Raw genomic sequence first — 72,089 nt, 5'->3', positions numbered from 1 at the left:
AGTGAAAGGGAAAAGAAGACAAGATGAGCAGCTACAGAAAAAGTTTTATTCAGAAGGGCAAATAAAAATAGCTGCTAAACAAATTGAGAAAGTAAACACTGAGAATAATAAAACAGTGTGGACATACACGAATCTAATTAGACTGACCTAGAGCTTGCTAAAGCACGTGACAAGTCACCCCGAAAAACAGGACACAAACCCGAGGTTGGTGAGATGAGGAAGTTAAGAGAGCCCTCGCGAAATGTCAGGAAGCCTCTAGGGAACACAGAAATGCTAAGCAGCGGGGTGAACCGACAGATGGTGTTGAAAGAAAATGGGAAACCTTTCTAAGCTGTAGAAGGGAAGCATCGCTTCTGATCAATGAAAAGATTAGAAGAAAGGGGGCTCAGTGACGGGAAGAAATGCATCAAAAAGATATAAAGGCAGCTGCGAAATTTCGCAATCATCTAAACTCCCTAAGAAATGAGACGAGCCTAGAGCAGAGGGTCATAACTACAGCACAAAGTGCCAGGCTAGCAGACGAAGCTATGAATTATATAAGAACGAGGGTGACAGAAAACTTTCAACAAAAAAGTGCCTTATGCACCACAATAAACAAAGATGAATCGAGTGGCGCAATGGCTCGATTTTCACAACGAGAGTGAGAAAGGGCTGACAAGAAGGTTCCTAGTAGTACATCAACAGGCCCAGATGGCATTCCATTTATGCTGATAAAGACATTCGGTCCGAAGTTTAAGCAGACTTTAGGAGAGGCAGTGAGCAAAATAATAATCGATGGTGAAGTCCCCGATGGATGGAAACTTAGCAGGGTAAGCATGATCTATAAAGCAAAAGGGGACAAAGCTGACATAAACAACTACCACCTTATAACAGTGACATCAGTTGTCTACAGGCTGGCGACGCAGGTTCTAAAGGGAAGACTGCAGACATGAATAGAGAATGAGGCGGTGCTGGGGTAACTACAGAATGGGTTTCGAAAACACAAGAGGTTGCAAGACAATCTGTTCTCAGTGACGCAATGAATCGAAATATCAGGAATGGAACGCAGGCCCCTGTGGCTAGCATTTTTGGATATCAAGGGAGCGGGCAATAGCATGGTTCAAGAGGACTTGTGGGGAATACTGGACACACTAGGTGTGGAAAATAGAGTCGCTCTTGTAAAGGATGCCTATAAAGGTAACCAGGTAGTTATAAAATGGTAAAAACAAGTATCAGAACCCGCAGAGTCACGTGAAACGGGGGCTTAGGCAGGTGTGTCCTCTGTCAGTCTTGTTATTCATGATGTACCTACAAGGATTAGAGGGCAAGTTAGAGGGAAGTGGACTTGGATTCAACCTCTCTTTCGTCAAACGAGGAAAACTGATCGAACAGGCACTACCAGCATTGATGTACGCAGATGATACAGTGATTATGGCCGACAACAAGGAAGTTTTGCAGAGATTGATGGACATCTGTCGTAATGAGGGAGATAGGTTAGATTTCAGATTCAGTAAGGAAAAGTCAGCAGTCACAATTTTCAACAATAATAAAGGTAGTGAGCTTAGAATACAGGAGGTCACGCTAGAGATAACTGATAAATACAAATATCTGGCCGTATGGATAAGCAGTGGGACCAAGTACCTAAGGAAACACGAAATATACGTGACGACTAAATGTAACAGAAATGCAGCGGTAATAGAAAACAGGGCACTGTGGAATTACTATAAGTATGATGTTGTGAGAGTAATATGGAAAGAGGCCATGGTTCCTGGTCTGACGTTCGGCAATGCGGTCTTCTGCATGAGATCTGTAGTTCAAGCAAGATGAGAATTTCAGCAATGTGTAATAGGTAGGCTTCCCTTTGGAGCTCACGGGAATACACCAAATCAGGCAGTACAGGGTGATATAGGATGGACATCATTTGAGGGCAGAGAATCTAGCAGCAAGATGAAATTTGAGAAACGATTGAGAGAAGTGGGGGAGGAGCGTTGGGCTATGAAGGTATTCAGCTACTTGTGCTTGAAAAATGTCGTTACGAAATGGAGGAAGCGAATCAGAAAATTGACTGGTAAATACTTGGAAAACAGCAGGGGGCCAAACAAAAAAAAATTATCGGTTAAGAAGAATGTGAAGGAAGCCTAAACCGCTATGTGAAGAATTGGCATGATTAAGAAGTCCGCTCTAGAGATCTATCAAACTTTTAAGCAGGAAATTGCCAAGGAAAGGATCTATGATAATACTCGCTGTAGTTCTCTACGGTTTGAGGCCAGGACAGGAGTATTTCAAACCGAGACATATGGGCCAAATACGAAGGGGTAGACACGGTATGCAGTGCGTGTGGAGAGGAAAAGGAAACTGCCGAACACTTGATAATGTTTTGTAAAGGGCTTTACCCTATAGTTCAGGATGATGGCGCAGAGCTTTTCAAAGCACTGGTGTTTAGGGACAGGGAGGGCAGAATAGATTTTAAGCGGGTAGAATTACCTAGAAGAAGGTGATTTGATTGGTGGCTAAAGTCAAGGCACGAGTAAAAATAAATCGTTCACTGCAAAGTACGAGTCCTCAACATCACTATATAAAGGAAAAAATAAATCTAGTTTTTAATTCACTAAGTGTCATGGCTTGGTGGCGTTAGCCACCGCCCGATCCAAAGGGTACAGCCTTATCAATCCATCCATCCATCCATATTCAGTTCCGTTCAGACTGGCACGGTGGAATGTCGTGTTTTTTTAGCGCTCCCGATTGACTGTGCAGATAAGTGGTCTTGCATGTTTTGAGCTTGCCTTTAAAATTGATAAGGCAGCAGTTAAAACCTTTGTAGCACTTATTACATTATACGGCTTTTTCGGAGGTGTCACCAGGTATTTACAGGTTTGTGTGTGTGTGTTTCTTTGTTTGTGTCTTTTTCCTCTTGCCACATTGTGAGGGAGGCGCACGTACATTGAACGCACAAATTTTTGTAGTAGAGCTTAGATTTTCTGTTTTTCGTAGTACAGGGTCCGTGTTTTGTAATTATCGAGTGAGACAATTTATAAGGACGATTGGCGTCAGAAAGACAGTGTTAAAAAGGCAAAATGTTCAGGATGCGGGGTGAGTTTGAAAATGAACCCCATTGCACAAGCGAATGGAGAGGAGGCTGACGCCAAGTGTAGGCAATGTGAGTTCTAGGAAAAAATGGAGAAAATGATGGTTGCCCAGAGCGAACTGCTGATGAGAATCACCGAGTTGGAGACTGCGTTGGCGACAGGACAAGAGAAAACGAGGGCTATGGGAAAAAGGCTGAAGTCCGCTGTGGAGGCACTAGCCAAGATGAACAAAGGAGCGGCCGACGGAGAGAGCAGTAGGGCAACGGTAACCAGAATGGCGGAGAAAAAAGAGCAAGCAAATTAGGAAAAAACAGGTTCAGCCGGTTCATTGGTCCTGAGACCCAGCTTCAGCGAAGTGGTCGTGGGGCTGGTAGGGGACAAAGCAGCCGGCGTCACAGGTGTAAGTAACCTTTAGGTGCAGGACGTTCCCTCTAAAAAGTCACAGCATGTGATAATCGCCGGGAACTCGAATTTAAATCAATGCGCCGAAGTAATCAAAGAGAGGGTAAAAAGTGACAAAAGGGTTGCAGTAGGGACGTTCCCAGGACGCAAGCTAAAAGCAGTCATGAGGCAAGCGAGCGCAAAACTCAAAGCTACAGCTCATGGACGAAACATCGTGATAATTTCAGGCTGTTTAAACAATGTCTGAAATGAAGATATGGCAGGACTAGCGACCACACTGGCGAAAGGGGTCGATGACCTGCGTGCCATTTCTCCTCAAGTACAGGTAATGATATGCACGATACCGGAGGTACCGGTTCGCGACGGCCACCTGCAAAGAGCGGTTGTCAACGCAAACCAAGAGATATGGCGGATGAGTCGAGAGAAAGACTTTGAGGTGGTGTAAATGGCCAGCGTGGATTGCCACAGTTCTCAATGAACATTCGGGACGTTACTATATACAATAGGCTGCCAAGTCCACGATGTCTTAGGTGTATTTGGGCTGACCGAAAAAGAAGCAAAACGTTATGATGTCGTGAAGCAAAACATCGACACTCATGTTGCAAAGAAAAGAAGCAATGTAGATGAAAGTGTCTGCTTTCACAGACGCTGTAGCAACGGCCAGACGAATCGGTAGATCAGTTCGAAAGAGCACTTTACGTGCTGAAAGACCACTGCAACTTTGGAGATATGAAGAAGAAACTTATCCAAGACCGGTTTGTCATCGGGCTTCGGAAAGCTCAACTATCCGTGGCTTTGCAGAAGGACCCATGGTTCACATTGGCTCACAAGACTCGCCTCAAGGAACCCGTGCCGCAGCTGGAGCAGAGCCTTTGTCTGGAAGGAGTTCACATCGTTAGCCTCCCAGAAATTGAGGACCAAAGCACCATAGTGAGCATTGTAGGCCACCAGAAACTTCCGCAGCACAACGGGTCGGGGACAGTGCCCCTATGAACCAGCGACGTGCACCCGAGGTCAACGTGCCCTGCCCGTGCTTCCAAGTGTCACTAATGTTGCAGCGAAGGAAATGTTTTGACAGACTTTGTCTAAAAAAGTTGATAAGCAGAAAGGAAGGTTCCCGACTTGGCTGTAGAACGCGATACCCGACAAACGTTTACTTGCATGATTGACGTGGTCGGGAAAGCGCGCGATGTGCATGTTTCGATGAACTTTGTGCCCATTCTTGCTAAAGTTGTTTCAAACGCAGAAGTACCGGTTCCACCTTCTATATTTCCAGGAATTACCACCACCTAAATAAAGCAAATGAGGGGCTACAGGTGGCTGGTGGCGACAAGCTCAATGTCCCAGGTAAGTTTGTCCTAGAGATTGCGTTGAAAAGGAGGTCCGTCAAACGAGCTATGTCGTTAGCCCTCTTCACGACGTAGGCTATAGGTGATGTTTAATTTGCCGAGGCGCTTAGTGCAAACACGCAATGGTATGAGGCCCTCTTTCCATGCATGGAGCGTAGGGAGTAATCGCAGATGAATATACAATCAGGCTACAACCGAGAGCCATTGTAAGGCGAGGGCCAATTTTTCTCATGGTAAATCTAAAGCGCGAAATCTAGAAACTCGTGCGCATGAAAATAATTAAAAAGTAGATGGCCCTACTAAATTGTGCGAAGGAATACTCCTGGTGATGAAATAGTCGGGGGAACTGATAATATGCGTCGACCTCACAAAGTTGATTGATATTGATTGATTGATATGTGGGGTTTAACGACCCAAAACCACCAGATGATCATGAGAGACTCCGTAGTGGAGGGCTCCGGAATTCTCGACCACCTGGGGTTCTTTAACGTGCACCCAAATCGGAGCACACGGGCCTACAACATTTCCACCTCTCCCGGAAATGCAGCCGCTGCAGGCAGGATTTGATCCCGTGACTTGCGGGTCAGCTGCCAAGTACCTTAGCCACTAGACCACCGCGGCGGGGCGACCTCACTAAGTTAAATAGGCGCTTCGTTCATGAGCGTTTCATGGCACCTGCTGTGCATCAAACATTAGGTTCTCTGGCTGGTGCGAAACAGTTTTTGAAGCTTGACGCCTACTCAGGATTACATCAAGTCCGACTGTGTAGCAACAGTGCTGAACAACCTACGCTCTTCACTTCATTCAGGAAGTACTGTTTTGCCAAACTTCTGTTTGGAAGTACGTCCACACCAGAATATTTCCAAAAAAAGAGATATCCGAAATCATATGTGGCCTGTCTGGTGTTGTCAATGCCATGGATAACATTTTAGTGTTTGGAGATATGAAACGCCAGCACCACGAACGTTTATCAGATGTCATGTAGCGCCTAGCTAGCGCACAAGTGACTTTGAACAAGAAAAAAGTGCCAGCTTGGCTTTAATAAAGCGAAATTGCTGGGAAAATTTGAATAAAGTTGAAATTGAGCCTGTTCGAGTGAACGTTGGCGCTATTAAGAGCCTAAAAGCCCCAAAAAATGTCACCCAACTGAGAAGCTTGCTCAGCATGGCCAATCACCTATGTCGCTGTTTGGCGCAACTGGTACATACTACTGCTGCGATGCGTGCTCTTTTGCACAAAGATAGTGAATGGATCTTGGGGTGTGACCAAGCAAAAGCACTCAACGAGCTGCAAGGGCTAAGTTGTTCTACGCAATGTATGGCCATGTCCGATGCAACACATCCTTCCATCCTTTGAGCGGACGCATCCTCTTATGCACTGGCAGCTGTCCTTTTGCAACCACAGAAAGACGGTGACCATAGAGACCAATACCTTTCGCGTCTTGCTCCCTCACGAACATAGACCGGCGATACTCCCCGATAGAAAAAGAATCGAAAAGCACTGATGGAGGAAGCTTACAAATTTGATGACATCTGTGGCCTAGAGGTTAGCTTCGAGGCGGGTCACAAACCCTTTGTGTCCTTACTAGGCCAGATGGCGTTGTGCCAGAGCTCCCCCTCCCTCCCTTAGGGTCTAACACCTGTAAACGGAAAATGGCCTGCCTGCCTGGTGGTGAGGATGTCACGCTCCTGCCACGCTCATGAGGATGCAACGCTCATGATGCGCTGGCCACCTTTTCGCTAGATTCGCATATACCAAATTTGGCGTTACGTGACGCAAATGGACGATATGTAAATGCCACGTCCAAACATGATAATAACGACAAAAGTGTCATGTAAAACACGATTATATGCCGTGCTCATAGTGCATTCGCGGTCGTTTCTCTAGCTTCGCACATAGCAAAGTTGATGTTACGTGACGCCAATGAATGAAGAAGGTATATGACTGATGCAAACATAATAACCATGACATGCGTGACGTGTAAGAACATGACAACATACCACCCTCATGATGCGCTCGCAGCCGTTTCACTAGCTTCACAGATACCAAATTTGGCATCACGTGAGTTGAATGGACGACGAAGGTAGATGACAAGTCGTAACATGATAATCATGACATGTTTGTCTTGTAAGTACAACACGACATGCTACGCTCATAGCATGCTCGCAAACGCTTCGGTAGCTCCACATAAACCAAATTTGTTATTTGATGTGATGTGAATAGACGACGAACGTAAATAACACGTCCAAACAAGATTATCATGACATGGAAGGCGTGTTGGGCATAATTTGCGTCCACCTCATAAATTTGTGCTCATTTTAATTGACATATCAACCTTTCTCCTTCGTGCTTTGCACTTGGTTGATGCTTACTGTACTTGGGATCTGCCAATTCTTTTTTTTACTATAGGCACAGAATGTTTGAGTGTTCGTTGACCGACAATGATGCTTAGCTCGTGACCACCCAATTTAAACAGTTCGCCATGTCTCTGTAAGTTCGAGGCAGCCGCCGGCCAATGGGAAAGTATAGCGAATAGTTCAGACGGTTAGCCACCTCCTTTTAAAGTCTGAAGGTTTTTACCTGGCATTGTTGGCTTACAAGGCGACGCCCGGCATTCGTGAAGACAGTCCTGTGGAAGCACTTATGACTACGAGTAGGTGACTGAGGACAGGAGTCCCAACGCTACTACTTTGATCAAATCCAGGAAACAGCAGCCCCAAAGAAGCAGCCTGAAAGTGTTCAGGCGATAGCAGTGCCGCGACTACGATTAACGCCTTCAAGGTAGACGGCTCTTCAAGCTAGAAGCAGAAGACCTTTTGTGGGTGACGGATATGCAAAGTAAGACCACAGTCCTCGCACCAGCACAAAAACTGTGGTCATATCAAGCCCACGGAGGCTTCTGCAGCACAATTTTGTATCACTATATGCTGCTCTTCCAAAAGGGAAATAAAATTTTAATTATACTATTGCTATATTATTGTTATTATAATAATATTATTATTATTATTAGGAGTATTAGTATAATATTATTATTAGTAGTAGTATATCTACTGCGAACTGACGATGGTGTGGTTCTGATCCGAAACATGAGAATGCTTAACCGTCTCCCAAAAGAAAGGGCGCACATGAAAACCTACGAATCTCCAAAAAACTCAGGGCAGCCAAGCGCTGCACAAGTGGTCTATATCTGAGATTGCTTCATAGCAGCCGATTTAGTGGTGCCTTTCACTCGTGTTTTGGCCAACAATGAACCCACTCCCAGTGTAACGCGGCATGGTAGTGTGGTCAAGAAACCCGTATAACTGGGCATTCATGAAAAGTGGTTTAGTGCTTTGTTTTTTTATACGCTATATTTTCTACCACGTACTGCGTGCAGGCGTTTCTGTGCTTGGAACAAGAAAAAGGTGTGGGTGGGGGTTGGATGTGCTTTAACCGCTTGCCCATGTTCAGTGTGATACGTCATAACAGATAGTTGGGCGAGCAATTCGTGCAGCAAGTTAGCTTGACCACGTGATCTCCCCCAAAGTGTATATTATCGACCAGCACAAAAGATGGGTGTGGTTTTTTTTTACTTTTCGTCACCTGGAGCACCGCTCGTCGACTGTTTATTGTGACACGCAGGCGCGTAGTTTTCGTATGCTATGTCACGACTCACGACAGAGCTTCGGAAAAAGAAACAACAAATGTCTGTTAATTCGAAGATCGCGGGATCAAATCCCCGCTACGACAACTGCATTTTTGATGCAGGCGATGAAAATGTTTGACGCCGGTGTACTCATATTGAGGTGCTCGTTTAAAAATCCCAGGTGGTCGAAATTTGCGGAGCCCTCCTCCATTACGGTGTCTCCCATAATCATATTGTGGTTGTGAAACGTTAAACCCCAGATATTGATATTGATCGGAAAAATTTTATGTGCTCTCAGAAGCTAGGGCTATCCCAGTTTTTGTCATAAGACCACTATAAAGTCATGTTTGAAGTGCCACTCATGTCACCTCATGACTCGTTTTCTTCCGTAATAGTTCGTCCAGTGTCGCTAAGTGGTGTGGGGGAGAAATGGAAAGATAAGTTCGAGACATTGACTGAGCGCTTGCAGTAACCTGCAATGTCGAGAGCGAAAAACGCACCTGTTCCTTTTAAGATAAGCTCAATACGAGTGAATGTCGACTACTCATTTTTATTGCCCTTACCAGCGTTTCAGCTGCTAATGCAGGTAATAGGCGCATTGAAGCGTTTCAGGTGAGAACGGGGTTTTCGTTCATTCGGCTTCGCGCAATCAGCGCCGAGCAATGAATTCACTGCCACCATTTTCATATGAACTAGGGGCATAACGAGAAGTGACCCGTACCAGTCCAGACCAAGTCCGCTTACGAAATTTGTTAGGCTTGTTTAGCTCCGTTGGAGGGGTCATTGGAATCAAATTTGTAGTTGTATGTCTTAACGCTGCTGTAACCACGGCTTCCTTTTCCTCCTCCTCCCAAGCCCAGAAATGGGGCTGCTTGCGCAAACGCAGGGTTTCCAGATCCCAGGAGAGACCCGTAGAAGTTTTCAAGACCAGCGCCGTGACCGAGCCCTCCCAAGCCACCTCCTCCGAGTGCGTGATTGAGACCAAGTGCTCCTCCTTGTGCGAGGCCGCCAGGATTGGTGTCGAAGCCGTTGAACTGGCTCAATCCGAAGCCTTTGGCGATATCCGCAACAAAATCAAAGCCGCTATCAGTGCCACTTGGCCTTTCGGTGCTCGTGGTTTCGGAGCCACTTTCAGCTTCGATTCCGGGCACAAAGCCAGAGTCAGGGGTCGCGGACGTAATTTCGGACCCAGCCTCTGGAATCGGAGGCTGGCTTTGGACAGTTTCAATGCTTGAAGCTGTGGCCACTGCCATGGCGGCAATGGTACTTAGCGTGAATAGAGCCACCTGCGAAGAGGTCAGACGTTTATAAGCACATAAAAATTCAGAATTGATAAGTGTAAAAATAAACATTTACAGAAGTTCTCACAGAACCTTTATTTAGGAATTAAAATAGTTCTATCCTGCTCGTGGTTCGTCCTCACGGTCATTTCACTAGAGCAAGACGGGTGCATATTGGCTCGGCGACACCCAAGCATAAAACACTGATGGCTGTGTAGATCGAGAAAAGCGTGCACAATTAAGGTAGAATCTCCTTCATAGACACCGCATAAAATCACAGAGGTCAGGAAGTGGTGAAGTGCACATCGTTCTCTGAAGGAACGCTGACACATAGCGCATATGAGGATATGATCATAGTAATACGGGCTTATGGTACCAAAGCAAAAATTATTTCTTTCAACTATTTAAAGCCAGTTCATCAGTTCATAAAATACGAGGACGAAGATATCTAAGAGTAAAATATACAATATACAAATGAAAAGCAACATATCATGAAGCCAAGGATGGCATAGGCGCAAAAGTTGTGCTATTTTCGATGTATTATAGTTTTTACAAAGTAAGCATGAAGAAAGTAAAGTGTACAAAAAGACAGCTTGCCACCAGCAAGGGCCGTAAAAAAATTTTCGAATAACACGTCCGATGCTCTACCAATCGAACTATGGTGGTGAACGTCCTGAAGTTCACTTTATTGCATATATCGGTGCACCTAAACCTGGAAGTGTTACGGCACTTGCAGGCTTGGCGGTGAGTGTGGAGCTCTTTTTTGTTGTCTGCTGAGATCAGGTGCTTGTGATACATTGCCGAGCAGGTGTTAGCGTGCCGCTAAATAAGGGTCCATAGCTATCATGTACGAGATCATTTAGAAGTGAATGATTTTGTGTCTTTGTGCAGGGTAGCAAACCGGATGTGCGTCTGGTTAACCTCCCTGCCTTTCCTTGTATCTTTATCTCTCTCTCTCTCTCTCTCTCTCTCTCTCTCTCTCTGTCTGTGTGCTGATTCAACCACTTCCTGCGGTCATAAACAGCATTTTGGGCAAGTGGCATATTCTGATGTACAATTCCAAACACTTATCGGTAAATATGTAATATTATAATTGTTTGAATTATTATAGTTAGGTTAAATATGTAAAATACGCTATAAAAACCTAAATATATCAAATTATATAATATGATGCATAGAAGAGGTACATCAATGTAGCCTATTGGAGATCATGTGTACAAAACGTGACTAGGTAAGGCAGCGTATGCATCATCAGTCATTAGGTAATATAGCAATATTGCGAATGTAGCTTCTGTGGATGCAGAGGCAGTGTGTATAGTGTCCGGGAATCCTCCTCTAGTCGTTCCATGCTATGAGAAGGGCGTTCCTTATTTTTGCACTCATATACTGGTAATCTCTGGTATTCTCTGTTGAATACGTGAAAATGATAGTAATAAATGATTTGGATGCTTTGTTTTTCAAATTATGTAATTTATCAGTGCTACATAATAAACAAAAACGGTTACTAATATATCACAGCTATATCGTAATATTTCCTTATTATTGTTGGATTTCATCCGCTCTTCAACTGAAAATTTCCTTTAGGGCGTGAAGACATTGTGTTTGAAATCAATTAGCGTAAAAGATTGTTGACATGCACCGTCTGCTGCAACAGATTGTTAGATTTCTTCTGCTCTTTACCTGAAAATTTATCATGAGGCGTCAAGACAATGTGTGTCAAGTGAATTAGCGTTAGCATGCATCATCCGCTGGAAAAGTGTGCCACTCGGCAGATTAGAAGCGCCCTCCTGAACAAAACGTGCGGCTGACATTGAACATCTAGCAAAATAGGAGAATTCACAGACTTTGTAAAACAAACATGCCGATATCGCCAAGCACCATAATGCGTTTTAGCAGTCACGGGAAGTGCCATCTCTGGACTTTTTCTGCAAGATAACTAGACCGAAGAGCAAAAAGAAAGAGTTGTCCACTGGCATATCACAAAAAAGTTGCAGAAAAAGTCACGAGGCATAGTGAATGGTGGATGTCACTTGGTATAAAGGCGCTCTATAGAGCAACTTTGTACCTTCGGAAACTGAAACGTGCTTTTAAGCATAAAATATCTGTACAGCAAAACCAGAAATAAGTATGAAATAACAGAAAGATGACAAACAGAAAGCAAGATAATTTTTCTGTAACGCGAAAATGACAATTGTTTGTGGCCATGTACAACGTTTTTGTAAAAATAAAGCAAAAATGAAGCTGTTCGATCACAGAAAACTCCAAAAGAAAAAAAACGCATTGCTAAAGATAACTTTTGTGGCGAGAAAAGCTGCCCAAAATGTCAGTATTTTTAGAAAATATTTTTTATGTACACTTCATCAATGACAATTAAAACAATAAAATTAAACTTTTTAAAGCCATCGGACAAGTACACATACCTTCATTGACGCTGCTTCAATGCTCTACGCTCGGTAGACAATAATAGGTATATAAATATTTCGATGAAAAGCACAGCTTCTTTAAGCCAAATACTGTTGTGAAAGTGACATCCCGAACGCGTTTTTATATACCCACATCGTAAACACCACAAAGCAAGCGGGGGAAGATCTGACTCTTCTCCTACGTCCCAAAAATTCTTAGAATCACCTAATACGCAAGTAGCTTCCGGTATTCGCATTTCCTGCAGCCTTCGCACTACTTCCTCTTGAAGTTTCTCACCAGTACAGCCAACAAAATATTTCCCGTGTCCTCTTTGAGCTGAGGTTTCCCATCCGGGTCCTAATGTTGAATCATGGTGGTGAAATATTCTCGTCAGAGGTTCTGCGGAAGGTTAGTTATGATTTTCGTAATAGAAATGATTTCATATTCTACTTAGATTTCATTCATTTGTACATGTGTCAGTGTGTGCGTGTGTGTTCACGCGCTCTTTAATGTCCTCGAGTAGGTAGGTTCTCTAATGTCCTCGAACACTTTTCAGGAGAAATTACACACGTGTGTATATAACCAGGCGCCACGCACTGGTCACATGCATTCATCCACCTATACTTCACGCTGCAAGTAGTGTGCCATTATTTTACAATATAAATATATTTCTCTTGGTTTTGTTTTGATATATTAAGGGCTCTGAGCTAGCCCGGTGTCCATGCATTCTGCATGGCTGTATACAACCTAGTTGTATACAACCCAGATTTTTATTACCTAATGCTTCCAGAATCAAATATTGCCTTGTGGCACCTGTTTTATGTTCTAACCAGCCTATTGTGGTGTTTGTTTTTGATACCTTGTTTTTCAAGTTTTTTTTCTCATCATTGCGTCAGTGTGAACGTAGCTTATGGTGCGAAAAAGACACGAGAGGAGGACAAGCGGTCAGTGGCTCAATTGGCTACTAAACAATAAAGGATTGAAAATGTTGGTCACTTTGTTTATTCGTGTGGCAAATAAAACGTTCGGGGATATAGAGGGGGATATGTTTCATCTCTACCACTTGCTTTTGGATGGGCGGTGGGGAGGGGATCAAACACTACATGATCACCAAGCGGTAGGCGAAGTGTACTTAACTTTGCTTCCATGTCTTTTTCAAACTGCTGCCTGTATAATTGGTGGAAACTCCAGAAAACAGTCTTGATTTTGTGTATATCTTATGATGAAGGGTGTGTTATCACGTCAACAATACTGGCCGATACATATTACTTGCACATGTGTACCTATACATGTGCCTGCTGGGAAAGCTGGATGATGAAATTTCCGAAGAAGCCACATTTAAGACTGTTAATTTCAGAAAGAAAACAATCCTCATTTTTGGTTGTCACTTTGTCTCCACTAAAAACGTGACTAATGATTTTGTCAAGCAATACTAAATTGTGTGGTCCGACGTGAAACACTAGTCCAACATTTTAAATACAGAAATCATCATCATATGTCTGATTACGCCTACTGCAGGACAATGGCCTCTGCCATGCTCCACCGTCAACTCAGCCCTGTGCTTTCTGCTGCCACTTTACACCCTCATACTTTCGAATCTCATCAGCCCACTTAACTCTCTGTCTCCCATTCACCCGCTTGTCTTCTCTTGGAATCCAGTCTTTTATTCTTATTGCAGAAATACCAATGCTGTAACAAACAAGCATGGAATACCATTACATAATTGTCACGTTCGTAACGTGAATCTGTTTCTGTTTGCTACTAAAACTGCAATTCGCAACGAGTATATGATATACAGGGTATTCTTGGAAACATTTCGGCGCGCACAAAGTGGACCGGAAAACGGAAGGCAAGAAGACAAACAGGCGCCTGTTTGTCTTCTTGGGTTCGAATTTCCCGCCCACTGTGTGCGCGCCGAAACATTTCCGAGAATTTCATCAAACCAACTCGCCCAACTTTTCATACTAATACGATATACATGGTGTTTTAAGAAATGTGTGCGCTATTATTGAAGAATTACAGGAAAGGGGCATCTGCGTACTACGTGTGGCGTCCCTTTACTGTGGCAGAAGACATCGTCAGATGCACGCACATGTTGAATACAGCAGTAATAATAAAAAAAGAACACAATGAACTTTTGAACCAGTACACATAAGCGGTGAAGTCAAAGGGGTAATTAAAGTTTTTATTACCATTAGTACACAGTCCCATTGAAATTTATGAAAAGCGGTCCGTGTTAATCACTACGAAGTGGTGAAATGTGGCCAATTTAGCTGGCGAGATTGAAACCGACGATTCAGAGAGCGTATCTGCCATTATGTTCAAAAACGTCCTCGCCCCGCCACAATGGTCTAGTGGCTAAAGTACTCGGCTGCTAACCAACAGATTGCGGGATCGAATCCCGGCTGCAGCGGCTACTTTTTCGATGGAGGCGAAAATGCCGTACATCCATGTGCTCAGGATTGCGTGCACGTTAAAAACCCCAGGTAGTATAAACTTCAGGGGCCTTCCACTGTGGCGTCTCTCATAATCATATAGTGGTTGTGAACCTTTGAACCCCACATATCAATCAATCAATTGAAAACATCCTCTAAGACGACGCTGTTCTCTCACACTGGGGGAGGAGGACAAGTGTGCGTTGATAAGTGACCATGTGGCTGGAAAGCGGTGTCAGGAAAATAAGTATTTTGATTGATGGTTGACAAGAGCGTGGGAAACACTGTCGTTATTGAGGGCGTTTTCGAAGTAGATGGGCGAATTGCACATGCGCTTTTGGTGCGCCAGTTACGAGTAAAACCTGTTCAGAGTAGAATATATATATATATATATATATATATATATATATATATATATATATATATATATATATATATATATATATATATATATATATGTGTGTGTGTGTGTGTGTGTGTGTGTGTGTGTGTGTGTGTGTTTTACTCTAACGAAGGCAGGCTCTTCTCCTGCCAAAATCTTCGTAAATGTTTCGTTTCGTACGCTTGTCCTCTTCTTTTTTCGACAGCCTTTCATACCGGAACTATTTTAATTATTTCTCACTTTTATTTACATATATCATATTGCAAATGGAACTTGTGCGTAAGGCGCTTCCTGCATTTATAGCTTGCTCATGTTTTCACGATATGTGCCTAAACGGTCATTCAGACAAATTCTGAGGTGCCTTCACTCGTACAGTGGGTGAATGCTAAAAAAACTAACAAGCGGTGTTTTTTTTTTCTTGAGGTCTCTACAGATTTTCTACGATAATGCAATTATAGTCCAGCCACTCTCGTCATCATACACGCACTCTACATTGAGGCAGAAATAATTCCACCTAAAGTCACATCGACAAGAACAATTAACAAGGACTCATTAGTAAATTTCATTATTATTTCCTCGAGATCAGTTGTTTGTATAGAAAAGTTGTAAAGCATGAGAATCTCTGACACGCACACTTTTTGTAAATGCTACAACACTCGTAATTCGGCATAATATTCATTGAAGTTTAAGTCCCCTATTAGAGTGATCACAAACTCAGCGCGACAGGCGAGAAGCAAAAGCCGTGTCTTTGTTGAAGTACATGGGAACTTCCTATAGGAAACATTTAAAAAAACAGAAACTGGTCAGTAAGTTCGGCAAGTTATCTCAAATGCAGAAGTAGAAGCTTATATTTTTCTTGCATTTGGTGGAAAGTGCTTGCCTATTTTTCCGAAACTTTAAATAGGGGTAAAGAACTATCTAGCTTATTTGCGAGGAGAAGCACCAATATAGCTGCCCTCAAAGTCTATGCTTTACAGTGAAAAAGAGTAAAAATTCAGTTTTCCTGGTTGCAGCACGGAGAGAATAAAATGAAGCGGAAGCAATACACGCAATTCACAAGTGATCCAGTCGTGTATTTCATACAATTTATCATTTACCTGACAAAATTGTTCTGCGAAGCGTGTTTCTCAATGTTTGTCAAGCGAAGGCCCACTCTGATGTGAGACAGTGGTTGCATTTCCTGCGCGCAAGGCGGGGTCAGATTGGACAGTGCCTTAATCGGGCTATGAGGGTGCATGGTTTAAAAAAAAGGAAAATTTACAACACCCGTTTCAAGCTGAAAGCCACAAGCAAATCGAGGAAAATGTAATAGATCTTGTCCCGTTCAAAGTGTTTCCGTGATTAAAGGTATAACATTTAAAAGTTTCGCATTTAAGATTGCACACTAAAACTGGTGTTGGCACCCTGTCTTACATTTTTCCGCCAAGCACATCGTCTCAATGCGTCAGGATAGAAAATTATTTATGAAACTAAGTCCAATTTCAAAGCAATGATGTCGACAAGTTTTTATTGCCAGGAAACGAACAACACAGAAAGAACAAAAATAAAACAAAAGAAAAAAAGGTGATCACAGCATTAATGCCCAAAGGAAGTGTGTCTCAGTCTTTGGGACAGCAGACTGGCGCATCAAATCAGCAGGGCCCGGTCATGGAATGAAACACCATCCGCTGACTTTCGCCAGGAACGGTGCCGTCTTACAGGTGCCCAGGGCCCGCGTGAACGAGTCGTCGTCCTGCTCAGTAGCGTCCGCCCCGACTACCACCTCGGCTACCTCCGCCAGAGCCACCGAGGCCACCTCGGCTACCTCCGCCAAGGTTGCCGAGGCCACCACGGCTGCCACTGCCGCCAAGGCTACTACCACTACCGTAACCATCGCGTCCAGCAAAGCTGCCATGGCTACTACCACCCAGGCCGCCGTGGCTGCCTCCATGGCTTCCTCCGTGGTGGCTTCCGCCGAGACCTCCTCCACGGCCACCCAGGCTCCCTCCGTGGTTACTACCGCCGCCAAAGCCGCTGCCACTGTGACGACCGCTGCCACCGCTGCCATAGTTGCTTCCGCCGCCGTAGCTACCACGCCCTCCTAGTCCACCACCCTGACGCTCTTCGACGCCTTCGAGCGCATAGCTCACGCAGATTAAGGTGGCCAGGAAAGCGGCCAAGACGATCACCTGTACAGCGTGAATAAAAAAGAACGTGGTAATATTAATACATTTCAAGTTGGTTATCAAAAGGCACATCGTTTCATGTGAACTACTAAATTCTAATCTCACACCAATATTTGTTTCTTCTGATAACCCCCAATACATTTGCTAAACTAGCAAGTTTTTTTTTGTTGGATAATAAGTGATGGTTACTGGGAATAGATGCCAGCAAAATTGAAACGTATTCAATGTAGTCTAAAAGTTTGTGCCTATGATTGGCAGGATGCTGCCGCAGCCATTACAGACAGACAGACAGACAGACAGACAGACAGACGGACAGACAGACAGACAGACAGACAGACAGACAGACAGACAGATTTTTAATAATATCCTGAGGAACAGTGATGAAAAAAAAATGACCTTCGTCTATTCTCTTTACGCTTTCAGAGGCCCAGTAACCCGCCGCTAATAAGCTGTGATCCACTTTTGTGCTACTACTCAAACGTAGTAAAGCGAGAACGACACTATTGGGCCTAAACAACCAATTTACAAGATTTATGTTATTACAGTGTAGTCGCCATTAAAATTAACATAGTGGTACAGCGCATACGCTGGTTTTACTAGTACTAATGTTATTCTGATTTTAAAAAATGGTCTGGTGCACTCGCTAGCTTTTTTGTACTGTGTGTCTTAGATAACATGATTGATTTAATTATTATGTGGGGTTTAACATCCCGAAATTACCATATGCTCACAAGAGACTCTGTAGTGGAGGACACCAGAAATTTTGACCACCTGGGGTTCTTTAACGTGCACCGATATCTGAGCACATAGACCTACAGCATGTTCACCTCCATCGAAAAAAATAAGAAAAAAAGGAAGCACAGAAAATATAGGGGGTAACCCGAATGAATATTGCACAGCTCTCTTTACACATTAATTTATGTAAGCATCAGAATGATAATGAAAGATGAAACGTTTATGATCAATCGTGAAACAAATACAAATACTTCTGTAAAAATGAAAAGATGATGTGAGAATTTATTAGAAAGCAGAGAGATCGGCCTGAACTTTTGTGCTCTAGCCTGCTACTCTACACAGGAAATACGGGAAAGGGGAAGGAAAGTGGGAATAAGGGTTATGATGATGGAAACAAAAGATTTAGCGCGTACTTAGAGTAGCCGCTTAGCATAGTATACCCTACAGCTTATACCTTAATCTATATTTCACACAAGTAACACAGCAAACAATGTGGTAAGGAACTATTCTGCGCTTTCTTAGTTTCTCCCATATACACGCTCCAAATAATGATTGTAGGCCTTTTGGAAGCCCATCTTGCGGCTTTGCTTTGAGCGGCGTGCCATTTTAAGAGACTAATGATCCGATTCTAAGAGATGAGCAGCTAGACATATTAGGGCAGATGAAGTCTTCGAGCCAACGTGATCGCAAGTCGTTTGATGATGCCTGTACATTGTTATTTTTTCTTCTCTATAGTATATCGGCGATTCGAGAAATTTCCATAGCGTCAAAAAGCTTTTACGAGAAGTGACTAACACGGGTGCTCATGTTCAGGCGTAGCCTTCATGAGTTATAAAGTAGTAACAATGGTATCTGTGCGTACACCACTATATAATCAGGACAGATGCCGCAGTGGAGGGCTCCGGAATTTTGACCATCTGATGTTCTTTACCGTGCTCTGACAAGGCACAGTCCGTGGGCCTCTTACCATTTTGCTTCCATATGACGTATACAATGTGACTTGTGTCACCTTTATTCAGTCAGCGCTGATTTTCTCTTTCAGGTTTTTTTTTCTTCGAGATTTCTCCTCTCCGTTAGTTGGTACGAACGAGTATTCAACTCTAAAGGGCAAAGGCCGCGAAATTGACAATGAACTCAGTTATGCTGACATTTGTGGGACTCGCGTGATAAAATGAAGCAGCGAGTACAAGTGTAAAATGTCACAAAAAGAAAACAATTGTATCTCTTGATAACTTCTGTAGCACTACATGCAACGGGTGATTGATTGATTGATTGATTGATTTGTGGTGTTTAACGTCCCAAAACCACCATATGATTATGAGAGACGCCGTAGTGGAGGGCTCCGGAAATTTTGACCACCCGGGGTTCTTTAACGTGCACCCAAATCTGAGCACACGGGCCTACAACATTTCCGCCTCCATCGGAAATGCAGCCACCGCAGCCGGGATTTGAACCCGCGACCTGCGGGTCAGCCGACATGCAACGGGTGGTTTACGATGTTTGACTATCGCATTATTAGCATGAGGATGCGCAGCCGTGTTTGAAAAACAGCGTTGCCCGGCAAATGCTGATTGATTGATATGTGGGGTTTAACGTCCCCAAACCACCCGGCAAATGCTGAACTACATATGTCTACAAAATGAACTTAGGCTGAATTTTCTCTATCATGATGTTCGTGATACTAACAGAAGAGCTGGTTAGCCAATGGCAGGGAGTATTAAGAGTAAAAAAAAATATCTGAATTTGCGCACTGGGGCAAAATCATAAAGCCTTTTGCAGAAGCTTTTCTTGCGGAAGGACTGCCACCTTTTTTAGAAGTCGGACAGACAATTCTACCATAAGATATTTCTTGTGAATCATGGTCGAGATTTACGGCAGAAGCACTCCGCTAGGATGGGATGAACAAGCCCGTTTTATTGGTGGTTGTTTTGTTTTAGTAAGGCAGTGATTAGGGATATTCGGTTCATGTCAAAGTTTTGATTATGCACTGCGTTTTCTTTGTCGGACCAATTTTTGAAACAGGACATGATCAAGACTTTGCTCTATTATAATTCACCTTTATGTTTTTACTTTCGCGTTAATCAACCCTATTTTCTATATCTGTTTATGCACATTAATATTAAAAACACACTCCACTTACAAACAATTTAATTCAAGCGTCCACGCATTTTACTCCAATGCGAGCAATACTTAGAGAGTCAACTTGGATAACATCAATACCATTCACCAGTCTAAGCTGAATTAGGGCTCGTCGTCACTCGCACCTATTAATTGCAGATTCTTAGGTCACCTATAAAGAGGACAATCAGTTTCAGAGTTCCGTTCCCGCCAATGAGTCCTCTAGAGTTAGCTCAATTTATCGAACAAAACATGAAGCGACCGCTGATCAGCTTTCGTTATGCGCTCCATTGAAGCTGACTCGCGAACACATCTTTTGCTGCCGCTTCAACTAACTGAGTGGGTTCCGCGACTCACCATTTTGTTGAAAGCCATGATACTGCTCGTCTCGTCCACCTGATGTGGCTGTTGTGCCTGACACTCTCCACGGATGGCTTATATACTAGCGCGAAAGTTTAACCAGCTGTACTCGATAGTCTTCAAGGTCTTGGGCACTCGCCACTGTTTACTCCGCCCTCCAATCGTCTGCGAACGCATGCACGCATTTTTGCGCGAGAGCCAAGACGTGAAAGTTGTCGTTCACCTCCCCCCCCCCCTCCTGGCTGCTTGGTGCCCTCGTGTCACGTATGCAGCCCTTCACGTCTTTTTTTCCTCCTTCTCTGCTTATTCATTATTATGCACGTGATGTAAACAGTTTGCAATATACCACTGCGCAATAACGCAGTGCCTTTCTTTATACATTTTTTTTTCACTCTAAGTACCCCACGCACTTAGTTTTAGTTTTCCCAGGCCCCTCCGACAACGCAGCTTGCGAGCGTACGCTGGAAGTGCCGCTATGTGTTTCCTTCTAAGATAAGTGAAATGCCTGCCTCATTCCTTATCTAGCTCCTGAGCTGCTTTCTTTTTTAGTTTATTTCCTCCATCTCTCGGCCTCTCCGTGGTGGTCTGGTGGCGAAGGTACTCCGCTGCTGACCCGCGGGTCGTGGAATTGAATACCGACTGCGGTGGCTGCATTTTCGATGGAGGCGAAAATGCTGCAGGCCCATGTGCTCATATTTGGCCGCACGTCGAAAAAATCCACGTGGTCGCAATTTAGTGAGCCCTCCACTATGGCATCTCTCATAATCATATGGTGGTTTTGGAACGTTAAACCCCACATATCAATCCTCCATCTGTCGGGCTTAGGTTTTATTATGATAGCAATTATATGGACACTCTCGGCTGGATTTTTTGTTTGTTAAAACTGATTTGGAAACTCTTAACTCAGTGCCGACTACGCTTCGTGAAACCATTCACAGCTGACTAACAAGAGCGAATTTGGTCATTATATATTAGGAAATCTTTGATAGCCTTATTGCAATTTTTTAAGTGCCGAATAAAGATTAACAAGCGAAGCTACTACACAATTACACGACGACGTACCTTTCCGAGGAACAGTCCTGAGGACTCAAGGTCAACACTGCATACGAAAGCATATAGTGTAAGAAGAAAATGAAGGACCTGCAATTACTTTCGCTAGAAAAAGAAATGCATCACAGATTGCACGGTATCTCAATTTTCTTGCCGAATCGTTCGACAATTTTGCAATGGCTTATGTAAACGTGAAAAGGAAGAGAGAGCTTGGCTACTATATAAAACCCTGTAGCTTCGCGGGCGCCTCGCACAGATTATGTGGCTGTGCCGTAGTTACCGAGCGTGCCCAAACGAACTTCCAACGGACTCTATGCACTGTCTTAATGAACAAAAGCGTACTTTGCACATGGAAAGCACAAAGCATGCAGAGATAGGTGCCACGTGTGCGAGCGTAACGTAACGGTACATTGTTGCCCCCACTATGTGGTATAACGATCATGAAGTATGCCGAGAGCACTGTGTTGACGAGGGCCACCTAAGCCAGCCTGTAACAAGGAGTAGGACGGTAGATCTAGAAGAATGCCTGGTGTTGGGACGCATACCTTTGCATTTCTATAATATCAGTGGCAACGACGGCAGACTTGCTATACCATTATTCGGTGAATAACCCGTGAAGTAAATGACAGGGTAAAAATACCGTATAGATTAAGCCAAGAATACGCTGCTAGTGCGAAATGCAATTTTACTGTGAAGTTAGATCGTATAAATAGTTTTAGAGCACGTGTGGCCCTATAAACTTGACTAATAGGCATAGGCCGTACTGCGCTACCTATGGGAGCGGCTATATGGGAGCGGCGATTGGACGGGTGCAATTTCGTGTCCTCTGGAGAAAGGGTTCCCCGTAGCAGGAGAAGGAGCAAAGATTCTGGTTTATCAGATCTCCGGCTTTATGGGAACGCACAGAGTGTTCGCGCATGCCTCTTTGCTTCCCACGACCGGAGACGTTGGCGCTATGGGGCAGTGCCTCTGCCTGTGGCTCTCTGATCGGTTGCACCGGAAGGCCAATCTATTTTCGCACTCCCTCCATCCGGTAGGCGCGCATTTTGTAATTTGCATTCCGTGGGCTTGGTTGAAGCTTGGGCGCGTTCAAAAAAGTTGTAGGGTGTGCCGACTTGCTATGAAATGATTGAAGGATCCCGGATATCCGCGAATCACTTATAAAAAAGTTCACCTCGTAAATGCAGTTACCCATTTCTGCAACTGCAGACAGCTTCATCGCTCTAGTCTATCAGTGATAGTTTTTATATCATTCATCGTACGTTTCCGAGAAGCCAAAGACGGGCTTTAATGCGAGCAAAAGCATTTCCTAAGCGAGGCCAAAGTTTCAGTGCTTTTCTTGATTTATTGCAAAATCTCAATAACTTTTATACGTCAAGCAACTGAAAAAGATTGCGCACACTTTTTCGTTTAGGCTCTTATTTTTACATGTGCCTCACCACGAACTGCCTGTGTTAGACTCTGATTTGGCTCAGCACGGCGGAACGGAGTCTGACAGACAATTTCATCTCTTCTAGGATTAACCTATGAATACCTCCACTTCGCCATATCAGGTATGATCTGATTGATCTACAGCACAAAAGAAAGAACATGAAGAAAGCTGGCACTACTGTGGATGATCGTTTTTCTTTTTTTTCCTGCGCTGCAGTAGAATATGTGTCCTTCAGTTATGAAAGGGCGCTCGTAAAATTCCATCATTACTGACAGTGTAATCAAGGCTCTGCATGCGCTTGTGTTGAAGCTAAGCAAAAGCATAGACATTTATCGCGGAAATACGGGTACCAGAGAAATAAAACAGGGAAGACTCTTTGTGGTCAGAAAGCCAGCAAAAGTCCAGTGACACTGAATCGGTTTGGAACGTTTCGCGATTACAGAAGAGCCTGCTCCGATCTTAAATAAGTTAAATGAAGCCGCTGGCGCGAGATTTCTGCTTTGCAGTTCCACGCTATGTAGAGAGAGCTTCAGTAGACAAAAACGAAATACTCGTTACGATAATGAAGGGGTAAAAAAGTCATGGGTCTCCATGGAGCCGAGAGCTGTGCATTAGCATTGCAGTATATATACCGTGATGTTACGTAATTTGTGAAGAGAAGTAATGGGCACAAGAAAAATACTTGCTGTAAAAAAAATATGCATGGGTAAAGGGAGGGGCGGAAAGGGAGGATATGAATTGGTATCTGTAAAAGTTGATGCTTTGCTGTGTTGTTGGACAGCGGCTATGCGATCATAAGAGCACTGAATAGCTTGAAGTGTGCTGTCGTAACACATGTCTGAATGCAATTAAATGGGAATAAATAATGTAATTCATTTAAATAAGTAGATGTTCATTGTTATTTTATGTGAGAAAAGTATGCACTTTGAGAAAATGTTGACAAAAATTGTATACGATTATTGAATATTTGTTTGTGGTGTTTATTGAGATGTTGGATAACTATAGGGTGGTGATTGTGAACTTTGGCGAGAAAAAAAGGCAACCATGGGAAATGCTTATCTTGAGAGGGGAGCCAATGAAGGCAGGTTAGGCATGAGGGCCGTATTGGCTTCCAATTTTAGGTTCTATGTTGTCGAACGGAATATAAAAAAATAAATGAAAATACTTTCAGTCAATCACGCAGTTGTTACGTTCTTACATATAGCACGTTTATACTATACCTAACGCTATATAAGCGCCTGCAAAGTTAATCTAATGTTTTATTGAAGTGCCTTAAAAATCTAAATTGATGTTCGCAATATACCGTGTTGATTTGGGCATATATGTCACACTTCACACCAATGTAGCCACATTGGTAACAAAGAACCATGACACCAAAGTAAAAATTCATTCGTAAGCAAGCTCTAAGCATAGTTTGATTGGCAGGCTTAAAACTTGCTTACACCCACCGAATATGAAGCACATGAAGGATTCAGAAAGCACTTTTGAAATCTGCTTTCGCTCCCAAGCTAAACACATTGATAATAAGTAAGGCGGGATTTTTCACGGTATCTCTTTAGGCTAAACATTCTACATTCTTGCATTTATAATTTGCCAAATGTCACAACGATTGCGTGAGTGGTATTGATAAACAGTCGCTGGCAAGAGTGAAAAATTGTTTCCGCGTTGAGCTTTGTGTATGGTGCATATGATTTTCCACTGCTTCTGGCGCCGTTTCGACGTTTACCGACGAAGCGGTGAACCGACGCATTCGTGGCCTCTTGCTGACTCGAAAAAGCTAAAGAAGACAAAACGATTACTGCAGCGACACTTACCGATGAAGCGATGAGCGCTTGACCACTTTGGGTTGCTACATCACCGGCGTGGTGGTTACCACAACTTTGTTCTCAAAACGCGCACAGTGAGCAATAAGCAGCGCAGCTCGTTACGTAATGGAGTCGGTGGTGTGCGCGCGCCTTATTTGCTTTCTGGGGCGGCGCAAAACCAGTTGGCTGCACCGGAGCTGGCAGCTTTGCTGGGCTCGTTGGCAGACACGACGAGGCGCGCTGATATTCACGGCACAGGCGACGTCCCAAGGCTCTCAACGAATGCGCAAAGACCACGTCTTTTACAAACGCTTCAAACCAGGGTACCTGCGCTAATCGGGCAAGCCGAGAAGGAACGAGCCACTATCTCACTGCGCTTCGGCCGAAAGCTCAGTTTTTGGAACCGACGGCGTTTTAAAGGAGACCGCAGTTTTCGCTGCTAGGCCGCCCCCAAAGCCGGAAATGTGTCCGCCCTAGAGACGTCGATGTGTCGCCGTGAATGACCCGGCTTGCGTTCGCTTTTACTTGGCCTCCTTCACCTCCCCGCTCGAATCACTTGTAATTCGTGTCGAAGCCAAGTAATCCGGCCGATCAGTATAAGCCCTGCTCTCTCTTTCACCACAAGGTCACTGTGCGTACCGCTTCACATGAAAGAGCACGCGAACGAGGTAGCCAGTCTTTGTGGAGCTATGGCGTCACACTTGCGTCACTGGGCGTCCGCTTGGCTTTGGCACGGTGTCTCGAAACTCACTTCCGGCCGTGGTAAAGTTGGGGTGTAAGGCCCTCGTGCTGCGGATCACGCAGTTTAGCATTGGAAGCGATCACGGCGCTTGGCAATGATCCGTCCGCGCTGCTTGCAATTGTATGCGTTTCACGGGGGCCGACTTGTGGGAAAGAACGCGTTGTACGTCCGTGCGGAATCGCCACCTCACAAGGAACCTGCCAGATGTGGGGGAGCTTGTACATGCCTCAAACGGAAAAGTACATCGTACTCAGCTTACACTGCACGTGCCAACAAGCTTGCGATCCTGGGCACAATTGTCTTGAAAAGTAAAAAGAGCACGTTTTAGTCACGTAGGGATTTTCCTTGAAGGCATCTAAGTGCATCGCCAATGAATTGACGTCGTTGCAGTCAAATTACAAGCGCGTAAAAACCCTGACTTTTTTCCACGCTGATACTTTACTGGCACCCGTTCTGAAATTCTCGATGAGACGCAGATCCATATTCATACTCACAGGTGTACAATTAATGCTCTAAAGTTTGCTAAAAGCAACTTTGGGCCAATCCTGATACTGAACCACTTCAACAAGACAACTAGTCAGGCGAGTGGATATTAGTAATAATAATATTAGTATTAATAATAAAACCATCTGGGTTTTGACGTGTAAAGACCATGCACCTCAAGTAAATTATGAGGCAGGCTGTAGTAGTGACCTCCGGATATTTCAACTGTGTTATGTACTTTGACATAGATTGACATCACACAGTTCATAGGCGTGTACACTTCGCATGAAGCGAATTGTGGCCGCCACGGCCAGAATCGAGCCAATGATCTTCAGGTCAGCAATAGAAGAAAAGAACTTCTTTGGCGCAGACAATACCAAAAAACGAAATAATAGGTGAGGAAAAAGGCAAAATGGCGCCAAACTAACTGCTTTATTATTTCCACAGTATCGCATATATATTCCAAAAACCACATACAATGCATGCGCACACGCAGCCTCGTATTTTATAAGCAATGACGTGTAATACACCGTGATGTGTTACACCACGACTCCTAACTGCTCACCCGTTGTGTCATATTGCAATCGTAAAGCATGATATTCTAACCAAGATTTGTACGTAAAAATTAATATTCAGTGGCATGCAAAGAAATACTCATATTGCTGATATGATGAGCTCCCCTTTTACTGATGTGATATGCTTCCAAGCAAGCCCCACATCTTCATTTTGGCTTCTGCCAAAAATCAGCGTATTATGAAACCATGGTGCACAATCAATGGAGGAGTTGAAATAGGCAATAACACGGGCCCCTTTCCCACTTTGTTAGTATTTTTCGTGTATGCCTTTTAGGTCGTTCGTTTATGCATCGTCCAGCTTCCCGACATAGGTATTTCCGTATACCAAAGGTATGGCATATACCACACAGATGTTGCAAGAGATATTGCAGACACTGAGTTTTATTCAGCACCCATGTTTGCTACTACAGCAAGTTCGGGAGCATAACTTGGAGAGCTTTTTTGCATGCGGAAAACGCCAAAGCGACACAATGCCTGTTAGCAACTTTATGAGTTGGTGTGTGACGTTACAAAAATAAGCCATTCCAACAGGGTTTAACGGTTCACGTTCACAGGTCGGCTTCTTACTAACTTTCCTTCTCTGAAGCAGAGCTTCGGCCACCGCTGTGAGGAGTGTCATAGGGTAACGTACAATAATCAGTGTATCTCATATTCAAATCTGTCCTGCATTTTGCGCGAACACGACTTTTGAGAGCTGATTCTATACAAGTTGGCCCTATTCCTCTAATAACATCTTTCGAGTGAGCCTACTTAAAAAGCATCAGCTCTTTTCGTGCGCGGGAATTGTAAATCCAACATAGTCCAACATAGGGCACCGTGACACTATCGACATATCGACATGTGGCTTTAACCCATCTATCTACTGGTAACAAAGAGGTAGACGCTACGGCAAATGTATTGGTTCGAAGAATGTTTGCTTGATTGTGTTCCTGTTCCCTCAGCTTACTTGTCCAGTGTTTTACGACCTGTGTGTATTATTGGTAGAACTGCTGCTACTAGCTGGCGATCCTGCGTTACCCTTAAAAGTAAAGCAGGAATACCTAACCTTGACCTACGTCGTAAGATTTCTAGACTATCATTGTACAATAAGATGTATAATGCGTTTCATCATAACTCCCCTATTCAGCCAGCCCATCGGACTTCAGCCCGCACCAGTCACCACAAGGCCGTGTACCCCCCTCCTGCTTGCACTACAGCCCACCATCATTCCTTCTTCCCTCAGGCAGCGAGGGACTGGAACAATCTTCCCTCAAGTGTCGTTGACCATTCCAACACAGATATATTTAGGAACGCCATAGAATCGTTGTTTTACTAAATATTTATTGTTCGCCCACTCCCTCATGTAAAGCTCTCTCTTGAGGGCATTTGAGGTATATTAAATAAATAAATAAATAAACACCGGTCTCGATTTGACCCAGCTTTTCAAGCAGCTCCAGCAAATAGCTGATAATTTGAAAGAAATCAAAGAAGATCGGCTTAAATCAATAGAAAAAAATAGAACTAACCGTTCGGGATAGCAAGATCTCATCATGAGTAGACCATGTTAACAATCTTCAAAAAGTTGTAGCATCTGTCAAGTTGAAAATTGATGACCTGGAAAATCGCTTCAGAAAATCAAACTTAATTCTGCATGGCGTTTCAGAAAACAACAAAGAAAACCACGACTCGCTTGAAGAAGTGGTTTCCAAAAATGCTTTAAAGGAATGTCTGAAGTTTGATTCCATAGCGATTGAGATAATTTATCGCATAGAAAAACATGGATCCAACAAATGCACGCCTATCATTTTCAAACTTGTTAACTGCAGTGAAAAAATAAAAAAAATGCAAAATTGCCACAAACTTAAGAGTAATACCTATTCAATTAGGTTTATGTGTGCGAGTGCGTGAGATAAGAAGAAAGCTATGGAGTGTGGCTAAAGCTAGAAAGGAAGCCGGTGATAAGGTGGCTTTAAATTTTGAAAATTGCGCAATAATGAAGAATTGTACATCTGGAACGAGGAAACAAACACCATTGATCAAGTTACATTCACATCTTAAGCGACGAATGAAAAAAAAAACGGCAAAGCCAAGTCATGGGCATTTCCCTTCCGACCTCGCGCAATGCAGCATCGGCAGAAATACTTTTCGCGAACGTTAATGTGTGTAGCCTACTACCTAAACTAACTTCACTTGAATCTTGTCTTTTCGCTAGAAATCCAGATTTTTTAGCTATCACAGAAACATGGCTTAACAGAGATGTGAAACATTTCAAAATAGCTGTACCAGAATACTTCGTCATACGCAAAGATAGGCCAACAAGCGGTCGTGGGGTGGCTACTCTGATCAAGCGCGACAGTCCTTTCACAGTTCTTTCCTATGTCGAGTGTGTTGAGGTAATCTTTTGTCAACTACCGTATTCTGTTTGCCCTATCATCATTGGTTGCATCTCTCGTATTCCTTCATTGATTATTGATATCTTAAATTCCTGCACATATACATGTTTCACCATATAAAAGGGGCTAAATTAATTTTGCTCGAGAATGTAACCCTACCTGATATCCATTGGCACATTATGAACTATCGCTCAAGATTGTCTGACGTATTTGTGACATAATGCTGTCTGTTGGAAAAGAAAAGGAATAAACGTGTCGGTAGTTTTCCTTTACACTGTCCTTTAACCTGACGCAATAGTAAACCAACCTACTCGCGTAATAGGTTCCAGCCCTTGTTTGCTAGAGTTGTGTTTCCCAGTGATTAGTTTTATGGGGAATCATCAAAAACTCTCCTCGACACATGGGCGGACCGCAAAATAACGCTCTGCAGTATTCCATCAGCGTGTAAAACTATTTTACCTAAATGTGCAACTACGCTCTTCAACTTCAATGCAGCTGATGACACCAGTGTACTATGTCACATGAGTTTTGAATTTGCCGCTTTTAGAGATTTAGCTGACGACAAAAACACTGACATTGAAACACTGTGGCACATGGTCAAGGTTATCTCATTCTTTTGCATTCGCAACTTCGTGCCGACTAAAACAAAACGAACAAACAAACACAACCCGTAGATAAATCGAGTTATAATTCACTTGAAACGAAAAGTTTAGGGCTTCGGGAAATCCCATAAAAAAGACCACAACTTGACAACCACTACTGCTCTCATTAAAACAATTAGAAACTTGAAACCCAAAATAAAGAATGCTAAGGATACCTACTTTAAATAGTTGTTTCCCTATTTTCTGAGGAACTCTTCTAAAAAAATTCGAACTACCTAAACCCCAAACAAGATGCTGCTAGCGCACAAACACCTGAAGAAAGTAAACGTATAGCCAACTCATTAAACTTGTACTTCCAATCATTCTTCACTACAGATAACGGAAGCTCCCCGGATGTCTTGACTACCCATAGTAGCCCAATTGAGCCAATAAAGTAAATAAAGTAGATGAGCCGGGAGTATTTACCCTGCTACTTGACCTAGATCTGAAAAAATAACACGACCAGACAACATTCCGAATAAATTTCTAAAGCGTTATGCAGAATGGGTAGCCAAATACGTGTGTGTCATTATCGACAAATCTTTATGACAACACGTATTCGGCTGAGGACTTTCTACAGTTGCACAATTATTAGAATTTGTAAATGAATTATGAACAATCCTCAAGCATCGACCACCAAGAACAGCTAGACCTAATTCTGCTCGACTCCTCGAAGGCATTCTACACGATATCTCACGCAGAATTGATTAAAAAGCTTTAGTTTACAATATGGGACGGACAAATTACTGAATAGAATAAAAGCTATATTTCAAACCGAGCTCAGTCCACCGAAGTAAACCACGACTTTTCAGAAATCACCAAGGTTACCTCAGAGGTTCTTCATATGTCTAATGTTCATCAGCCAAGTTCCTGGTGTTATCAGTATTAACATAAGACTATACGCGGACGATTATATAATCTCTCACGAAATCAGTTCACCTGAAGATCACGAGATATTGAATCATGCGCTGAAATTAACAACAAAATGATGTTATCAATGGCAAATGGCTCTCAATGTTAGCAAATCAACCGTACTGCGTCTAACTAGAAAACAAAACGTCTCTTTATACGGATACAGAGCCAACAACACTCCAATAACAACTGTAAATGAATACAAATATCTCGGTGAGGTATTATGAGATTACCTCAGGTGGAACCCTCATGTTATGTCATAGCATCAAAAGGATTAAAAATTTTTCTTTTTTCGAATGAAACTATTGCATGCAACTTTGGAAATTAAACTTTTCACTTATACAACGTTTGTGAGACCTGTTCTAGAATATGCTAATGTAGTCTGGTTTTGAAATACCAAAAAACTAGTTAAAACAATCGAGAGAGTGCAGAGAAAAACAATCCAATTTATTTTTAATGTATAAAGTCCCCAAACTGCCTCACCACCTCAACTAATGAACAGAGCTGGGCTACTAACGCTACTAAATCGCGCCAAACTAGCTCGTCTGAAAGTATTATACCAGCTGATGCCTTACTTACTGTCCATAGATAGCACACGATACCTGTCCAAATCCTTAGCAAGACTGACTCGTCATAAGCAACCTGAAACACTACAAAGCTACCGCTTTAGTACCGAATGTTTCCGATTTTCATTCTTCCACTTGAACTCTCAAGATGCAATGACCTACCCTCTCATATAATTCATCGTTCCACGCTAGAAACGTTCATGCTGTAACGAAGGCAGTGGACACGGAGCTCGAGTAGAGAAAAGAAGAAGAAGACGCGCTGTTATCGCAGGCCTGCATTGAGTTAGCCTTTGCGCTAAATAAATCTTTCGTTCGCCGTGTGAACTCCTGCTTGTCCAACGCCCCGTTTCAAATGGTGGAAGTGCTGGGATACATCTGGTCCTCACTTTGGAACTTCGCAGCCGTACACTCCAACCACCTTCTGAAATGACTGATCCGGGGCCGTCTCAGGCCGTCACTCCAGATCTCGTACCCGTACCTGTCTTCTGCGCTGGTGCTCTCCCACCCTTCCCATATTTGATGGCACAGAGGACTAAGATGTGGACCACTGGATTGCCAAGTATGAACTGGTGAGCGCGTACAATAAGTGGAACGCAGCCGATGTGAGCTTTTACCTGACCGACGTGGCGAAACTATGGTACAATAATCATCAAAGTGATTTCAGTACCTGGTCGGAATTGGCAAAAACCCTCTCGGAAGTCTTTGGCCGTCCTGCTGTCCGCCGCTTTCGTGCTGAACAGCGCTAGCGTGGCAGATTACAGAGAACAGATGAGACTTTCACAAGCTACAACGAAGATGTGCTCTTCCTCTGCAAGCTCGTCAACTCGACTCTGGATGAGTCCGGCAAGATTAAAAACATCATGAAAGGAATCGACGATAGTGCATTCCAAATGCTTGCTGCGAAAAGTCCCCAGACGGTCGCCGAGGAGATTCAGCTCTGCCGAAGCTATGATGAGCTGCGTAGGCAGCGCGTTGCGCCGCTCAAGACACCGCGGACCTCTCATCCCTCGACTATCGCCATGACACCGCCGACCACTCAGCGTTGATGCCACTCATAAAGCAATTCATACGCGAGGAGCTCGCCCGGCAGCCATCTATAATCACCAGAACTACCGAGCTGATGGCAGCCTTGTCGCCTTCGCTTCGCCAGGTCATTCAATCGCAAGTTGCCGAAGCATTGCCACCAGCTCAGGCTCCACCATCTGTTAACGCACCATTAACGTATGCAGCCGCTGTTGCTCGGCCACGTGCGCCATCGTCTCCGGCTATATACGAAGCAACTCGCCACGTTTATTCGTCGACGCCATCTGCCCATCCGTTGACCGTCCCGTGTCAGCTGTATACGAAACAACTTGGAGAGTTTATATGACGACGCCGCCTGCATGACCGTTTACCGTACCTTATTCAGCAATCAGTGCCCCTACGGTCAGCTAATGGCGCACTCCAGACAATTGGTCAATATGTTTTTCATGTGGCATCCCAGGCCAGATAGCTCGTCACTGCCGCCGACGCAATTATGAACCCATCTCCCTAACCATCTCAGTCAGTAAACTCCTTGTACACATAGTGCTTGAAAGCATAACCGCGTACCTTGAATAAGACGGCATCTTTACACCTTATCAATACGGCTTTTGAAAAGGGCTATTCACAGTTACCAAGCTTGTTGAGCTAAACCATGACTTATCACTCAGCATTAATAACCAAAAACAAATGAATCTTTTTTTACTAAACTTTCAAAACATTTTGATGGGGTATGGCTATATAAACGCATGAATAAAGTTGAATCCACTCTAGACAAAGGACCCATCATCTCTTAGATAAAAGGTTATCTTACCAACAGTTTGCAGTTTGTAGAAATTCACCATCAGTCATCCACTCCTTCAAGTGTCACATATGGAGTGCCTCAGGAAGACGTACTGGCTCCAGTTGTTGTCCTAATTTTTATCAATAATCTGGCATCTGACATAGATATTAAAATGAGATTATTCTCTGACGAATGTATACTTGTGACGTATGATGGAATGGATGGTTTGTAGAAGCAGCGAAGGAAGAAGTGCTTAATGGAATAAACATGGCGTATGAGACAGGCCACGTCTCCCATTCACCGTAGCGTCACACGAGTCGACAGAAGAAAGACCTGGCCGCCGCTCATCAGCCTCACATTATTAACGAAGCCACCGGCAATACGCCTCAACTGAATGTCTACCACAGAAGAGATGATCTCAGGCGCATGCAGTTACCGGCATCATGACAGAACCATCGACTGATCTTCGCATCCCCAAATAGACCGGAGCAGTGGACGATGGACCTGTACAAAACTGGTTCGACTTGTTCGAGCTCCACGCCACTTCTGCATCATAGTCGGAACGGGAGATGGTTACGAACTTCAGCGACTACGTCATCGGTGTGGCATTTAAATTTGACCTTACCTATATATTCGAGAACTACGAGTCTTGGCAAAAGATGAAAGAAGAAATGATCATCTGGTTTCAAGACTATAATGAAGATTCGATTAGAACACGCCCTATCAGTGCATTCGAACTAAATCATCGCAGTCATAAGCAGCCTTCACGCATTCGAGTACAGAGCATGAATTTACAATTCCCGTCAGGTGAAGTTGGCCACATACTCACGGAAAGACCACGCGGTCGTTTTCCCAACCTTCCACCTGGTTTCTCATCTGCGCAAATATCGCCAATGCTTAACTCTTTGCTGCATAAAAAAATTGAATCCACTATTCATGGCCCATATGCATTTAGTACTTCATGCCGCATGCGTACTTTACAAACAGACTTGACATCACCTGTCATCAGCATTACTGATAAACCTGATGAAGCACCTCATAAGAGCGTCGCATTTATGCATGACGAGTTAGTAAGTCCACATGAAACCAAACCAGACAACGAATGTTCGCTGAAATCTCATTCGTTCAAAGTATTCAGATACGCAGTTCCACAAAGACAGAAGCATTCACAATCAGCATCTTGAGAAGAAAATTCTTCTGCAGAAGCGTCTAGTGTTAATCAATCACAAGATCGAAGTGACGAGAATCCAGTATACAACCTCACTGCCAACAATGAAATCAAAAGCGCATGTGCGACTTCTGATAACACAAGTACTCTTCAGGCAACCTCCAACTATGAACGGTTTATAAATACAGAAGATTCAAATACACGAAACCCCCACAATGTTTTGCGCCGAAAACAGCTGCATTTCTTCGCGTCGTAGAAGCTTGTGGAGGACTTGATAAGAATGCTGGCACACCACGATCAATGTCACACCACAAGCAAGTCGACGAAACCAAGAAACTATAGCGTCAACGTATACTTGAACATTGCCAACGACGAAAGAAAACTGCATCGAAACCACTCTTAAGGCCAAAAGAACATTGCAAAAAAGGCACATACTCGTAGATACATTCTGCATCAAAGATCAAGATTGCGCCTTCGATTAAAACATCTACAACATTGCAATAAAAATCACAAAAGGCCACAAAACCACCCCTTGTACTCGGCAGGAATACAGCCAGCGCCTAATCAACCTCGATCAACGCGCATGCAAGGTGCCTGCACGGCCTGTGTATCACCCATGACTAGGAATTCGACGCCTACGAAATCTAAACTGCCAACCCTGCAAGGTGTTCGAACCTCGTTCATTTTTTCACAAGAATGCCAGCTGCGATTTTGCTATCTCCCCATCCAAAACATTCTTGTGTTATCCAGGACGCAACCACCAGCCTCGCCCGCCAGATCTCTTAGCGATATCACCGGACTGCTGCACTCTCCCTTCAAGTCTTAGCGACGAAGAATACGGCGTGTGCATTTTAAAATTTGTGGAACTACCTCTTCATTTTGACATTTGTGGCTTCTAAGCCACCCCTTGTTTACTTTTCCTTGTTTGTAAGTTGTAACTCATGCCTTCTTTTGGGGGGAAGGGGAATCATTTGACGTATGATGGAATGGATGGTTTGTAGAAGCCGAGAAGGAAGAATTGCTTAATGAAATAAACATGGCGTATGAGCCAGGCCACGTCTCCCATTCATCGTAGCGTCACATACTTTATCATGAAATTAATTCTAACGAGGATCACATAGCTTTAAACGAAGCCCTGCCCCCAGTTTCTCAATGGTGTACTGAGTAGCATATGACTCTTGACGTTAATAAATCGGCTGCCCTAACAATTTTGAGGAAAAAATACACATGTCTGTGTTCGCATATACCAAAAATAACATACATCTAGCTCGAGTTCAAGTACACAAATACCTTGGTGTATTTCTTACACACAATCTTCCATGAGGCTTCTACATCAAAACCACCACATCAACTGCCTTAAAAAAAGCTCTTCCTCAGAAGACACCTCCGTCTAGCGCCACCTGGCATCAAGCTCTACTCTAAACGCAACATTGATAACGCAAAACAAATACAGAGAAAAGCCGTCAAGTTTGTATTTTTACAAATATAAAACTTGAGACTCAACGACTGAATTACTAAAGAACACTGGCCTTTTGTAGTAATTGATCCAAACTAACAAGAATAAAATTCATGCATCAAACACTACCCAACCAAGTAAACATTGACACCATTAAAAAAATTTTGGTAACCTCATGTAGACGTATACACGTAACACACACTCCATGATATTAACTGAATATACACACCATTTCAACTGCTTTAAACAGTCGATCCTACTTCAGTAGAGCCATAACAAAACGGAAGTAACTAGATCCATCAACTGCTAACATTCACTCACTAAATAGATTTATCCCGACAATCAAGGAAATTTTACTACCTTAACACGACTGTGTTATGTTATTCTAGATTTATTTATTTTATGTACGGCTTTTTTGTGTTACTCTTCTTTCAAAAGGAAGTATCTTTATCTTGTATATACTGAAGTGTACTTATGTTTGCATTTGTGCACGTTAGTGCACTGTATTGCAAATGAGTGTAATTTCTTTACTGTAGTTATGTATTTTGCTGTTACCCGCCCTTTTCATGTCGTGATCTCTTTGAAAATGGGCGCTATTTCTAGACAAACAAATAAATCAATATAAACTGAAGGCGACTGATGGTCTATATCAACCAAGGAATGGTGGAAAATTGGTATTTTATTGAAAGACCGTAAAGAAAATTTAGCGCATCTCCGCAAAGTTCATGATGACGACTCGGCTATCATATGGGTTTTCTTAAAGTCTATACCATCTGAGTCTTTATTTCAGACATGCATACAAAAAGTACATAGCTGAGAAGGAGGAAAAAAAGCCACACATTCGCGGCTTGACGTTGCTCTCTTCCCTCCGGATACATCGAAACTGCGGTATGCACGAAAACAGAAATAGCACAGGCTAACGTGTAGCATAATAAAGAAGCATTCAAAAGCAGAAAAGCTTGGTGCACTGTAAAAAGGGAAATACTACAAAAACATATCTCCAGATAAGGAATGACAACGGTACATAGGGCGCTCTCGGCTAATAGAGAAATATAGAGCGGAAGGAATGTAGGAAGTATCGTTTCTGTTTTGATACCGAAAACTATTTTGCTTCGTAAGAACCTAAGACAAAAAAAGTAGTTACTATGCAGCTAAATGAAAACAAAATGACAGCATATCAACGGAATGAATGATGATGAATGAAGCGAAGCGTCTGTCAATCCGTGCGTCCATCCGTCCGCACGTGCATTAGTCTATTCGTACATGCACCCGTTCGTGCGTCTGTCTGTCCGTCATTCCGTCTGCGAGTCTGTCTATCCGTCCATCCATCCGTCCGTTCGCTCATTTAGTAAAGACTTCAAGTAACACCATCTCGCTTCTTTTTTATCATAGAGAGATAATAGAACATTTAATTGCGACCGAGGAAGGCATGTCGGTGAGTGGGATCCTTAGTCGGCGATCCCAATGGCACGGGCCGCTGTCCTTGATCGTCTCACGAGGGCCTCTTGGGTCTTCGGATCCGAGCTGGACAGAGCTGCCTCCCACCCTTCTTTATAATATATTCTTAATATACAAGTACTGCCATCCAGCGGACAATCCAAGGAATAAACGAGAGTATGCACCACATGTCTGCTGCCAACGCTTTGTTAATACTGGGAGCGTGATAACGATGCCATGCTACGTTTTTCGTAACGCGTGGACATGCGGATATGTGCCCGAATGCGGTTATGTGCCACTGGTATGCAGATATATCTGACAGGTTACGCACTACGACTACGTGGGATGCACAAACCACGCCATTAGGAGCTTCACCTCTAAAAACAGTAATTTCTTTTCTCTGTAACCGCGTGGCCATCAACTGATTAAAAAGTAAAAATAGCGCAATTGTCAACTCACCTAAGCAGCTGTAAGAAGAATCATAACTTGTAGTAGAAATTAATGGGTGATCGATAACAAGCTTGGTAATGGGTTGGAGCAGTGGACGAACCACTCGTTACGCAGTTCGTAGTTTGTGACACCTGGTTGTTTCTTTGCTGTTCTAAAACGCTTTATTACATAAATACTAATGCAATTTTTTTCTTTCAAAAAGCCTCCCCAAAGGAAGTTTGCAACGGAGTTTCAAGTACCGGCATGGCTCAAAGTCTGGATGCGGGGCAACTCATTTATTGCACGCACTTCATAATTCTAGTAATGCTCACCTTAACAGAGCTTATGTAACGGCGAGTATAATACGAACATGTTACAAATAAGTGGACTAGGCCCCTTTTTTACGGATCACTGTTTGTTCAATTTTAATACTTGCTGTGGTGGATAGAAGCTGTAATCGCAGCTACAGGAGGCTATTTGTTAAGAAAAGGTACTAGAAAGTTTCACCTAGATTTATTAAAGCATCGAAATAACAATTGGCACTTAGTGGAAGTACTTTAAAATTGATATTAAGATGATGACGTTGGAAAGAGCTTGTGCTATCAAGCGAGATTAGAGAAAGTAGGAAGAATTGCTGAAACATACATAGTTTTACTGCATTGCTATAAGAAGAGGCAAAATTACCAGAAACATTGACGGAAGATACTCGCTAGTATAGGCATAAGCTATAAGTCTCTGGTGTTGAGCATTATAGGGCGCAATACTTCGAGCTCACGCTGAAAAATTGTTACTTGGAGAAACGTCAACAAAACTGTCAATGGGGGAAGAGAAGATATATTCCTACAGGAAATCTTAGCGGAAATGCAGCACATTAGTGTTTTTTAGACAGTTAACATGGGAATGAAACCATTTTTTGTAACTACTTTTGAGATCTGTTTGAACGATCAGATTTTGACATGGGTATATTAAGGGGGAAATTCTTATTAGTAACCGAAAGTCTTGTTGTATGGTTGGAACTGCCCATTTCGGATTTGGAGGTTAAAGAGCTATTGAGCGGCTGAACCCAGCAAGGTCACCTAGACCAGATGAGTTAAATGTGGCCTTTTACGAAGTGTATAAAACAAAGTTTTACTCTATTGTGATTTGTCTTTTCAATAAAGCTTACAAAAAAATGTTACTTCCCTGCTTTTTGATAGCGGACACTATTCTAATTAACAAATTAGTGGACAAAACTAAAGTTCTCCTTATAAAATTGCTTCACACCATTAGCTTAACAAATGTACATTACAAGATCTTCATGAAAACATTGTCTAAGCGATTGTGTTTTAAAGAGAATAAGAAGTCCACACCAGATCTGCGGAATGAAATGGGACAGAATGGTGACTAATATACATAATGCCAGATATATTCTGGAGTTGCGAAGTGACTGATAGTTGTGTAGCAGTGCAGTTAGATTTAGAAAAGGCTTGTGTTCTTGTGCCACCTGATGCTCTGATGAGTTTCTTGGATATTCTAAACGTAGGCTATGTTGTTAAAGGAGGGGTGGCTATGAAAAATAAGGCCTGTACAACGAGACTAAGTGTTATTAGGTTGATGTGGGCGGGAATTAACTTGCCACGCTTCATGAGTCAGGGTTGGCCATCTTTCACTTTTAGTGTCCAGTCTCTTTTTGATGCCTTTCCGTTTGAGTGTGAATAACAGCAGTGCCATCCGTGAATTCAAAATGCATGAGAATGAAGTACAGGTTACTTGCTTATGCTGATTATGTGATGGTTTTCTGTTCAGATCGCGACAGTATTAACGAAGTAGTCCGTTTAGTAAAATAGTTCTGTATGTTCAGTGGGAGTTTGGTAAACTAGAAAAAATTCTTCGGATATTGGCACGGGGACTGGCCTTCTACTCCTGACGTTTATGCCAAAATGCCGTGGGGGATTCAGCCGGCAAAATATTTGGGTGTACCATTAGAATATAATCGTGATTGTGAGCCATATCAGTGGTGGCAAGCCACTGAACTGCGTCAAATAGTGAATAAAGTTAGAGTATGGGACTTATTGATATTCTCGCGGGCCACAGTATGTATTTTTTTCTTTGGCTCGAATCTATGGTACGCAATACAGCTGTTTCATTGCTAGCGTGCATGCGTGCACAAGCCGCTCTGCGTGTGTGCAGTGTTTATATGGGGATCAGTGTGGAAACGGTCGATATAGTTGCACTAATCCATTTCACCGTGATAAATTCGGTTGTGTCCATCTGTCTCGTTTGTTTTTGAAGCAGTTCTGTAGTCGTTTTATGTTTCTTCTCGTTGTCACCTCAGACCACGTGCATAGAGTGCTTTACGGTTATTTGAAAGAAGTCGCCAGTGTATGCCACTTTTTATTGGTACATTTTTCTAGCATGTACTTGGCGGGAGTAACACGGAAAACGTTGTATAGACACCTTGTTATTATTGTTTTACTGGTACCACTTTACAGGAGTATCTATACTGCTAGACATCGCCAAAATGTACTGGCCTGAGTGAAAAAAAATGGCAGTCCCGTATAGATGGAAATCAATTTCCGTTGAGCTCCATACAAGGACTCTAGAAGTTAAAATGTGGATGAAAGATTGGGGTCTGTTTGTACCACGGGGAAAACGCTGTTTTTTCTGTCGTAAACTTGCTCCGCCGTGGGGGTCTAGTGGCGAAGGTACTCGGCTGCTGACCCACAGGTCATGGGAGCGAATACCGGATGCAGCGGCGGCATTTCCGATCGAGATGTAAATGTTGTCGGCCCATGTGCTCAGATTTGGGTGCACGTTGAAGAACCCTAAGCTGGTTGAAATCTCTGGAGCCTGCTACTACGGCGTCTCTCACAATCATATGGTGGTTTTGGGAAGTTAAACCCCACATATCAAGCCATCTGCCATACACTTGAAAACATCAAACATGTCTTCCTGGATTGTTGGGAAGTTGTGTTATCGTGGGACATTCTGCGAAGAACTAACAAAAAAATTTACCATTAGATGCCTACGGAATGATGTTTTTACCAGTTAATTAAGAAGACAATAGAGCACTTTATGATACTCCTATGTTGCTCAGCCTTCACAATTTTTTCACGTTTCTAACGTAGGCGACGTTTATAAAGTGGCTAGTCGAGGTCCAAATCGTACCGAGAGCGGGCAGTCCAGAACAGACAAAACAAAGGCACGTGCACGAGAAGTACTGAGTCTTCGTCTGCCTCTTTCACGCTGGCAGATAAAGCGCGTGTATATAGACCTTTTCGAAAACGCCTCGCTGGGTGCCATCATAGTCCTCTTTGGGCTTCACAAGTTGGCGTGACACCCCAAAAATGCACTGACAAGGCTGCGCCCTTAGCCTTTATACTGCAGCACGCAACCCATCACGGTGGTGTTTTTTTTTCATCCTGTGAAAAGGTGTATACTTGGAAAACAAACATGGCAGTCCACCATGCCGACATAAAACAATGCTCATTCGTGAGTATTTCCGCAAATGATCACGAAGTTCATTGAAGACAACGAAATTAGAGGCCCAGTACCAGAGTGTCTCGAACAACTTGAACCACTCATCATTATTAAAATTTTAATGACTATCTGTCCTTTTTGTTTGTTACTTTTGTCTTCACTGCTTGTGCACTGTATTATCAATGTATGTTGTGCAAAAGAAAGTAATAAAGAAAAGAAAACACCGGTGTGGGTCAGCGGTAGAGTACTGTGGTGGCGCACAGGAGACCCGGATACGAATCTGGCTGTGTCCTTGGTGTTTTTATTGACCAAGACTTTGTTTCTTATTTTGATCGATAGTGGTTATGGACATCTGCGGCGGCAGCGGTGGTCAACTACGACACCGCACGCAACCCTTCTTGTGATCGCATCTCATAACAGCTTTCGCTGTAATAATTCAAGTACTATAGGTTTCTCAACATCCACAAAATATATCCATAACAAGGTGATTTTATACACTGTACAAATGAAACACATAGAAAGGTTGTCATAATATTTCTATCGCTTCCCTCATTATATACACTTACATGGATTTTCTGTTGCCAGCGAGTCACCAAGATTTGAATTTTTTTCAAGACGAACATTTATAAGTCCCACATTTCGGTATTGTGCGCAAAAAATACCGCGCCGGAATACACGAACAGAGGTGGTCCGCTAAGGTGTGTCACTCTCATGCGTGGTAGTATGCGCCGTTTCCCAATAATTGGTGCTCCTGGAACGTCAGCTTGTCGGTGATCCACCGTTTCTGATACGAGTATCTCATCATCTATCGAGATGAGTTGTCGTTTCACGTTAGCACACTTCACATTGTTGCCTTGTATGAAGACATGGCCCTCGTTGCCTGCAGCAAGTGAAATGTTGATGAGAATGTAGGAGAAGGTATTCTTCCCTCCATAGAGATTGGAAACAGCGGGGAAGGGTTCACTTGAAATATTACACTACAAAGTAAGAAAGAAAGACGGAAGAAAGACTGAAAAAAAAAAGAGAAGTAGTATTTGTCAATCAGGCATGCTAACGCAAAAGCTTTGTTTGAGCCCACTTTCCCGATTGGACGGGAGCTTATTATTTTAATAGAACACATTCTGAAGGTTTAGCAAACGAAAAATGCGTAGAGATACTTCTGTACAACCTATTTTGTGCTCTATTCTCTACTTTAGCTCTGTGCCTTCTTCAGCAGAAGAAGAACCTTATTCACGTCGTCATTGTGCACAAGGCTTACGAAATTATAACTTTTTGTCCGTTTACATATATTTTGCACACTGTTCATGGTCCAAAAAAAACAAAGAAATAACAAAAAGGAAACAGAAGAACGCGGAGATGGAAAATAAAATAAGGCATGTTTTGAAAGAGGTCAGTTTTTTAACAATTAACCTATCTGAATAAAGACAGATTCTGCATTTTATGCGATAAATTATAGTCATGCTCTCGACTAAGTGAATCTATGGACTGGAACTGACCGGTTACCCAAGGTGAATATGTTATAACCCAAATGCAGTGCACGGTTGTGTGGAGTTCTTTTTTCCAGACTGGATTATTTTTGGTACGTTGACTACATATAGACTGTGTGGTTTTGACACATACTCAAAAGCATTAGTTTTTTCATCGAGACTAAATTTGTTTTTTTTTTTTGTTCAGCCAAGCCTTTTTTAATAGCTTACGTGACAGGCCCTCTTCAAATAATTATGCAATAATGTAGCGCACATCCGGTTTAATGAGAATGCGCCGATTTAAAAAGTAAAAAAAAACATCAACAAAAACAGACATTTGAACTTATTGACTATAACTTATGCAACGGTGTGCATGAATCAAAACAGGCTATATTGATAGGCGTGCGCAAGTTTCATTAATAGAGGGGACAAAGTTTCACCGCTGCCCCCCCCCCTAGGCACCTCTAATTTGTGGAGCTCATTATGGTGTTCACTGCATAAGAGCACAATTGGTTACCAGATTTCGGTGATAAAGGCGGGAAGCCGAACAGGTTTTTTGCCATTTTCAGAATGCAAATTTTGGGTTCTTCGGTAACAATCATTGGTAAAAACCTTGCGTAGCCATAACAATGCACCTTAAACAACTGCGGAGCAGGTCCGACGGCGGAAAAATAGAACGCAGACGGCGTTTTTGTCCATTATCAAGGGGGATGGCCTGCCCCTCAACCCCTCTCCCTCTCATGGTCGCACACCCATGGCAATATCCTGCATGCAGAAGCGAAGCCACCTATTATATGCCAATTAATGATTAATTTAGTCCTTGGAGTCTTCCGAGGATACACAAAAGTGTCAATAGGCGGGCGCAGGTATCCCCATGCATTGTGGAAGAGGGGGGGTAACATTTTAGCGTTTTCTTCTCCTGACCATGTGTTGAGCCCAGAAAACATGCTCCACTCGAGATCAAAGAGAAATAAAATGAAGCGCTGACATCACGGGCTTCTCACAGTGGCCTGCCTTTAGTCCGTGGATTTCCTGAAGTAACGATTGGAAAGAACGGTTCTTCGAATACGTTAGCCCTCCAGACGCCATTAGGCTCACATCACATCCCTCATTTTTTAAAAAGACGTCTCAGAGTGGTGTTACATGAGGGGCAGGTTAACAAATGAAATTCTTTGGATTGAGACAAGTATTCTTCATGAAAAATAAGTACATAAATGTTTAAAAAGGACAAAGTTTCGCCAAAGGGCGAATCAATGAATGCGATAGGAACATATTCGAATGGTTTACGAAGAAAAGCAAGCAACTTAAGGAGCATTATAATTGTAGTAAACGTGCGCTAGCTAAGTAACTAAATGTTCTGCGGCGCAGGCACAATAGATGAATGTAACGAAGCTCGTGCGTAGTGATGGCATTGATGAGAAGTGCCTCCCGTGAGCAGCGCATACAGGTACTCGGGACTGTACGTCGTGTATCACTGCTGCTGGCAGGTTGTTATTGGTAGGGCGCATTTATATGTGAACGGTTGCTCCAAATACATATTTGACACCGTTTGTGGGGGCGAAGCTCCGTATAGTCTAACCTGTCACCATTTCTCGTCTCATTTTCTAGATGGCATTGCTCTGCCGCTATTCTCCGATTGGCTGCTGCACGCGCTTTGCCTTTCAGTGTTACCCACGCACCGTCTGCATAGTGCGTTAACGAGTGTCTCTCTCCGTTTTCTGGATCATCGCTGTACGTTGCGGATTGTTGGTGGGGAATGGACGGATCACAGCGGTGGGCGCGTTCAAGACACTTGCACTCGGCTTGCTCGGCTCGCGTCTCGTCGGTGTTAACCGACGAGACGCGAGCCGTTCAACGCGCTCAGCTCGTTGAAGCTCCCGCCTGCTGTGGTGACAATAGTTACGCGATGATCATTGCCGCGACAGCGCTGCAACCATGAGCCTTCCCCCCTTGCTTGCTCCCAAGCGTGCGCACAGATGACCCCGGCCGCAAAGGCGTTGTTCGCTCGGCAGAAAGAGGAGGGTAGTGCATCTTTTTCTTTATATATATATATATTGTAGCAAAGCCTTCGAACAGTGGGTCGTCGTCTCCAGCACCTCCTAGTGGGTCCCCTCTTCGTAAGAAGAAGAGCAGCTCATGCAGAGAGTCGGTCTCCGTATTGACTGTTGCTGTCGTGCATCATCGCAATGAAGGGAGGTCCCCTCCCGAAACTGTTGGGAAATAAATATATTTATCCTTGTTGACAACGCTCCCGTTGTGCCATATCCCATACCTTCACGAAGACTAACTGGCGCATTGAATTATTACTGCCACTATATATATATATATATATATATATATATATATATAGTTTAATACATCCTTCGTGAGCGGTCACAGCGTAGTTTATTTCAACGTTTCGACCTAGAGTCTGGCCTTCATCAGGATTGATGAAGGCCACCAGACTCTAGGCCGAAAAGTTGAAATAAACCACTTTGTTACCGCTCACGGAGAGGTTTTTACGGGACTATATGCAACGCTATGGCCACTCAACCACCATGCCTGCATGCCTGCCTATCTATATATATATATATATATATATATATATATATATATATATATATATATATATATATATATATATATATATATATATATATATATATATATATATATATATATATATATATATATATATATATATATATATATATATATATATATATATATATACATATATGGTGGTGGCGGCAGCGGCGACGGTAAACACCTGCTGAGACTGTCCATATAACTTATAACTGTTATCGGAATAGAAACAGTTTGAGCATGCAGTGTTAACGACGCCCCGAGGAAGGTCATTTCAGTCTTTAGTCATACGTATCTTTAGGACTTTTTAGAAGCGGCCACGAAACTTGCAGATGAACGGTGTGGTGCTCGGACCGATGGAGTGGTGTAGGGATGACAAAGTGGGCTGTGAAATAACTTGTGAAAAGGCCAGAAAAGGATAGAGAAAGCGCTCACTAATGTCAAAGTTTAAAGAGCCAATCTTTTTTTGAATGATCATACACTGGTATTATAAAAATACGAAGATACCGAAACACCTTACAGTGTGGTTTTAAACTGTTTTGAGTTAGTCTTTAAATAGGGTTCATGTGGGTTCTTAATGCATATGCGTAGTGAAATTCTGACCAGATAAAATAATTATAGGCCTGAGCTTGACAGTCTTTAGGCGTGCCGAAATTGACTTTTCAAGGCACATATATAAAACTTGTTTGCTGATGGTACCATATAAGTATTATGCGTGCTCTAGTTTAAACAATTGCATAGGATAACACCAACAGGGTACGTGTTAGAGGGTAAAGTTAGCAAATACATAATAGAGAAAAAATGGTGGTGGTAGGGGTGAAATGAAAGGGTTTTGTATTTCTCAGGATTAAGCTTGATAAAGCCGAGCCCACACCATTAACCACATGGTTTAGGCTATCTTCAACACCGGTTTTATCAGTGGAACTGGTGATCAAGAAATATAATGCGCAGTCATCAGCAACCACGTGTTGCAGAGGTAAACAAGAGAAGCTAGGCCGTTAATGTAAGTTAGGAAATGATGGGGCCCAAGAACGGAGCCTTGTGGGACAGGTGATGTTTTTTGAAGGAGACTGGAGTGTACTTCGTCGATGGGGACAAACATTGACTGGCACATTGAAAAAAAACATTCATATGCCTGTCTGCTTTTAGAATAGGTTTTCACATTTGAACGAATAACAGTAGGATAAACATGACAAAGCGCAATATGCCAGAGACGTGAACACGCAAACTGCACCACAGTTACACATAGGTAGCCGCTTGCCCATGCTGACATTGTGACCAAAGGACTCGCACGGCGGCAGAAGCAACGTACGAGTCCCTCTTCTTTATAACAGATCTTAGCCTGTCCCAGAAATTTTACCTAGAACTTTTATGACATTTTTTATGGCATTTGGGTAAGCGAAGTATCGTGAGTTGCATAGGCACCAAGGCCGCCACAGGTGGTTTTGTCTTTCTGCTCCAAGTACTTGCACAAGCCGTCGGACATGTCAATGCAGCCGTAAGAGAAAGCACAAGCTCCAACGTTCAGTTCGGTGATCATTTTGTTGTCGCGGAGCAAGGTGATAAACAGCTTGGCACGAAGCACGAAGACCACTCAGTTCTATAGCCGGGACGTCCGAAGCGGTGAGCGTGGGTCGGCCATTTGGTCTCGGCGGCACCACGAGAGTGGGCCTCCGCCCTAAGTCGTTGTAGTACTTTTCCAAAAGTGAAATCATGTGCTTGTCAAAGGGGTTCAGGAAGTCCGAAACGGCATTGATCATGTTCTCCTCTTGGTGTAGGTTCTGTCGGATGGACAGACTACTGACAACACGCCCGTTTGGTACCCAGTTGAGAAATAACCATCGTTTCGCTATAGCAAGGTTTATGCCAACCACGACTATGCATCGGTGGAGAGAAAGCAGGCTGGCGAGCAAGCTCCCTGGGACAGTCTGGCTGCCCATTGTCGCAGGACGCCACGCCATCTGTTGCTGGCTGTCCACCGACACGCCTAGCATCAGTTTGCCCAGAGCGTGTTTTCTTTTTTCTTCCAAAGCTCCAGGACCACGTACCACAGGATTTTGTTGTACGCAGCCAGCCTGTGCAACAGTATGCATGTATGTGTTTTTTCAAACCGTGTGCAGGGAAGGGTGACCAAAGGCACGAAGCAGATACTCTGCCCTTTCGAAGAGGCGCCTTCTTGCCGCGATGATTCCGGTTCTTTGCTCATCAAATCCGGCTGAAGAAGGGGCTGGCACAAAAAAGAAAATTGCCTCAATACTGGGAGTCAGAAAAAACGGTATATTAGAGACGGTAAAGGTGCGAATCAAAGTAACAAGTATAGTGTACCAAATGAGACAAGATGGTTACGTGCAGTGCGTTACGAACACATAATTAAGTTCGCCAACATTTTTTCAGCCTATATGGCTTATAGGGCAAAGATATCATGGGGCTAATCTTTCACATTACGCGCTAGCATGAATAACCTTGAAGCACGTAATAACCTAGTGCTCACTACGCCCTTGGAGCTGAATGTTGTGAGTGCACCTCGCCACTGTATGAAAAAAAAATGGCGTCGAACCAAAAAAAAAACTTAAAGCCGAAACAAGGGAAAGTTGTAGCACTGTATTGTTTTGCCTTGTGATCAGAACTAAGTTCTTGGCCAATGGGATACAATCATGCCAAAATTTTGTGCTTTTGGCCAAAGGAAAAGGCTGTTGAACACCTGTTGACCAATTATAGATCAAAATATGGTGGACTTCAAAATATGACGGAATTCATAAATGTCTGGATTACCCCTCAGGATCTGACATAAACCGACCGAAACGAGAGAAATAGAAGACCGATAAAAAGCCGGCGGCCGTAGCTTCGATGACAGCAAACAGCAAGCTATTTGTGCAGCTAGTCGACTAGTCTGGAGCAGTATATTTAAACAAGGTGCGAAATAATTGCATACATAAGAGCTCTTGCAGTGAGCTAGTTAAATGAAGATTTATCCAAGTATGGTGCAATTTTTCTCTATTTTAACGTGGGACATAGTTTGTCACTGAACTTTCATATTAAAAACGCTGCAAAAAAAAAGACACTGCATGTGCTAATTGTGCGTCAAGCATATGACTGAGAGTGTTGTTTCATTGCGCCCCTTTAAGAAATCAACCTCAACTCGCACGCCAAGTTAATTAAGTTACGTCATTGAACTTAATTCACAAGACTGACTTCAACACAAAGTTTGGTGGCAATACAGTAACTTCTCTTTTTCTCGTCTAAATAGTTTCTTATTTAGTACGTATTGCTTCAATCAAAATTGACAGAAAAGTTTTCGAAGAACCATAGAAATGACACAGTTTTACGCGGTACCACAAATCAGGGTTGCGAGCTATTATATGCGTTTAGCAGATTGTTACAACCTTTTTGGGAGCTTTCGTATTTTAACGTGAAAGAATTAAAATGCAGCGCAAGTACACAACGGGCTGTAATTCATTGTCAACTCGCGTAATTCCTCCAAGAGGCACAAAGGCAAAATCAGCCAGTCTTCCTCTTGGTTCTTAGTGACAAACATGTTCAATGGTCACTACCAGGTTCCTTGGATGGTTATTTTTCCCCGCCGTGGTGGTCCAGTGGCTAAGGTACTCGGCTGCTGACCCTCAGGTCCCGGGATCGAATCTCGGCGGTGGCGGCTGCATTTTCGATGAAGGCGAAAATGCTGTAGGCCCGTGTGCTCAGATTTGAATGCACGTTAAAGAACCCCAGGTGGTTGTAAATTCCGGAGCTCTTCTCTAAAGGGTCTCGCATAATCATTTGATAGTTTTGGGACGTTAAACTCTCCATATCAATCAATTATCAATCAAAGCTTGGTTATTTCAGTCACATGAGTAAAAGGCTGCACAGTTTTGGTAGCAATTGGCTATGAGTATGGATAAAAGGCAACTAACCATTGTTTTTCAGTCGCCTATCGTTTGTTACAGGAAGAATCAGTCGGAGTAAGCAAGATATTTTCAAACAAGGTGGTGCTTAAATATGCATTAGGCAGTAGCGAGTGCACAACCTCAACGGCAACTTAAATTTCCAGCCTTTCTCCTTCGTTTTTCTGTCTCTGCTCCACTAAAAGCACCTAGGCGAGCAAGTGCGCAGAGAATAAGTAAAGGAGCCCACAGTCTGTGATAAAAATTGGGAAGATGCTGAGAGATGTCACTGCGTTACGAAGCTATCCTTACGCGGTGAAATGCTCTACGAGGCCTCCTTTCCTTGCAGTATATATACATGAAGGCAATAAGTTGCCTAAAAGAGGCACCGTATATTGACCGTGTATGCTCGCTCGGCTGCAATACATAAAATATTCAATGCCCAAATATACTGACGCCATGATGATATATTGAAACCCACTTCATGGGTAATTGAAACCCATACAGATTTTTTTTTTCGGTCACGTTCCGCATAGCTCTGCGTCAATTTTTCCTTCCTCCGTGGTGACGACCATAGAATGAGACTGCAGCTGCACTCTTGTCCAGTACAAAGGGCGAACTGTAATTACGTGATAATGAACCTACATTCGGTTAATCAAAGTGTCACCACGAGATCTCTTTCTACAAATACCAACCTTAGCATTTAGCGCGGTGTAAACTAAAATTACTCTAAGACTTTTTCTGCGTTCTGTGAAGGTTGTGACATGCATGAAGCATTTCTCCATACTTGTAGGTACTTTCCGGTCGTTTTACAGCGAAAGCTGTTATGAGATCAAAACTCGAGTCACGTGCAGTTGTCCGCCGCCGCCACCAGTGTCTGTAACCCCATCGCGAGAAATTAGAAAAAAAAACCTAGCCCCAATGACACAGTGGGGCTCGAACTCGGCTCCGCAAGATGCCAGCTCAGTATTCTACCAGTGAGGGAATCGTTGGCAAACTTGCCTTAGGCAGGCTTGATGTCGGGAAAGCAATCGCGTCAGTACGACTTATAAAGCGTTCGAAAACAGCAAACGAACAAACGGTCGTCGCAGTATGCGAATAGCGTAACGAGTGGGTCGTCCAATGGTCCAACCCATCACAAAAGCCTTTTTTTCACCAAATAACTGTGGCACATACCCACTTCAGGCATACTTCCTCGTCGTCGTCCGCCACTGCATGAACAATTGGCACAGAATTCCTTGCAAGTGTTTAGAGGATACCACGCTTCTCAGAAGAATGACGAAATATAGTATAGCGAATGCCGGCCTACTACCCAAAAAAATTTATTATAAATTTTATTATAAATGTCCTAGTGGGTATCAAGCAAGTGTGCTTGCAGTAGGTACCCAGTAAGTGTTTTGAAAAGTTTTGAAAGGCTACTCGTCTAGCTTTTGCTGTGACTGCGCTGCGCCTTCCGCACTGGCCTGGCATTTTTCTCTTGTGCGGTGGATCGGTGCTGTTTTACGGGCTACGAACTGGTGATGAATCTTTTAGTTCACCATCGTTCTCGCGAATTGACCAGTGAACAAAAAGAAAATTTAGGGCTTAGGCGACAAACTTTATGATATTTTATTGCGAGGCGCGCCGTAGCCGCGGGCTTCTGGTAAATCTTGAGCGCCTTGGGTTCCTTAACGTGCACCTAAATTCAAATACACGGGTGTTCTTGGAATTGAATCTCCTCTAATTGTGTGCCCCTGGGTCTGGGTATCAAGCCCTCATGCATGGCGCTGCCACACCCGAGACAAGCTACCATGGCGGGTGATATCCAGGAACCAGTGCTAAATCGTAACACTTAATGGGGACCGGCGACACTATTTCAGCTTGTATTTTTCATCGGTTCTTCTGGTGCTGTGGAAGGCACCGATATCGTTGTGCATATGGCAACGCCAAAATCAACCCTGTTATAATTTTATTTCACAGGACAAACTACCTTGATTTCAGACTATGGCAACACACATCAGCTATTTTTGTGATGGGAAGTGACGTCGTGTCATGTGACGTGACGACACACACCGTTCGATTTCGATTGGCTTGACGCGAAAAATAGCGCCCGATATTCGCATTGGGGTAGCTAGCCCGTACGAGTGAATACTAAAAACAGCAAAAAACTTTTTTGTATATTCAAAAAGAAATTATTCCTTTTCCTAAATGATGTATTGTCAGAACAACGAACACTACACTTATAGCCTGCGATTGAGGCTACGATACGCCAGCAACTATAAGTGCGAACGCATGCCGCGTTTTTAGCGAGCCGAAAATGCGACAGGCGATTGGCGCCGGCGTCGCCGTAGAATGCGTCTTGCATGCAAGCCGAGAAGTGACCCCGTCCAAAGTGTATGTGCGTATCTTACAGAGTGTGACTGTGGGAGCCTCTGCTACCCGGCGCACATCGTTCGTAGTAACAATGCCAATCACTCCGTTGAAAAGAGCGGTAGCGAGGTATTGTGCAAAGGCCACAATGGGGTGACACTTTCAGAAGGTTTTTATGAAACGCGTGGTGTGATTGGAAGTGGTCTTTGACGTCATCAGGCGAGGGAAATGCGAATAAGAACGTTTCTCGTCGTCGTCTGCTCGGGTTCTTTGAGGACTCATAACTTCACTTTCCGTGTACCAATTGCCATAATTTTTGTTGCATTCATCTTAGTAATCATCGCTATACGCGTTCCAGTGCTAACTAAGGCTTTGTCAAAAGTGTCACAGGGCACTTTTAAGTGATGAATAAAGGACTATAAAAAAAGTCTCTGCAACGTTTCTTCAAGTAAGTATCTAATGGCTTCTCTAAAGGTGTTCATTCTCACACGAATCAAGTGCCACACAACATTTTATAATCCAAAAAGTGCGAGTGGTGTTAGGAATTTGTCGCACGCTGTAATTACCTTCTTTTTTCTCAAGTTCCGACAGGTGCGCTGAAAGCCGATCAGGGAGGGGCGGCATGGGAGTCATGTTACGTCGTGCGCAAGTCATGAACTTGATCATTTTGTTTTCATCTTACCGCTGAACATGCGGCTTACTTTCGGTGTGATCGCGAGTGCGCGCGTGGGAGGTACAGCCCAAGAAACTCAAATTAAGGTATATGGTGCATTATTATATTACATGGCATCATCGATAGAAGAAAAAAAGAATGATTTAAGGCTGACTTTGAGAAAAAATTGGAATTCGAGGCCACGTGCTGCACTTGATCGTTTGATTCGCGTGTTCCCAGGAGCCTGGCTAACCGATCAGCTGTGCTTTCTGACCATGATCAGAAGGTTTTGCTGGGCCTCTTCAGGCCCACTTGTACAAGCTTAGGGCTATATGCAATTGCTAGTAACCGTAGAAATTCGGCAGATCAACGTTTACCTTGGGAATTGATGTTATGGTGACTGCGTTGTAAGTTTTGACCAAGTGAAGTGTTATGAAATGATGTCAATATACGTGCGAATGTTGTACGCATACATATGTTGAACGTTGCGCATGTTTTGTGTAACGACTCGTTTACAGCTGTGTAACAATGCCAATATAAACTTGTGTATTAAAAATAAAAAAAAGTGTTACCTTGATTGCAGAGTTCATCCTCACGAGGTTCGTAGCCCTTCACAGTGCTACATAAATCAAAATGAGTAGATAGCGCTTAACTACAAATTACGTTAACCTAACATGACGGCTTTGTCACATAACATGTAGTGTGAAACAGATTGCATAGCGAGCAACGCAAACACAATTGATGTCTCACGAACATTCGGGTCTTTTTTCAAAAATAGTTTCAATGCCTGGTGCTGTTCTTTACTAGAGCAAATGATTACTGCATAGAATGCTCAGGTTGAACTCCTGCTGGAACCCTGACTGTTATTTTTTGCATTTATCAAGTGAACACTGTCAATGTCAGCTTCTTTTTTAACGCTCTAGTGTTGAAGATACAGATGTTTTTTTCCTTGCCGTTCCTGGGTAGGTAATAGCTGTCAGTCACCCGTGGCAATATCTGTATACCTGTGGCATATACCTAACCATGGTGAATAGGTATGTCCCACATGTCTGGTTTTTGTATTTTGCAAAGGGTTTGATGACATACGAGACGAGATTGTCTCAATATTTATGTCATGACACGTGAGTAATAATCGTCACACCATCTTACCCTCCTATGGTTCTTTTGGATGATTATAAATTCAAGGGACGATCACTGACATTACCCTGACTTCTGCGGCTAGATAGATACGTAGATTGAAATGCTAAAAGTACATGAAATACGCGAAAAAAATGCTTTGCTCTAAAACCATAGCACTAGATGCAACTCTGATATTCGCCACCAATTAAAAGCAACGACAAAGCATACGTGGTAGTTTTGTTGCAGAGTGTGCTCTAGGTAACCAATGGAATCGTAATGGCGTTCATGCTTACGAATCAGTCCAGCCAGGGATGTTGCTACGAGCAGTGATGCAGTCCAACGCTAAAAAAGCCTGAAGATCGGTCGCTGTCAGAACCACACTACTTGCTTCCGCGAAGATTGGCGCTGCGCATAGACAATTGTGGTAAATAGTTGTCCCAATGACAGAACAAACACTTACCGTTGCTGAAAGAGCGATGTAAGTCGTCAAGTGGAGACTACCCGGGTGCACAAGTAAAGTCAAGTCAAGACCCTTGAAGATGTGGCGTATACCCGCGCTGGGGGATTGGCCAAGAACCAGATAGTTTTCATGAATTTCTTCTTTAATAACAGATTAAAATAATCCATTTCCAAGAAATAAAAGAAAGATGCAACAAGACAAATTTGATCGTTGAATTGTAAATAATCTGTAGTGTAATGCAATAAAGCGTCGTATTTGATTCATTATGAATTTGGAAATTTCAAAATCTACCAAACAATGATTTCAACACTTAAACCTCTTTGAAATTTCGACGAACTCCTGCAATGCGTCAACCATCTCCCCGTCGCTGTGGCCTAGACACAAAGCCCCGAAAGAAAGCACATTTTCAGCATTTAAATCTATTCCGAGAAGGCGGCAAATGGTACCTAAAGTGTTTTTACGTAAGTCAGAGAATCTATTACAATAAATGAGATAATGTTCAGTTGACTCATTTACTCCACAAACAGGACAATGAGGGGAGGCTGCCAGACCAGCTCTGTGTAAATATAAATTCAGCTGTGGAATTTGACAGCGCAGTCTAGTGATTGCGACTTCCGTTCCTCGCGTTTGACATATTTTACCATTGCAATGGTATAACAAGTGCTTGAATTCTGGTGTGACTGTTAGTGAAGGTATAGAAAATTCCCCTAACAGTAGTTTCCTTCTTAATCTAGCGCCTATAAAGAATTTCGATGCCGGTAATACATCAATAACAGGCCCATTTAAAGAAGACTTGGCCAACGCCTCTGCCATTTAATTCATATAAATGCCCTTATGTCCAGGAACCCAGACCAGTTTGATCAGATTGAGATGCGAGGGAACTAATGCTTTGAAAGCATTCTAAGCATGCGAGTTCTCATCTGCAGTAAGGGAGGCACATACTGATATTGAATCTGTTAAAATTATTGCGGTTCTTACTGAAGCAGTTATTTTACGGAGAGCTAGCATTATCGCAAACAATTCTGCTTCAAATATGGGCACAAAATCGGGAAGGCGAAGCGAAAAGGACCAGTCTAGGGCAGGAGAAAAAATATCAATTCCACAATTTTCTTCCCTTTGCGACGCATCAGTGGCTATGACTGCTTATATGGGCGTATGTTCCAGGTAATCTCTTAATATAGCTTCTGAAAAACTAAGCGGCATCAATTTTGAATTTTTCGGGATTATATCATGAAACTGTAAATTAATAGCATTGTTAATGGGACTGATTAAAGGAACAGCATCAATTTGAACATCTAAATAATCTAGAAAGCGCTGTATAACCAGAATTTGGTATATACGAGATCTCGGCCAGTATTGTCCAAAAAACAAGTCAGGACGGTCAATAAAAACTGTTTCTAAGCGCTTTACCGGCGATTCATAGAGCCTAAGAAATGCCTGTGTTGCTAACAATTTAAAACGGGTAGCAAGTGAGGGAAGCCTAGCTTAAAGATACAAGATCTTGATTGAAACAAACTTGGGGAGACCTAAGCATAATCTCAAGGCTTGTCTCTCTATGACTACCAGAGGTTGTATCTTGTAGGCAGGTGCCCCCGCATATAACACACGCCCAAACTCAAGCACCGGGTGAATGTACATACAATACACTGAGATAAGTGTATTTCTCCGCATACCTAAGCGACTATTACTGATTTTGCTTAATATTCCCATCGCACGACCTCCCTATGTGCAATGTTTTCAATATATGTCTTCCAAGACATTGATTGGTCATATATCACCCCCAGATTTTTCACATTCACTACTTGAGGGATAGGATCGAGGTGATAGGAGAGCGAAATCTGAAAAGAGTCTTTGAGTTGAAATGTTAAAACAGAACATTTCTTGACATTTAAATACCGATGTAAGCTATCAAGCCACATTTTTATGGCCGACAGGTATGTCTGTAATATTTTAAATAGCCTATGAATATCCTCTGCTGCTGAAAAGAATGCGATGTCGTCTCAATATACATAAGTGCGGACGTCCTGGTGCAGAGGTACAGAGCTCATCAAGATATTGAACAACACCGGCGAAAGGACGGCCCCTTGCGGGACACCTCTTGTTTGCACATATTTAGAAGAAGAGATGTTGTTTTTGTAACAATAAAACGTTCTATCGCGCACAAACTCTGCTATCCATGACTGTATATAGTTTGGGAAGTTAAGGTTGCGCAGCTGGTTGATTAACACTATATGCTCAACGCTGTTGTACGCTTTTGCTATATCGAGAGTGATGAACGCAGCATATTTTCCTTCCCGCTTAGCTAATTTTATGCGACTTTCAAGGTCTATATGGGCCTGCCATATGGAGCATCCGGATCTGAAGCTGATTTGGGATGGATTGAGAATTTCTCTCTCATTGATGAAATTTGTTATTCGAACGTTCAGGATTCTCTCAATTACCTTTACAAAGTTTGAGGCTAACGTAATGGGCCTAATGTTATCCAAAACGTATACTTTACCCGGAGCTTTCAGTATTGGTATTACCTTTGCTATTTTCCACTCAAATGGGAGCCATGGCGTACTTAAAGAATAGTGATTATATCCAATAGGTATTCTTGGCACTCTTTATGCATCATTTTCAACATGAGCGAGGTAATACCGTCAGGGCCCGGAGCCGCTGATGGCAAGTTAGCTAACACTTGCGACAATTCATGACTGGAAACGTCTGTGAAGTCCTCGTCCCTTAGCGCCGGTAAAGGAGGTGGTGATAGTTGGCTAGAAAAACGTTGCTCTAATCCCTTACCAATCACTTCTAATGAAGCTTTTCTTTCTTCAGCTGACAAAATGATAGAGTCTGCATTTATTGATTGCGGAATCATTTTCTTTTTACGTAGGAATCTCAATAACGCTTTTTTATTCTTGGATCTAGAAAGGTAATCGAACTTCCGCCTCTCGTAATCTTCTTTTGACTTGGCAACTGTACGTTTAAAAACACCTGCAACGAACTGGTAGTCTTTCTAATTTCGAGGGCACTGATTGTACAAAAGCTTTTTCCATGCTGCTTGTCTGCGTCTATAGTCCCTCGAGCAATTGTCATTCCACCAAGGAGAATTCGAGTTCGAGAATTCGCTGACGACACCACAAATTTCGGTTTCTCACGGGAATTCTTTAATAAAGAATGTAAGCTCCAAGCCTTTGGCATCGAGCTATTATCTGACAACCAAGACAGTGAAGAAAGGAAGGAATCTTTAAGATTTGAGTAGGTAATATGCGTACGAGTAATAGAGATTGATGAGGCTATCTGAATTTCTATTTCGAAAGTAATCGGTAAGTAGTCGCTGTTTGTTGCGCAATCAACGACTGACCAAGATGAAACATTAAGGTAAAAGTTAAATCTAGCGCTGAAGAAGCATGACTGCATACGTATGTTGAGCTTCCCGAATTCTGACATGAAAAGTGATTATCTTGGACCCAATGCCACAATCGGCTGCCACCCGTATCAGTTTTTACTCCTCATGTGACATGGTGGGAGTTGAAATCACCTGCTAATAAAACGTTTCCTCCACACATGGTATTGCTGAGTGTCATGTACGCCTGAAGGAAAGTAAGCATTTACTACTGACAAAACCTGCCCGCTCTGGAGAGTTAAGCCTACAACTAATATTTCATATGCTGAAGAGAGGAACTTTAATATCAGTTTGGCTTTGTGGCAAAGTTTGTTCGACATCATTGTCACTATTCCGCCACCTCTCGTAGGGCGGTCTAGTCTGAACAAACGGTAACTTTTAAAATGAATATTACTATCAGGAGCAATACAAGATTCTTGAAGTAAGATTAAATGGGGATGTAGTTTATCACACAGGAAATGTAAATGAGTAAGAGGAGCAAATAGAGAACAATTCCACTGCATAACTTTCAGGGACGCTATTTTGGTGTAGGAATTTTTGCGGAGATAGCTTTCTCCAAAATACTTTCTCTAAGTATTTTACTAGACAGAGTCTTTTTGGGATTTGACGGAAAGGATCTTGAAACGTCATGGTTCAATGGGAACCGGCTGCGTTTCTGTGCCCGAGCATCAAGCTCGACATCAGTAGACACACTTAGGTCAAACACTCGATCTTAGTCAACGTTTGTTATGCGCTCTGAGGAGCCCTGGATGTTATCCGCGTTATTCAGCTCACCATTTCATACTGCAGTAGCATCACTGGTAATCGGTATTTTATTGGGCTCAGGATTACCCAAAGCAGTTGGAATTAAGAGTTTAGTAATTTGATTACTGAAAACTTGTGCTATGCCTTCCGAGATGCTAACTACCAATTGGTCCATAACTGTAGCCATAGCTCTTCCTACCGCAACCTCTACTGCCTGCGCGATATTAGTATCCTGACATGAATGATGTGCTGTAACGCCAGCATAGTCATGGGCTCTCTCCTTAACAGCTGCAATGACTTCCTTTCTAGAGCATCTCCTTTTGTCTAGGATTTCTAGTATTTGTACTTCTTCATGGCGCATTGGGAACTCTGCGAAATCAGCTGCATGACGTCCACCGCACAAGCAACACAAGTCATCTTGGGCCTTGCAATCTTGATCTGAGTGGCGTTTATGACATCTACGACATCGACCCCCCCAATTTGCAGCCACGAGAGTTATGTCCGAACCTCCAGCAGTTCTTACATTGCAATGGGCGGGACGCTAATTGATCTACTCGAAATGCTAATGGCCATGCTTTAATTTCTGAAGGACATGACGTACCTGCAAAAGTCGCAATCACTGACTCTGTGGGATGTCGTTTGTTGTCAACGAGTCTATCGCACCGGTAAACTGCAACCACACCTGCCACCGACAGCTTCTTGAGCGCCTCCGCAGGGCTTAGTTGTGCGTCAACCCCACGCACAATGCCTTTAGTGCATGCGAGATGTTGTGGTATATATGCACTTACCGGGATCGAAGCAAAGGAAGAACACTTAAGAAGATCCTTTACACATTGCTGATCTGGTGTCCGACATACAATGCCACCGCGACCAAACTGCCGCACGTCGGTTATGCTCTGGTAGTTTGGGGTCATGGCATGGAGATGTCCTTGTGTCGCCTTGGGGTTATTCAGCTTAATGAAATTTCCACCCAAAGGTACCAGAGCGACGGAAATATTGCTCATGCCAAAGCGAAGAAACAAATCAAGAGGTAAGTCACCATTGTGTAGCCAGGCCGTCCACAGGGAACGCTCCTGACCTGGAGAATTCCTCGACATCAGTACAGCCTTAAGACTAGATCAAGGAAACAAAAATTATCCTGCATGAAATAATGAAAGCACAACAAATACTAGGCAAAAATAAAAACTATCCGGTACTTAGCTACTCAACCAGCACCGAGAACCGCCTAACCGCTTGCGTTCGCTGCCGCTCGTGGATATACGTGGACACGTACAACGTGTATCCAAAGACGGTGTATCCAAAGGGTGGACAAAGACGGTGAATGGACATACTTCTTCTTCTTCTCCTTCTTCTACTTCTCCTCTCATGACTCATACCGAATGTAAAAGATTGGCCGAGTATTAGGTGATTTTTTCAGTGCTTCTTCAGAATACTTCTCGTATAAGCTAAGAATAGTTAATCTAACAAACATAAGTACGGAGAATTAGCATTTAAATATTTAAACCACCGCAGGGGCGTCTGGGCAAGCACGTGTTTGGTGTGTAGCGACACCACGGACCCGAGCTATCAGAAAGTTTCGACCTCTGCCACGCCTAGCCGTGCGTGGCTAAGCAGTGTCCTGTAAAAAGTAGATCCGAGTGTTGAGCCAATGCCAGGTGATTGGACCTTTAAGGCCCCCTGCAGAGGCAACACAGCCCTTTGGCCCCGACTTCACGTAGACGGCACCCCTTTTCCTATCTCTCTCTCTCACTGCATCTTCCTATTTATCTCTCACTTTTTATCTGTTCTGTCTTCTACTCTCTTCCTTTTACTTCCAAACTTCCAGGTGGCTAGGGTTCACCATGTGCTAATAGCCTACTTTGTCTAGGCGCATTGGGTTATAGCAGCGTAGTACGGCTGGCGTTTGCCGGCCTCAGCATCTACAAACTTGTAGCGTCCCTACATTGGGCTCAGTGATGGGTGACCACCATGAAAGCTTCTGAAGAAAACTATAAAGGCATGCATAGAGTTTTTTGTCTGCTAAGTGATCATACTGCCTTAAAGCGCGCGCGCACCGAAGACCTTTTTTCAGGCTTTCAAATTTGGTGTCACTTTGATCACTGTCACACCACAAAGATCAACGAACTGAACTCGTAGAGTTGTATCTGACGCTGACTTGCTTAGCCTGACTGGAACGGAACTTCTGGAAGTGTGGAAGAGTAAGAATGTCACCAATGTAAAATGAATATTATTAGAAGAGACAACAAGCAAACATAAACAAAACACCTAATACTCACGTTCACTTCCAGTTATCTGCCAGAAACTATTAAAACTGGGTACACGGAGACTTTGATCAGGGCATATATACCTTACCCCCGTCCTTCTTTTAAATGGCAGAGGTATGGCCACGGCTCACAAAGCTGTCGTGATCACCAAACTTGTGCACAATGTGGAGCCTCTGGCCTTAATTCCGACAACTGCAAAGAACCGGCACACTGTGTGAACAGTGGCGGAAATCATCCCGCATACTCACGGTCCTGTTCATTTTGAGAAAAAAAGAAAAACAGATCATCACATTTAAAGTAAGCAAAACATCACATTCAAAGAAGCAAGAAGAAGAGTCTCGCCATTTTATGACCCCTCATATGCTGATGCGGCGCGTCAGGGGGAACCGCTGCACCAGCCCTCGCCACTCCTTCGGCCAGTGCAGAGTGAGCCGTCGGCTGTGGCGCTTGTCTCCAAGGCGGCAGTAGTTCAGTCTGCTCCGCCTCCTAGCGAATCAAAACCGAAGACGCCAGGGTCCTCTAATCTCAAGGCCTCACCTCAACAGGCGAGGCCTAAAATCCGCACCACCAGCTTGCACGTGGGAGCATCCAGTGCCTCCGAGGGGGCAATGGATACAACGGCACTCTTGGTGCCGAAAGAGAGGCGTGGCTCCTTGGAGCGTGCCAAAAGAAATAAAAGCCAATAACGGGGCCGCACGACCCTCCTGCCACCTGAATCAACAAGTTCCCTTCAACACAGGATACTCTCTGTACACACAGCAGTGTCACTTCTTAATATGCAGACAGAAATATTACAGTGGAACATCCGAGGCCTTCTCCGAAACATTGATGACCTACAAAAACTTCTCCATGAACCCAATTCAAGAGTGCTGTGTGTACAAGAGACACACCTAAAACTAACACACACAAACGTTTGACGTAACTACGTATTCTTCCGAAAAGATCGAGATGACGCCATGCCATCATCCAGTGGTGTTGCTGTTATAGTTAGTCAAGGAATAGCATGCATGTACGCAATTACCCCTTCAAACTTCTCTAGAGGCGGTGGCTGTCCGAGCAGTTCTTCCAAACAAACTTGTCACCATCTACTCGTAGTACATACCTCCACACCACCGTCTTGAAAAACGTGAATTTCAGTCTTTTATAGACGAACTACCTGAACCTTATCTGGTCCTTGGGGACCTGAATGCAAATAGCGGTCTATGGGGTGATTCTAGTTGTGATGCACGAGGTTTGTAGTCTCATTGAGGTATTCTCATTGTACAGTTTCTCTTCTCTTCCAGTGCCTGTCTGCTAAATAGAAGGGAACTAACGTACAAAACATCGCCAACAAAACATAATTGCCTATAGACCTCAGTATAGTATCTTCTTCACTTTTACCCTTACTGAAATGAAAAGTCATAAATAATCCATATGGAAGTGACCAGTTTCCTTTAGCTTTCTGTACACCATCATCATATGAATGTCCTCCACATGTTCCCAAATGGCTGATAAACAAAGCCGACTGCAAACAGTTTCACAACATTCCTCGTTTAGGATGGGCTGACATATGTGGGTTAAGCATAGATGAAGCTCTGCAGTACTTTAGAGCTTTCCTTATTGGTGCAGCAGCCAAGTGCATCCCGCAAATATCTGGACTGCCCGGCAAGTGACACGTCCCATGGTGGAACACTGAATGTAGAAATGCACGAAAGGAGCCGAACAGGACATGGAGATCACTGCGGAGCTCATAGACAGTAGAAAACCTTGACAGATTTAAGAAATCTCAAGGCAGGAAAACGAGTCAGCAGGCCAGAAGGGAAACTTGGCACAATTTTTCAACAGGGATCAATTCGTATACACAGGAGACTAAAGTCTACAACAAGGTCAGTAGGGTAGCAGGAAGGCAAGTACACTCCATCCCACTCGTAAACACACAGAATGTCAGCTTGTAAGATCAGGCTAACTTCCTTGGCGCACAGTTCGAACGGGTGTCCAGCTCGTCAATCTATACTGACGCTTTCCAAAAATACAAAACAAGAATATAGAAGCAGGAACTAAAGCATAAATGAAGAAAACACGAAGCATACAACCAAGCTTTCAACTTAGCTGAACTCCAAACATCACTAAACTCCTGCAGTGATTCCGTGCAAGGTTCTAATCGAGTGGTGTAGAAATGTTGAAAAACCAATCAACCGAAAAGCAAAAAACAAACTTGCTTTGCTTGTACAATGCTATCTGGTTCTCTGGTTCTCACCCTACTTAGTGGAAAGAGGCTATTATTATTCCCATTTTGAAAAAGGGCAAGAACCTGTCTGCAGTTTCAAGTTTAGGCCCACCCCACTTACAAGCTGCTTGTGAAAACGTTTTAAAAAATAATCAACGGCTCACTTGTACATTTTCTTGAAACAAACATTTTGCTCGACCGATTCCAGTACGGGTTTCTAAAGGGTACATTCACCACCGGACATCCCATGTCCGAGTGGGCAGCGTTTTTTCCCAAACATTTGTCCAAGAAACAGGCATGCCGCAAGATGGTGTACTTAGCTGCACACTTTTTATTATCAAAACGAATTCTCTGCGATTGTACATCCCTCGAAATATCTTTTACTTCGCATATGTCCACGACGTTCAGCTTGTTCTTAAGTCTTGTAATTTGGCCATGTGTGAGCGGCAGGTTGAGCTTGGTTTGAACAAAGTCTCCATTTGGGCAGAAGAAAACGGGTTCCGACTGAATGCACGAAAAAGCTAATGTGTTTTGTTCTCCAGGAAGAGAGGCATTCATTCCGAAACCGATCTTCAACTACATGGGCAACGTCTTTCTGTTAATACCGAACACAAATTCTTAGGCCAAATCTTGGACACCAAGCTAACCTTCATACCACACATCAAGTATCTAAAAGAAGTTCATAAACGCTATGAATGTTTAAAAGTATTGTCACGCACTGCGTGGCGAAGTGACAAGAACTGTCTGATGAGTTTGTGTTGAAGCCTCATGCGTACTCGCCTAGATTGTATATCATTAGCATATCAGTCTGCGACACCTACTCCCCTCAAATTGCTTGATCCTGTTTATCATCTAGGCATCCACCTCTCTACAGGCGCTTTTCGCACTAGCCCCTTGGAAAGCCTGTACGTGGAATTGAACGAATGGTCGCTCCACCTACAGAGATGATACATGTCTTTTCAATATTATCTTAAAGTTAACGCAGACAAGGAACATCCTTCACATTCTACAAATAATGACATGCCAAGCTCTGCTGTGTATGAAAAACGGCCTTTTATGAGACAGTCCTACTCACTCCGTGTGAGGGGCCTGGCGAAGGAAACTGGTGGGCCACTTGAACACCATTTGATGTCTCCCGCAAAATGCCTGCCACCGTGGCAGTGAAAGGCGATAGACTGCGACGTGTCTTTCATAGAGGTCACCAAGCACGCTTCAATAGCACATACTCAGATATGTTTACTTGAACTGCAACATAAATACACATGTCCCGAGTTCGTTACGGATGCCTCAAAGTCGAACACTTCTCTCTCGTACGCAGCCGTCGGCCCATCCTTTTCGGAAGCCGGCGTTTTGCACTCTAAAACAAGTAATTTCACTGGTGAAGCTTATTAGATACTTGCGGCCGTGAAACACATTCAACAAATAAAACTACAGAAGGCAATTGTAGACAGATATTCTCTCAGGCCACTCCTCCACCTCCCCCCCCCCCGACGCACACACACGTGCACATAATCTCAACTGATACCCGCAACAAAAAGACAGCCCATAGTAGCACAGCCTGTACTATTTACTTCGAGTGTAATTTTCCCGTAAAGTTAAACAATTCACTGTTATTTCAATTCCACATAAAGGAAGTACAGCGAATCTTGTAAGCTGGTACGTTTGAATATTGTGGACTAATATGTTTGCTTTCACCTTGTTCTAATATGCCTTATATTTGGAACTTTTTTATCGGTATTCATGCCCATCTCGCTTGACGCATATAGCACTCTATGTGCTGCTTCCAAAATAAAAGTTATATGATCGAGTTTAGGCACACAACTTCACCAATTTGGATGGTTGCACCCACAAACACCACTTAGACTACCCCCCCCCCCCCCGATTGGTCTGGCGCTGTCTAGAAAAGCGCAATGCACTGTAGATGAGTGACAGTTTGTATCAACTAAAAAAAACAGTGGCCCATCGGTAATTTTATTTCAAGACCACAAAGAAAAGTTAGCGGCTCTCTATGAAGTGCTTAATGACGACTCGTCTAAGCTATTCCGTAGTTCCATAATGACTACGTTGAAGTCACGGACTGGTATAAAGGACCGACGAATGGATGGAAGGACACATGAAGGGACCATCGAATAGGTGGATGTATGCACGGAGAGTAGGACGCCCGGACGCATGACGGATGGATGTTCGAATGGGCACTTGTTTGGAGGGACAGATAGATAGACGGACTAAATCATGGATCGACGCACCGAATGACCGACGGCACAGGTGATCATCTATTGTTCCGTCGTATAGTAGAAAAATGTACGCATATATTCTCTGTTGTTACACGTATTTTTTTGGTGTTGTACAGATGTTCAGTTCCGACTTGGCTTATGTAGGCGTCATGGACGCCGACAAGGTCGGCCCTGAGGTGTTTGACTCCTAAAAGCTGGCATTGCCAGCGTTGAGCCAACGAACGCATAGAATTATAGTCTTGGTCTCAGCAGAAATTGAATCTCAGCATTCTGCACGGCAATCAAGTTTTCTACCGCAGAGCCTCATCAGGTCTCAGTACTGGTTTTCAAGTAGACCGTAATGGTCGCGAAACGCCACTTGTGATTGCAGCGCTGTCTATCCAATTTGTAATTAATACATACGACCTCCTATCATACCCTCGTCACGTCAGGTTAACGGCAATTGTAGTGAATCGTCATGCACTGAAGCTCAATTATCTAGCAGTGTCAAGGGCCTCCATTCTCGCTAGCACTAGCGCTACATATCAGCTTGCTGCATCTGCTGTTGGTAATACCCTTGTTTTCGTTGGCATCATTGCGCGAATGTTTAACATATATGCCGGAGTCTACGACATTTCTACATGACTATTAGCGTCACTTCGTAGCGTTTTGCTCAATAAAAAAATTAGAACGCTGCCACTTTCCTTCCCCATACTTCAAACTACACCGATTTCCAAGATACGTAGGAACTAGAGTTTTTTTATCATTAGTTTAGGTTAACTTCTTTCACCGCGGCTTTAAGATGTACAGTAAATGTACACTGCGTTTTCTACATACGTAAAATTTAATAATATTTTTATTAGCAGTTGTAGTTTTTATTGTTCTTGCAGCAGTAATTATAATTCTTGGGGTTTCAGATCCCAAAACCACCATAAGATTAAGAGAGACGCCACATTGGAAAGCTCCGGAAATATAGACCACTTGGTGTTATTTAACGTGCACCTAAATCTAAGTACACGGGCCTCAAGTATTTTCGCATCCATCTCAAATGCGGCCCCACGGCGGAGATTCCATCCCACGACCTTTGGATAAGCAGCCGATTGCTATAGCCACTAGACCACCATGACACTTATTGTTGTTGCAGTAGTATTGGTCGCAACCTGCACATAGAAACGCGGGCATAAATGTTATTGAACAGGAAGCCTTCATGAAGCCTTGCGCCATTTGAGAAATAACAGTTAGCTCATTTGCGTCTCAAGAGGCTCTCAGAAATTTTTCCAGATTGATTGATTGATATGAGGGGTTTAGCGTCCCAAAACCATCATATGATTATAAGAGACGCCGCAGCAGATAGCTCTAGAAATTTCGACCACTTGGGGTTCTTTAACGTGCACCCAAATCTTAGCACACGGGCCTACAGCATTTCCGCCACCTTCGGAAATGCAGCGGCCGCAGCCGGGATCCCGCGACCGGCGAGTCAGTAGCCGAGTACATTAGCCACTAGGCCACCGCAGCGGGGTGCAATTTTCGAGATGACCCATTACGAAGAACGCGTTCAATTTCACCAAAACTGGCACTTTTACCATCATACTCAAAAGTACAGTTGCCCGTTTGTCTTCTCATTTTGCATTGTGGGTAGTTTCATCGTTGATGAAAGGAAACATTTGAGAGGCCACGCTTACCTTGATGGCCTATACTTATCTAAAAATTGTCTATTCATATAAGTGCGAAGATGCATAATCTTGGATAAATGCACGTATTCAGCAATCTGGGGTCGGACACTATGATTCATTTCTACGAAAACAATAAAGCTGTCCAAGAGGAAGAGGAGTGGGTAAATCTGAAGGACGCTGTCTGATTCATTGTCTACCACCCTCTCCCCCCAGCTGCAATAACCTGGAGGATAAGCGAAGAGAGCTTCGATTTAGAAGGGAAATAAATATTAGTGTTTCAAGGTCATATAATCAACTACGTGAACGGCTCCGATGCGAATTTAACTACGTGGTGCCATAGTTAGGACTTCGGTGAATGTCACGACAAAAAATGCGAAACTCCTAAAGTTTACTCAGCTTGACAGTGTTACAGGAAGAAAAAACAAGTTCTGCAGTGGATAAGAATTTCTTAAATGCCAACATTTCTTGGCAAACTTTGGTGATTCTGAACCTATCTATCTATCTATCTATCTATCTATCTATCTATCTATCTATCTATCTATCTATCTATCTATCTATCTATCTATCTATCTATCTATCTATCTATCTATCTATCTATCTATCTATCTATCTATCTATCTATCTATCTATTTATCTATCACAGTTTCCTTTTTAGGGGTGAAGCTTCATAAGCTCTCACGATGTCCATTGACGCCGTCACTGTCCTAGCTTCCCGTCGTACCAAAACGTAGCTTTTAGACACACCGAACGTACAGCGTTAGACCTCATAGCGCGCATGAGGTCTAAGAATAGACCATACTTTGTCTTTTCATCTGTCCATCAGACCCTACGTGTATCTGTCCGTTTGAGGGTCCGTTAATCCACCCGTCCATTTTTTTACTAGTCAGCGTCTTTAACCTAGACATCGTGGGCCTCAGGCCCTTTCTTCGATGCATCATCAACATTCACTTCCTGCAGGATATATATATATATATATATATATATATATATATATATATATATAGGCAGGCATGGTGGCGAAAATGGCCGTAGCGTTGCAATAAGTCAAGTAGATCCTCCAAGAGAACGGTAACAACGGAAGTGTTTAATTCGACAGTTTCGGCCAGAGTCTGGCCTTCATCAGGAGTCATGGTACATTCTGTTTGCGCTCACATTTATAGTATTTTGGGTAAAAAATGAGAGGGAAGGAAAAAAAAAAAAAAAAAAAAAAAAAAAAAAAAACAGAAAGAAAGAAAGAGTTTGAAAAACGAGAGAGGAAAGGATATCCAGAAAGTTCCAGGTTCCACTGTGCTTCGCGAGTGGCGTCGTCAGTGTGTATTTTCTTAGTATTGCGTTCAGTGCAGTTTGGTGGCGGTCCCTTTATTGTAGACGGGGCCTGGCTAAGGTAAGGGCTTGCGTGTCGCGAAAAATGCTTTTTTTTATTATTATTTTTTATTTTTTATTTTTTAAAGACCGTCACTAATTCGGCGTCGGGGACAGCGTTCCGAGGCTCCAGGAAGTCGGCGCGGGAGAAAATGTTTCTTAAGGCGCTGTCTGTCGTTTTGAATGCTATTTTGCTCTGCGAATCCGCGTTTGGGGGTTTTAATTGTGTATGGGGTGGCCCTTCTATATGTCGGGCTTTGTTGTCGAAATGCGGGAAGGGTTTCCAAACTGCGAGAAAGGACGTTTGAAGTGATTGCTATTTTGTACTGGGAAACCGCGTTCGGGGCGTTTAGTTGTGTATGTGGATGTCGGGCTTTGTTGCCAAAATCGGGGAAGGGTTGCCAAAAGGCGAGAAGGGGCGTTTGAAGTGATTGCATTTTGTTCTGGGAATCCACGTTCGGGGCTTTTAGTTGTGCATGCGGTGACCCTTCGACAAGTCGGGCTTACAACTATTGTTCGGTTATTCAGAGAAATAGAAATAGACGACAGTGGTTCACTGAAACACGCAAAGATATTTGTAGTTGTCCAGTCCTCGTCGCCGCCACAGTGCCGCGAAATCTTGAACTGTTATGATTACAATTATAAACTTACATATACACACATACACCCCCATACATATGCGCATATGCATAAGTACATATACACATATAAATGCATATGTATATATTATAGTGCTTTGATTGCTGCAAGTGTACCCGGACTTTCATTTATGCCTTTTTCGAGGGTGTTAAATCGGTGTATGAGGTATGATTCACGTTGTTCACGTTCCCGGTTTGATTTAAATCCTGTTTCTAAAAGTGTGACTGACAATTTGTCGAAGGAGTGGCCGGGAAGGTTAAGGTGTTTTGATAGAGGTAGATTCGGCGCTGATTTCGCGTGGGCTCTGTGATTATTGAAACGAATCCTAAAGGGTGTTTCCGTTTGTCCGATGTATTGCATGCCGCACACGTTGCATTCAAGTAGATATACCACATTAGGGGAATCGCATGTTAGATTTCCTCGTATGTTAATTGAAAAGTTGGATTGTGTGCTGCTTGCCTTGCTTGTATCTCGCATCGCTTTGCATACAAAACATCGAGGCTTCAGACAAGGTCGGCATGAACTGTCGGAAGTTGAAGTATTGATTTGGGAGTTTACAAGTGTGTCTTTGAGGTTGCGTGTTCGTCGGTAAACGACGCCAGGAGCCGATGGGAATGCACGTTTTAGACGTTCACTTTGTTCCAGTATGTTGTAATGTCGTTTAAGGATTTTGTTAACGTTGGGGAAATTCGTGCTGTATGTTAAACATAGGTGTGTCTGTTGCAGGTTGTGTTGTGGTGGCCGCTTCATCAGAAGGTCATCACGCTGAAGTTTTCTAGCTTTTTGAATAGCGTCATCAATTACATGTGGAGGATATTTCTGTTTTTCGAGCACGAGTTTAAGCTTTTGTGAGCTCGCGTGGAAGTCAGTGTCTTTTGAGCAAATTCGCTTAAAACGGTGGGCCTGGCCGTAGGTTAAAGACGCTGACTAGTAAAAAAATGGACGGGTGGATTAACGGACCCTCAAACGGACAGATACACGTAGGGTCTGATGGACAGATGAAAAGACAAAGTATGGTCTATTCTTAGACCTCATGCGCGCTATGAGGTCTAACGCTGTACGACAGACAGCGCCTTAAGAAACATTTTCTCCCGCGCCGACTTCCTGGAGCCTCGGAACGCTGTCCCCGACGCCGAATTAGTGACGGTCTTTAAAAAATAAAAAATAAAAAATAATAATAAAAAAAAGCATTTTTCGCGACACGCAAGCCCTTACCTTAGCCAGGCCCCGTCTACAATAAAGGGACCGCCACCAAACTGCACTGAACGCAATACTAAGAAAATACACACTGACGACGCCACTCGCGAAGCACAGTGGAACCTGGAACTTTCTGGATATCCTTTCCTCTCTCGTTTTTCAAACTCTTTCTTTCTTTCTGTTTTTTTTTTTTTTTTTTTTTTCCTTCCCTCTCATTTTTTACCCAAAATACTATAAATGTGAGCGCAAACAGAATGTACCATGACTCCTGATGAAGGCCAGACTCTGGCCGAAACTGTCGAATTAAACACTTCCGTTGTTACCGTTCTCTTGGAGGATCTACTTGACTTATTGCAACGCTACGGCCATTTTCGCCACCATGCCTGCCTACTCCAGACCGGCCACCGGCGCACCTCCAGCGGAAAAAGTATCACGGAAATTTCCTAAACATGCACCAAGTACAGCTATCATTGGAAATTCACAAACGAGATACCTTCATCGACACTTCAACCCCTACGACAAGTCAACACCGGCATTCATAACGATCCGCGGAGCATCCACTTTCGATATTGAAGATGAGCTGGCAAATGTGCCACGCTCAGTAACCACGCTCGTTTTCCACGTGGGGACGAGCGAATTGGAACTGTACGGGCCGGATGAGTCCCTTCGCCGCCTTCGCCGCCTGGTAAATAACACTCTTCAAAGACGCCCGGAACTTGACAGACTAATTGTCTCATGTGTGCCACCACGATCCACCAACAGGCGCCTACAACGTTCCAACGAGAAATTCGTCCACCGCTTCAACAGGGAAGCTCGTCACTTTAATGAGACAATCAAGACGTACTGCCGGAAACCGGGCAAGGTGTCATACATCGACTATGAATTCGACCAACTGCCAGCCAGACGTTTCCTTGCTGCGGACGGACTACATCCGAGCTTCATGGGGGTAGCACTCATTGCTCAAACGCTGAAAGGGGCAATATATCGCGGGAACCTCGAGCCTGCCGCGGGGTGGTCATCCCAACCTACCACTCCCATCCAAATGCGAACAGAAGAATATCACCAGGGAACCAGAAGTCACCAACACGTTCCCGGAGCACTGCAGACCTCTGACACCACGACAGAGTTCCCAACGATCGTTGAAAGTATAACACCTCGACGCCCGATACAGCCCACCGTCATCGACAGCAGTACCGCACCTTCCCAAGAGGTGAAACCTGCCGACCAACAGAGGCGTGTTGCTCTATTGCCGACCCCACCCAAAGAAACATCGAGCAACACGGACATCCTGCCCTCAACGCTCGCTCGGAGCTCAACGCCTGCCAGCAGCTCGACGCCCGGATCATCCTTTCAACGACGAAGGCCTACACAACACACCTACAACCTGCGGACTTCTGCAGTGCCGTCCCCGCGCCCAAAAGAAGACTGACTTCCAATCTGTAAGTCCAGCTCTCTGCTCTCCGGTTACAGTGCCACTTTTCTTAAAGTAAGAAAACTCACGGATAAACGAATCAGACATGCAATGCATAGATCGACGCTGCAAGTATACCTAAATGCTAGAATAGCCCCCAAAGGAATGACACTCTCCATCACCCCTGCCGCCACAAATCTCGACGAAAACAACCAGGCCGCATGGCAAAACGTCCTTCTAGAAGCATCACTCAAGCTAACAGAAATTGCAATCAACCACAGTGAAAAACAAGTAAAGAAACTGACCAACATGACCAACGCCATTCTGCGCGACAACAACCACTTATCAAACGAGGAAATCACCCTACTAACAGAGTTCGAACAGAATAAATACCAAGAGGTCAAGAAAACTAAAATACAGAAACTTAAAAGAGACAATGTTTCCAACCCCACACTACCAGACGCTACACTGTATGACTACAACACATTCACCCACGAGGAAACTCACGGCACAAACAAGAAAACACCTATCAACACTCACTACGACGCTGCGATTATAAACCTATCAGACACGAGTTTGTCAACTGATGAAGTAAAACTATTATCTAAAGGACTAAACTTCTGCCCAACTAGAAAATCTTTCGATGAGTTTCACTTACTCCGAGACCTCGACAACTTCGCTAGAAAATTGAGGCTGCACGAATATTTCTTGGACAAGCCGTCTAACATTCCAAAGACTCCCCGCCACCAAACAAGCGATTGGACACCAAATAGTCATCGAGACAAGTGTCTGGACTTATATATTAACGCGGTCCAGAAAGATATATTACAGGAGTATCACAGACAGAAGGGAAAGCGGGAAAACATGACAAAATCCGAGAAAAAGAGTATGCAAAACCTAACATCTAGGACTGATATAATAATAAAGCCCGCTGACAAAGGAGGGGCAATTGTAGTCCTAAATACAACCGACTACCTACAAGAAGCATACCGTCAACTAAACGACTTAAAATTCTACGAACGCCTCCCAGGGGACCCGACAGAGAAATACACGCGTATTGTAGCAACAGAACTGAAGAAGCTGTTGGACGAGGGAAGAATAACACGCAGTGAGCACAAATTAATGCGGCCAGTACACCCTCGTCCAGGGCGCTTCTACATACTCCCAAAAATTCATAAACCCGGTAATCCAGGCCGACCAATCATTTCAGGTATAGGCACAGTAACCGAGCCCATATCAGGGTACGTAGACAAATTAATAGGCCACATTCCGTGCACTCTCGGGTCGTACGTAAAAGACACCTCACATTTTCTTCGAGATATTGCAGACCTGCGCATTCCGAAACACTCATACTTAGTTACCCTTGATGTGTCTTCACTTTATACAAATATTCCCCACGATGATGGCATAGCGGCATTAAAAAACACATACACAAACCATAGACAACCTGACACCCCAGATTTCTCTGCCATCGCAAGCCTCACAAGACTTGTATTAGAACTGAACTCATTCGAGTTCAACCAAGAGTACTTTCGACAAATCAGCGGCACCGCCATGGGTACCAAACTCGCACCAAACTATGCTAACATTTTTATGGGAGAACTAGAAACCGAATTTTTGTCCCAAACTCCCTTGAAACCACTCCTATACAGGCGGTACATTGACGATATTTTTCTTATTTGGACTCACAGCGAGGATGAACTGCTAAACTTTATCGATACTTACAATACTGTGCATCCAAACATACACTTCACACACACCTACTCACAAGTAACCGTAAATTTCCTTGACGTTACCATAATAATAGAAGATGATAAACTTTCCACAACCCTCTACCGCAAACCAACAGATCG

The 72,089-nt window shown here is 43.4% G+C and overlaps 2 protein-coding genes across 2 annotated transcripts; both read right to left on the bottom strand.

Annotated features, from left to right (window-relative positions):
• Positions 1-8,975: 8,975 nt before the first annotated feature.
• LOC119162025 (uncharacterized) lies at positions 8,976-12,278 on the bottom strand. Its single transcript, XM_037414510.2, has 2 exons — positions 12,142-12,278; positions 8,976-9,727 (listed from the first exon to the last, which is right to left on the bottom strand). Exons 1-2 carry the CDS (start codon positions 12,145-12,147, stop codon positions 9,194-9,196), a joined length of 540 nt encoding a protein of 179 aa, XP_037270407.2. The 5' UTR covers positions 12,148-12,278; the 3' UTR covers positions 8,976-9,193.
• A 4,142-nt stretch (positions 12,279-16,420) lies between these two features.
• On the bottom strand, positions 16,421-20,471 carry LOC119161188 (uncharacterized). Its single transcript, XM_037413546.2, has 2 exons — positions 20,317-20,471; positions 16,421-17,109 (listed from the first exon to the last, which is right to left on the bottom strand). The coding sequence occupies exons 1-2, from the start codon at positions 20,332-20,334 to the stop codon at positions 16,678-16,680; spliced, it is 450 nt and encodes a 149-aa protein (XP_037269443.2). The 5' UTR covers positions 20,335-20,471; the 3' UTR covers positions 16,421-16,677.
• Positions 20,472-72,089: the final 51,618 nt, after the last annotated feature.

This window comes from Rhipicephalus microplus, chromosome X (genome assembly GCF_043290135.1).
Source record: "Rhipicephalus microplus isolate Deutch F79 chromosome X, USDA_Rmic, whole genome shotgun sequence".
NCBI classification, from domain to species: Eukaryota; Metazoa; Arthropoda; class Arachnida; order Ixodida; family Ixodidae; genus Rhipicephalus; species Rhipicephalus microplus.
The sequence above is the reverse complement of the archived record's forward strand: the minus strand, read 5'-3'. Positions and strand labels throughout refer to the sequence as shown.